The 72089-nt window shown below is 28.6% G+C and overlaps 2 protein-coding genes and 1 pseudogene across 3 annotated transcripts; all 3 read left to right on the forward strand.

The window, feature by feature from the left end:
• Positions 1-19703: 19703 nt before the first annotated feature.
• On the forward strand, positions 19704-20316 carry LOC149511632 (putative disease resistance RPP13-like protein 1). The gene is made up of 2 exons (XM_089754359.1): positions 19704-20241; positions 20288-20316. Exons 1-2 carry the CDS (start codon positions 19704-19706, stop codon positions 20314-20316), a joined length of 567 nt encoding a protein of 188 aa, XP_089610485.1.
• A 1-nt stretch (position 20317) lies between these two features.
• On the forward strand, positions 20318-23909 carry LOC111276326 (putative disease resistance RPP13-like protein 1). Its single transcript, XM_089754360.1, has one exon. It carries the CDS (start codon positions 20331-20333, stop codon positions 23907-23909), a length of 3579 nt encoding a protein of 1192 aa, XP_089610486.1. The 5' UTR covers positions 20318-20330.
• A 788-nt stretch (positions 23910-24697) lies between these two features.
• LOC111276325 (tubulin-folding cofactor D-like) lies at positions 24698-32400 on the forward strand (annotated as a pseudogene). Its single transcript, XR_016333601.1, has 16 exons — positions 24698-24762; positions 25876-25897; positions 26115-26306; positions 26567-26683; positions 26865-26923; positions 26974-27025; positions 27253-27423; positions 27533-27748; positions 28605-28804; positions 29424-29623; positions 29730-29991; positions 30043-30592; positions 30678-30937; positions 31176-31220; positions 31614-31799; positions 31892-32400. The product of XR_016333601.1 is annotated as a tubulin-folding cofactor D-like (transcript).
• Positions 32401-72089: the final 39689 nt, after the last annotated feature.

The raw sequence follows: 72089 nt of genomic DNA on the forward strand, positions 1-72089 counted from the left end.
TTTTATTTTTATTATAAAGGGATGATTGTTCATTGATTTAATTAAAGAGAGAGGATAAGTGAAAGATTTCTAATATGAAAAGCATGGTGTTTTAATGGCTAACAAATCATTAAATTACTCAACAATCTCCATTTATAAGTTTGAACATGTGGTTGATAGTCTATTGAAGATCGTGTTTTTTTTGTTTGAAAACATGGGTGATGACGAATTAAAAAAAGCTAGATTTAACAAATTATTTTAAATACATTTGTGATATAAAGAAAGTTATTAAAAAAATTGTCAATTTTTTTTTTACTTTTAAATTGTAGCTTTAAAAAAAAAATCATGTTTACTAATATGAAAATGTGATATTTGTTTAATAAAAGTAAGAGGTACATTTTTTTACATTCTTTAAGTCACATGACACTTCAACTTTTTTTTTTAATCCATGCTATTAATTTAGCTCTTGGTCTATTAAAATGATTTGTTAAACTTATTAAATATCACATTTCTTTTCTTTGAAAACATGGTTGATAATGAAAATAAATTTAGATTTAACAAAATATTTTAATTACGGTATGGGCATAAAAAATGGTTGAAAAGTTTAACAAAAAACTTTTTTTTTTCCTTTTAAGACATAGTTTTTGAAATAAAAAACCACATTTTAGATATGAAAAACGTAGCGTTTGTTTTCGAGTCATGTGGTTCTTTAACTTTTTTATTAAAATAATTTGTTAAACTTATGAAATATTACATTTTTTCTTTAAAAACATGGTTGATGATGAAAAAAAGTTAGATTTAATAAAATGTTTTAATTATGTTTATTGCATAAAAAAATAGTTGAAAAGATTGACAAAAAACACGTTTTTTACTTTCAAGATGTAATGTTTGAAATTAAATAATACGTTCTTGATATAAAAACTATGGTGTTTATTTTCAAATCACATGATTTCTCAACTTTTTTATTACAATAATTTGTTAAACCATGAAACATCAGTTTTTTTCTTTGAAAATGTGGTTGATAATAAAAAAGTTGAGTTTAATAAAATATTTTAACTACATGTATGACATAAAAAAAAAAGTGGTTGAAAAGGTTAACAAAAAATATGTTTTTACTTTCAAGACATAGTTTTTGAAAAAAAAATGCATGTTCTTAATATAAGAAATTTGGTGTTTGTTTTCAAAGCATTACTTCTAATTTTTTTTAATCGATACTATTAATTTGACATTTTTTTTATGTTTTGTTGAGTCTTTTTAACATATGTCATCATGCATTTTTTTTGTTCCATTTTTTAGCAGTTTTTATAGAACCTATATGTTTGCCTTTATTTTTTTCTTTTTTATTTTCTCAACTCTTTTAATAGATATTTCCCTCCTTTTTTTTAGAGGATAAAGGTTTTTTTAAAAAGATTTAATCTTGTGAAAAAAAATAATTATTTTTAAAGCTTGATGTTTAAGGATTTTTTGTGATTATGGTTAATTAGTTATTGATTTGTTCATGATTGATTAAAGGAGTTGGTGAGAGGTTGATTTGCAATTGGATTTTTTATTGTGCGATCATTAATTCAAGAATGAAAAAAATTATTGAATGGAAAAAGAATGATTATTCTTTTCCATTTGTTTTTGGGTTTCTCTTTTTGCTTTGTTAGCAAAATTAAATAAACAAAGATTTTGTCTTTTTTTAAAAAATTTTGGGTTGTTTGTTTTTTACCCATTTTGATTATTAATTTTTGTGAAGAGTTTTGTTAATTATTTAACATATTTTATTTTTTTTGTTCTCAATTTATTTCAATGCATATTTTTTATTTGAATTCTCGTTTATACATAAAATTTGTTTGTCACATTATGAAATATTATCAAAGTTGTTGGCTTACATTATACTTTTTTTTAATTGTGTACTTTTATCAGATTTCTTTTAACAAAAAATTTATTGTTTATTGTGTTTCACTATGCTTTATTCTTGGGAGCATTATCAGTACGTTCTTCTTATTAAAGTTATCATTTTCTTTTGTCTATTTGTTTTGTTTTGGTTGCAAGTTCATCCTTTTTCTTTTATTTTTTTTGTTTCTTCTATGTTCTTACCTTCAATTCAATCTTGTGTATGTTATTGTTGATTTTATAGTTATAAATTATATAGTCATTTTTCTGTTCGATTTGATTGTTTTTTCTTGCTTTTTTCTCTTTTATTTCTTATTGCTTTTGTTAATGTTATTGATTGTATTTGAAATATCATTATTATGGTCTTCTTTTGAATTTTTTTCCTTTTTTTTGTTACTTACTTTTGCAAGTTTTCGATTACTTATGTTACATTGTTATTATTTGAATTTTATATACTTGATTTTAATCGTTATATAATAGTTTTAAATATTTTAATACCTTTTTTAAATGATATAAGATATCTTTGTTCTACTTCTCATAAAATGCAAAATTATTTTCATTTTTTCTATTGCTAATTGAAATGAAAATATCTCAAGTTTATATACCATTGTTTTACAAAAAAAATTTTTGTCTTTATATATTGTGTGATTATTTTGCATCAATTTTTTAAAGTTTTTATGTACAAGTTTGAAGCCTTTTTTGAAAGGTGTTATGGTGTTCTTTTCAAACATTTATTTGTTTTTGTATGTTCATTTATTTATTATGTCAGTATTAACAGATTAAGTATGTTATATTAGTTTTTTTCCTTTTTTGATATGTTTTTCATCAATATTTATTTTTATTTTTTGCATGAAATTTTTTTTTTTGCTTTGGGATTGTGCTTCATCTTTTTACAACAATTTGTGTATTTGTTGATAGGTTTGTTTTATTTAGCTTTTTTTCATTATTGTTTTAAGCTTGATCAATTTATTTAAACTATCACTTCTATAGTTAGTTTTGTTATAGTTTTTTTAACAATATTTTTTTCATATTTTGAATGTTTGTTTTGTGTTTGTAATTGTTACTTTAATTGATTTTTTATTGTAATCTTATCAGAAATATTATTTTATATGTTTTTTAACAGATTAGATATACTGTATCGCTTTTGTTTTTCAATATGTTTAATCATTTGTGATTGTTTATTTAAGATGATTTTTTTGATTGGTTACTATTTTCTTTATTCTTATGTTAAACATATGATTTTTTTTTTTTGCTTTTTTTAGGGAAAACTTGTTTTGCTATTGGATTGTGGTTTGTTTCTTATTGTGTTTTATCGGTAGTGTCAAGTTTGTTTTACTTTTTTTTTTGTGTTGTTTTAACTTTTATTGGTTTGTTAAGATGAACACTTATATATATATTTATTAGCTTTTTTAACAACCTTTTTTTTTTTTACGTTTTGAATCTTTGTTTTGTGCTTGGAACTATTAATTTTATTACTTTTTTATTTTTATTTTGTATTATATGTGTTAATTTGATTTTTTACGTTTTTATTTTACTTTTATTTGTTATTTTGTTTATGGATTTGTGTGAAATCTTTTGAACAAATAGATTTAAAAGGTTAACCACTCTTAGATTACAGAAGATTAACAATTCTGAGAATCTTTTTTCATCTAATATGATTCCACCAAGTAGTCATCTAACCTTATTGAATAAACTTTGTGATGATGTTAATTTAATTGATTTGACTCCTAATTAACATTTAGACAATTCGATTGGTTCAAAGCATAAGAGATTAATTAAGAATGTTTCTACTATGTATCATTTAAATGTGAATTCCATCAAGCCTGCGGTTTCTGATATTAGATTTTTGCAATCAAATCTTGGTTGGCTTGGTTATAGTTTGAGCAATCCTTATTGCAGCCCTTTTTTTCACTATGGTTATTACATTGCTAATCGTAAATATTTTAAACCATTAAATCATTATGGGTTAAATCTCATTTGTCCTTATTGTGGTGCACGAATATGGTTTGATAAAAGGGTTTCAAAACTTAGCCAGATTAATAATCTTGTTTTCAATCTTTGTTGCAAGAAAGAGATTATCAAACTGTCACATGCTACTTGCACACTTTCGTTTCATGATTCTTTGTTAATTATGGGAAATGTGAAAAAGTTAATAAATTCAAGGATAAATTAAGATATATAACTCGATGTTTCAATTTACATTAATAAGTTCTAAGATTGATATAGCTATCAATACAAAGCCTGTCATATATGTTTTTAGAATTGGTAGTTAGATGCATTTTCGAATGGGTTTTTTATTACCTTTACAAGGTCAATCTCTGAAATTTGTACAGTTATACATTAATGACACACCTAATGAAAATGGTAATAGGTTGGTTGTTTTTTATTTTGCTTCTGTTTCAAATATCAATCTTGTTATTGTTAATGGTTTGATGAATACATTGAATGAAACCAATAATATTGTTAAAGCTTTTACAATGGCAAGAGATCAATTTATTGAAGCAAATTTTTTACTGGTTAGATTATGGTTGATAAGAAATAGAATTGAAGAGTACAAATGAATGATAATCCTTTAAATGCAAAGATTATTGGATTATTGGTTGGTGATGGCGAATCTATTATCGATGAGCGGGATATTATTGTTGAGCATACCAATAATGGTTTGAAATGAATAAATAAGTTTGTTTATGCAATGCAATACCTTCTTTTATTTCTTTTTGGTAAAGATAGATTCTTATTAAGGATTAAATATCAAATATTACGATTAAGAAGTGTGAGAAACTATGGTAAAAAGAGGAAAGTTGTCACCATGATGGAATATTATACTTATTTAATTCAACAATACATTGAAACCGGATACACTTTACTAAGGGGTGAAAGACTTTTTTAGTAATTTATAGTTAATACTTACTTATGTGTTGAATGGATTCAATTGCAGTGGATTCAAGATAACTAAGCACAATTGAAATTTAAGATTTATCAAGGAGTATGCAATTACCAACGGTGAAGTTGATGCGAGAACTATTAAGAAGCAAATTATTTTTTCATCCAATTTTGTGTTTGGTCCTAGGTTTTTGTTCCAAAATTATTAGGATACTATAGCTAGATGTAGACAGTATGGTTATCCAAATCTTTTTTATTACTTTCACATGTAATCTAAGGTGGCCTAAAGTTAGAGAAGCATTACGTATGATTTTAGGTCAATGAATTGAAAACAAACCTAATATTCTTGTAAGATTATTTAAATTAAGGTTTAAATATTTGTTGGATGACATCATAAAGAACAAGTATTTCGTGAAGTTTTGACAGATGATTGCTTGATATTCTATGAATAATATTTTTATTGTTGTTTATTAATTATTGTTTAGTAAGCCAATCTAATTTTATTTCTATTATTTTTTTATGTAGTGGTTTAGACAATTGAATATCAAAAAAGAGGGTTGCCACATACTCATATTTTATTATAGTTGCATTCAAGAGACAAATGCTAATCCATTGTTGATGTTGATAGAATCATCTCCGCTAAAATTCTAGGTAAGCATTTAGTTTCTTTGGCTTATGAATCTGTTACAAATTTCATGATACATGGTCTTTGTGGTCTTATCGATGCTGATGCTTCATGTATGCAAGATAAAAAGTGCTCTAAATTTTATTTTAGTTTTGTAAACTAAAATCTACCTTTTAAAGATATTAGAATCAAGTTTGAGACTCTTTTTGAAAATGAGATAGATTCAATTAGGTAACCAATCACACCTAAACGAAAAACATTATTAACGATTTCTAAAGTCTATGTCTAGATAGGTCTATAGATTTATATGTTATGACAGTAGTCATAAAAGAAATAAAGTGCTTATTCCTAAGATTTGTTTTATAGTTAAAGATTGTAAATGGCCATTTATTTTCAAAAGAAAATAATTTCCTATTTGATTATCATATAGTATGACCATCAATAAGAGTTAGGGTCAAACTCTTGAATTTGTTAGAATCTATTTGCCAAGGCCTATATTCACTTATAAACAATTATATGTTGCAATATCTAGAGTCACTCATAAAGGATGTTTGAAAATACTGATAGAAAACTTAGATGGAAAAGCAGATTGTTACACAGAAAACATTGTGTATCAAGAAATTTTTTATGGGCTGATACAAGATTGTTTATTATATGCTTTTTCATTATTTCTTTATAATTGAATATCTATTTGTAGTTCTATGAATAAAATGCCTTTTTGTTTGCTATTTATATTCAATATTATTGATATTCTTCCCTTTGAAGTTATAGCTTTTTATTAACTATATGTATGTATTTTTACTGTGAGATTTTCCTTATTGATTCAATTTCTTTATATTTGTGATTACTAAGTTTGGTTTATGATTTTATTCTTTTTTTATGTTGGATACTTGCTTGCATCATTTTTTTTTTTATAATGTGTTTATGTGTAAGTAATAAGTCATTATTAGGTTTTAAATCAACTTAAACACCGTAAGCATTCTCAAAGAATCAGAATTCGTGTTGTTAGAATGTGGGATTCAGTGCTTCTTGGTTCTAAAAGAAAAGTGATGCCCATTATTTTAAACCAAAGCTCAAGAAAAGTTCTTTGTATAAAATATCTGATTTTTTGGTTGGGCCAAAGAAATCATCTACCAACTCTATTTTAGCTCCTTTTGTCATCTATTTTGTGTGTACAACAAAAATTATTGAAATTTTGATTCGCCTAAATGTTATCCTTTGCATTATTTTGATTTCTAGCTTTTTGAATCACTTTAAAAATGTATTGATACCAATTTATTTTTAACAAGTAGTTACTATTCTATTTTAATTAACAATCAAAATTAAGTATCATTATGTTTAATTTTTTATTTCAGATATGAAAAATTTATTGATGCTGTTTATATCTTTGTTTATTTATAGATGTTATAAGGGTTCTTATAAGTGTTGGATATGTTATAAAAATTTATGACAATGACAAATAAGATGAAGTTGGTAGATAAAGTATTTTGCTGTAAAATGAAAAGTTAATATCTATATCATAACTTTGTCTTCTATTTAATTCTTATTTAAAATGATATCAATAAATTTTTTTTTATAGTCTAACTCTAAATGTGATATTATTGGCTGCAAATGCTAATATTTAAAAAAAAGATTTGTTACAATCGCAATCAAACGTTGTTGTCATCCTTACTGGCATAATTGTCAAACAATTTCAGATTAAGTTTTCTTATTTCTTATTATATTAACTATTTTTTTGTACATTTTTTTAAAGAAATTGGATCTAATCCTTTTTTATTAATATTTTTGACAATTAAAATAAGAAATCCAACTCTGAACAACTCTTTTGCTACAAAGTTATACATTAATTTATCAATTGTTAATACTAGAATTCTGAAATCAAGGTTTGCAATATTGTTATGTGTTGCATTATTCCACTTTGTAGGCAAGAAAAACAAGATGCTGCACTAGTAATGAAACCAAGTACTGAAAAAAAGGCTAATGATAATGACCTAATTGTTAAAAAAATTGAAGACAAGGTAAGTTTTTACTATAAGAAGGACTTTAATATAAAAAATAATTAAAGAATAGTTATTCTTCTTTTTTTTATTTAACTTTTACTCATTTTTTAAATATCTTGATATTTTTATGAACACTTATAGGTTATTATTTCTCTTAGTAGGAGTAAAGAGCCAAAAAAAAAAGAACCATGACCAATTAAAGTAGCATGTCAACTCTTTTTTACATCCAAATCTTTGCAATTTTTGGTTATCTATGCTGGGTTCATACATTATGAAGAATACCAAACATATTATGTCATAATTATGTTTGGTATATCATCATAATTCTTGCTTCTATCACTTTTAGTTCTTTCGCAAATAATTAATATATTTGATTTTATCTTTATCATAGTTTATTTATGAACAAAGGAATCACCCTATCATTTTTTGTTTGATTTGTGTAGCTTCTTCACACACTATAATTCATGAAAATTGAAGATTGTTTAAAGAATTGAAAAAAATGTCCCAATTTAATTATCTTTAATATTGTATCATCAAATTGAATGTATCATTGTTATAAACTTTATAGGTTTAAAATTATTTATAATTATTTTCTTCATGCTTTGCTTATCATTTTGTAACTGTTCAAAATATGATTTTAAAATTATTATTTTAAAAAATAAATTATATTTGAAATTGCTTAGAAAAATTTCTTTTGATAACTAACATATTATCAGTATTAATATAGTTAAAACATCACTATTTTTGCTTTATCAACATAGTTGTTGGTGAATGAAAAATGATAAATTTATATTTAAAATGATATAACCCTTTTTTTTTTTGTAATCATACAAATTTAAAATAATATAGAAACATGGCTTTTAGTAAAAAAAAATTTATATAAAACTATGTTATTTAAAACTTAAACATCATTTCTAATAAAAATAAGTATTACGTTTCTTAAATATTAAATGGGGTCTTTAATTAAAAAATACAAGGAACATTTTGTTTTTCTTTTGGAAACATGCTATTTAAATGTATTGCAAATACTACATTGAACATGAAAAACATTATGTTTGTAGAATTAAATTAAATATCACGTTTTCTACTTTATCAACAAATTTCATTATAAATGAAAATTTATGAACTTGTATTTAAAATAATATAACCTATTTTCTAACATTATATAGAATCATGATTTTTAATAAAAAATATTATTGAAAACTATGTTCTTTAAAGTTTAAATGTGGTTTTTAATTTTAAATAAATAAATACTGTATTTTTAAATTTTGGAATGGGGAATAACGAAGAAATTTTGTTTGGGAAATGTGGTGTTTAAACCCATTGCAAATATTACGTTTTTAACAAAAAAGACATTTTGTTTGTAAAATTCAACTTAATAGCATGTTTTTGTATTTTATCAACATAGTTGATGGTCAATGAAAAAGAATAAACTTATATTAAAAATGATATAACCCATTTTTTCTAAGGTTAAAACCCATTGATTTATTATCATACGTAAAGAAAGATTGGAGAAAATTTTTAATGTTAAGAAGTTTTCTGTATAAAATATGTATCAATCTTGTGAATAACAAGATAGATCCTTCAATCTCAAATTTGAAAACATGTGTTTCCAATGAGGAAAAATGTTTGTTTTTTATCTCAAATTATTTTTTATTATAAAAATTATAATCATTTTTTTCTTTTTTAGTTTATAATAGTTTATTTTAAAATTTTAAAACATTGTTTTTTTACCTTTTAAATCATCATCAATTCAAAGATAACAAATATGAAACATATGTTAAATTTCCATATGAATAACATACAAAAATGAACATGACTTACATATGAATATATATTATAAGATTTAAAATTTTGAATTTCTATACAAATTATCTGTATTGAACTTATATCAATATATTAATTTATTCATATCAATAAAAAAAAAGATTGGTTTGTCCTCAAGTTCTCATTGTATAAATCTGCATATATACTTACACCATTCATCATGTACTCCGTTTATTTCTTCTTTTGTGAATGCTTCCTTTTGAACCCATTAAAAAAATAATTTTAATAAGTGTGCATTCTATATTTGTGTTTAGTATGGAAACATATGTTTCTACTTTAAATTAATCTTAACCTTATTTTGTGTATTCATCATATCATTACAAATGACTTCCTTGATGAAGCGAATGATATAATAATCACATTATGAATTTCCTAGTTGATAAGGAATCTACAAATCATTATATTATCAGCTCAGTTCTCAAGAGGCTTAATATTAATTTAAAACAATTCAAAAAGATAGAACAAAAACTAAACTTACCTTAAATCTAACCCACTGTGGCATTTTATTTGCATTACAGATTTTCAATCATCTGAAACAAAAAACAAAAAAAAAATCATCATAAAACTAGCATTTCACTAACAAATGAATTGTAAACATAACATAAATTATTTAATATGACTAATATTATTACCCTTTGATCACACTTATTAATTCCTCAGAGCGGTTTCCCTTACCTTTTAATGAATTAAAAAAATAAATTCTATATATTGCATTTTGAATAATAAGCAATCGACAATAGGCCATGAATAAATATTATCAACATTCATGTAAGAATATGATGTTTTTAATAATTATTAGATTTGTATAAAATTATGTAAAAAATTAATAAAGGAAACAATAAATACATACCTTATATTATAAGATGCAATAAAGTACTTTGCCTTTTTTAGCATTTGAGACGCAAAATACTTTGCACGGTTCTCTAATGTGCCTAAATTACTTGATATAGAAATTGGATTAATGAATCCATAAATATTAGTCATGTACTTCTCCTTCGTAAATTTGTACAAGAGGCTACATGATAAATACAAACTAATTATAATATCAGTATACATTATATATAAATGTTATTTGATATATATTGATATGAAGATATAAACTAACCTTATGTGTACTATTATTTCTGCAATTTATATCTTTTTCATTGAACAAAATCTTGAAATCTCCTTTTCACCAATCCATATTGATAATTGGTGATTAAATAATCTATCTTCAACTTTAACAGCTATTTGTGATTGATCAATTAAATTTTGTTTTGCATAATTTTTAAGGCCTTTCATAGTAAGTTCCAAAGGTGCATTTTCAACAATTTCAATTTTTTCATGACCTTCAATGGTATCATCTAAAAGTGCATTTTTTATATTTTTATCTTGAACAATTTGTTACATACAAAAATGTATTTATATAAAGTTAAATTCTACTTAACAAACAATCTAGTTAATTAATTCATAACATATTTTATCGGAAGAAAAGATTGGTAAAAAATTCATCAACAAATTCATCTCTAACATTCTTTGTAAAAGGTTAACTTGTTGTGTTACTTCGTATGATTGTTAACTTTGCATGCAATTCAGGAGTTTGTTATTTTTTGTCAGCAATTATTTAGTAGTTTTTTATTTTTGGGGTTTAGTTTTTTTTTAAAATAATTTATTGGAGTAACAAAGCTCCCAATACCTCAAACATGACGAGGTTTATCTTTTGTATCAAAAGTTAATGTTAGCACATCTTTATTATCATTGAAATTGCCATTACCATCTTTGCATCTCATTGCTATGTTATCCTAAAACATAAAATTCATACATAGATAAGCATGATATATTAAAATTTATAAATAGCTGTTAGCATCAAATGATATATAAATTCAATATGAAGTTACCCATCTTTTGAACCAATTTTTTAGTTGCTTCATTAGAATATTCCTCAGTTTTTAATGCATATACTTTTTTTAAAACCTCATATATTGATATTTTAATATTTGATCCAGATCTTTCCTATATTTATATCAAATATAAGTTTGGAAATTGAAGATGATTGAATTTCATGTTCTTAGAATCTTCTGTATAATACATAATAAAAAATACTTACAAGTTTATTTTTAACATTTATATATCTTTTTCTTAATGCTTGATAATTATACTTTTTTTTAGCCCTTTTTTTTTTAACTTCTTTTATTTTCTATTTGCAACAAATTGAAGAACACATAAAACAAATAGCTTTAATAACAAATGAAACAAAATAACTCAAAGTTAATAACCATTTACCAAAAAAAAAAAAAGATTGCTATACCTACATTGAAATCATCTTATAATTGAGTTGAAATAAGCTTTCTTCATTCTTCATCAAGAATTACATCTAAATATATGTTTGAGAGATGAGCCAGCGTATTAAAGTTGTTAACATGAGGTAATATATAAGTTCGATGCGATCTGCCTTTAAAATCCTTAAATTTTTGCCTAGCAGATTGCAACTCAAGTTTTTTATATTGAGTTAGGACATCAAAGTTTTCCTATAAACAATAAGTTAAAAAATTTAAACAATCCAAACTAATTACGTTCAATAACTAATAAATATTAACAATAAATAATATCAATTTGATTAATATCACTAACCATAACTGATTCTGATATATGATTATTTTCACCCACCGTAACATTCCTCCAGCTGTTGTAGTTAATAGATAATATTTTTCGTATAAAGCATCTAATATGACTGGCAATTTTTGATGCGACACTTAAAACAAGTTGGCCATCAGCATTAAATTCAACATGTTCTTTCTTACCAATTCCTTTAAGTAATTTAGATCGTCCTTTACCCTTTTTTTTTTCAAACAGGATATATCAACTGAATATTATTTTTCATCTTCATTTAAAGTAGATATGTATTCTTAAAGATTCATTATATTAACAAATCTATGCAAATGAATATATAATGAACTACATAAGTGAAAAAAAAAATATAAAAACATACTCTACATAATAATTTGTAATCATAAAAAGAACCTAATGATTTATAAAACATAGCAACATTATAAAGTCAAATAAATGTAATTAGTTAGGTCAAATGTAAAGAAAGAATCAAATGAACAATATAACTAAGTTAAACAAATGTAATTTGAACCTAAAAGTAATAAAATATAGATTTTTTCTGTTCGTGGCATGACACACTTAGCTTGAAAATGATTGTTACATGAAACGACACCAACAAAAATATCAGTAACCAAATATCGATGAATATGGCAACAAACGAGATGTTTACTACCTAAAGGTGAATTGATGGTGCAAGGCTTTTATTTTTTAAGTTTTTTTATTTTTTTTGTTAAATGGTTTACTTATAGACTGTCTCTGATGTATAAAAAATGGTATTAAAATTTTTTTTATTTAAACAAAAAACCTTTGTGCTTTAAAAAAAAAAACTACTTTTGGAAGATCTTTTTCCCTTATTTAAATTTACTTTTTTAAAAAAAAAATCGTTCTATTTGTAGTTTTAATTAAATATCATATTTTTAATTTCAAAAATATTTTTTATAAATTTTTCTAATCAAGTACCCTATTTATACTTTTATAAATACTTCATCATTGGTAAGCAAAATGCAATACATAAAAAAATGTTATATTTAAATAAAATGTGTTTATGCTTTAAATTATTTAAATTTAAAAAATTTTGTTTACGATTTAAAATTACCTTTTTGTGTAAAAATCGTATTATTTTCTTTTTAATTAAATACCACATTTTCATGTAAAAAAAAATAGTGCTTAAAACTTGCAATTAAATACTCCATTTGGAACATGATAAATGTGGCGCTTATTAGTTTTTTTTATTTGTTTATCGTTGTTTAAACAAACCTTATAATTTTATAGTTTTCATTCATAAAAATAAAGTTTATGCTTTAATGTTTTAGAATTTTGTTTCTTAAGTGGATTACTGATATCGTTTTCTCAAAAATAAATTTATAATTATCACTTAAATATAGTTTTTATTATCAAATACCCAACTTATACTTTTTCTAAACACTCCGATCTTACTTTAGAAAAAGTAATGCTAATTTTTTTATTTAAGTAAAATATATTTTTGCTTTAAATAACTTAAAATTTGGAAAAAAAATTTTCATGATTCAAAGTTACCTTTGTTTCTAAAAATTGTATTATTATCGTATTTAATGAAATACCCCATTTTTACATAAAAAAATATAGTGTTTATAATATGTGTTAGCTTTTTAGAAAAGATGGTGATTCAAGAAGGGAAGTAAATTAGATTTCTTTAAATTCTTTTCCAATAAATGATTTCAATATGATTGAATGAAAATTAAAATCAATATCAAAATGATGCAAATAACAATAAATTGATGACTATAAGCAAGTATAAACTATAATCAAAATAAAAAGATGAGAATAGAAAAATCAAATACAATAATTTATAGAGGTTTGGTTCTTTTCTACAAGACACCTACGTCATCTCTCTTGATTTTTCATACTAAGGCTTCAATCCATTAATTGAAGAAAAACTCTTACAAGATATAAACATATATTGTACTAAATCTCTATTCTTTTAAGGCTTAGATAGCAACGTCTACCCTTATAATATCAAAAAGATACTTCACTTCTTGTTTACAAGATAACCTAAATAATTTTTACAAATTAAAATACCTCTCAAGGTTGAGTGTTTGCCTAATGAAATATAAAAAAATTTAATGAATGAACAACAACAATGATTTAAATACAACAAATACAAAAGATATTGAATTTAAGCTATAAAACTCTTAATTTCTTTGAGAGAATGAAAATATGACTTGTTTAATCTTGTTCTCTTGATTCATCAATCTTGTTGGTTAGTTGGAGTACCTAGCTTATAGAGGAATTGGGGAAATAGCCATTGGGAATGCTTGAGAAAAGAAAATAGCCATTGAAGCTTGATAAACTAGCCGTTGGAGTTGTTTTAGGGCCTACCCAATCGATCCGCTTCAATCCCTTCTATGAATAGATCGATTGGTTCAAGTCTTGGTGTCATTTTTCACTTGAAAAGCACGATGCAATCAATCCCTTTCTTAAGGGGATCAATTGGTTCACGTTTGGATGAGCCATTTTGAACTTGAAAAATACGACCTGATTGATCTCTTTCATGAAGGGATCGATCTTATTAAGAGGATGATCGATCCTCTACATAAGATGATCGATCTTTTTTTCAACTTGAAGCATAAAGATACATTCTAGGTAAAAAAGTCAATCGATCCCTTCCCTGAGAGGATCGGTCTTATCAAAGCTGGGTGGTTGTCTCTTATTTTGTATTCTATTCACTAATTTAATCATATCTTGAGTTATACAAATCCAAATCAAAAACTGTTTCAAGATTTAGAAACTAAACTTAAAGGGCTTTCTATCCATATAAAATTTATGACCTAATTCATTGTGTACAAATTATAGTGAAATTTTAAATTACCCCTTATGCAGTTTTTAGATAATTACAGAGTATCTAGTAAAAGTTCAAAATCTTTTTTACAAAATTTAGATTTAGATTTTGTTTAATACATTAGAAAGTAGACTCAAAGAACTTTCCAATTGTATAAAATTCAAATATTAAAACTTTATGAATTAATATAGAAAAATAAAACAAATTTAATATTGAAAAATTTTGTTATTGTAAAATAACTTTCTTAAGTTAATCTATTTCTCAAAATCAATATTATCAAAATTGTATTAGGTCCAAAATGAATAAGTTCACTTTAAAAAGAACAATTAGACTTTCATTTAAGCTTAAATAAATAATCTTTAAAGATAGATTTGGTTTGAAAAATATGAAAACAAGAAATGTTTGTTTAAACTTTGAAAAACATATTATTTATTTAGTTCTAAAATATAAAACTTAAGAACATCTACTAAATAAATCTTTTTCAAAATCTTGATTAAGCTTATTTAGCTTAATGTTTTACCATTTTAAAATAAAGATTAATTCAAGACTAACAATCTGAAATTAAATACTTCATTTATAGTATGATAAACATGGTGATTTTTAGTTATTTATTTATTTATTTATCGTTGTTTAAATAGATCTTATAATTGTGTTATTTTCATTCATAAAAATAAAGTTTATGCTGTTAAGTTTTTTATTTTTGTTTGTTAATTGGTTTACTGTATCATATTCCCAAAAATAAATTTGTAATTATTACTTAAATACTTTCATTTTTAATTAAATACCTTGTTTTGACTTTAAAAGATGTAGTGTTTGTATAATTTAATTAAACACTCTATTTATACTATTATAAATGTCGTCATTATTTTTTATTATTTAATTTTAATTGTTTAAACAAATATTATAAACTTTTTATCTCCAACCATTAAAAAAATTTTGCATATTAAATATATATTTTATTTATTAAGTCATTTTTTAATATCATATTTACTCCGTTTGCTATGTGAGAAATGTAGTGCTTTATTAAATATTTACATAATATTTGAAAATGTTTTGAAAATCATAAAAATTTTATGTTTATGTATACAGAAAAAAATATTTCATTCAAAAAATATTTTTGAACAACTATATTTTTTAAAACAAAAACCCTAAACCCAAATTAATAACATAAAACTGAAACCTATAAGTCGTATAACATCATTTTTAACTCAACTTCTTCATCTTCTCAGTTAACAAAGCAGATAATATTTAAATCTTTAGTAAAACCTGTTTGACTTTTCATTTTCTTTATTCAAACAAATTCCTCCTTGGCCTTTTCATTTCTTCACGCTCTTAGAATTTAAGTTAAACTTTTTCTTTCAAAAAAAAGAAACCTTAAAAGCCAATCTTTTAACTTCTTCAACAATATAATGATTTCTACTATATTTAATTATAATGATTTCTACTATATTTAATTATTGTGAATGATTGTTTTTTCAACTGTTTTTAAAATGCAACATATTCCTGCTACCTTTTGTAAAGAGTCCCTTCCACAACATGATATCGATGTTGTCTTGATGGTTCTACAAAAGCGCATAAGCTAACCTATTCAATTTAGGTATTCAAAGAAAAATAAAATTTTTTAAAATGGTTTGAAAAAATTTGTGATAGACAATCGGTTGATCCCTGGGGATCATTGCTTTTTTCAAATGGTTGAACAATGTTTATTATATGTTCTAATTAATAAAAATTAGATGTCTAAAACTTAACATGCATCACTTAATATTTTGTTTAAACTCTAATATTACTTTGTAGCCATTGTGTTTTTATTATTCTATAATGGCTTGTAACAACTGTTTTAGCTGCTTTTGTATATTTTTTATTGACATCTTTAAGCAGCTATTGTTTAATATTTAATCTTATTAACTGTTTATATGATATATGATTAGTGTGGTGGGATTCTATTTAAATTTTTTTCCTTTGGCAAAGAGCAATTCTTGCAACATTGCGTGAGCAGTGTTTTAGTGAAAATAAAAAGAGAATTTCAATACAATCAATATAAATTGCATTTTTAATATAAAAAAATAGATTAAAAAAATAGTTTACTTAGAAAACTTCAACAAAATTGATCTATCCTTAAAATGAAAGTTAACTACATGATTTAGTAGATTTAAATGTATAGTTAGAATAAGTTTATGATGAATGCATAGTTTAAGTCTTGGAATTTAAAATTAAGGATTGATGTGAGAATTTTCATATTTAAATATGTAGATTTATTTTGATAAAATTTAATTAAATATTAAATTTATTTATTTATTTTTTAGATTTGATTTATAATTTTATGTTTGAGTTATATATATTTATTATTTAATAAATTTATTATTTTGTCTTTTTTTTTTTTAATGACGATGAAGCATTTCATAATGGTAAATGTAATATAATGACAAAATTTTTAATTATCAAGCTCATTTAAAAAATTACATATAAATTATATAAATTTTAAAGCTAAATGACATCTTTGTCCTTAGATACATAGAAAGATTTAGATAAAAATTTTTAGGTAAAATTTATGAAATTTTTTACTAAAAACGATTAAATAAAAAATAAATTAAAAAAATTGATAACTTAAAAGGTTTTATTATATAAATCAAGTGTACAAAATTAAAAAAGAAATTTTTTACATATTTTTTTAGATAAACATCTTTAGCAAAAATTTTGACAAAATTTTTATCAATAAATAAGTACATATCAAATTTAAATTATGAATAATATTTTAAATAATTTTTTATATATTATTGATTTTTATATTAAAATCTATCAAGATTTAAAATTTTTATAAAATTTTTTAGAAATTCATAAATTCTATAAAAAAATTATTTAAGTATCTAATATACAAAATTTGCAAGAATGTCCCTGGATGCCATATGTCAACCCCTAATTTTTCTTACCTTTTTATAAAATATTTAAATATTTAATAGAAATTTTCTCTAATTTTTTTAAAATTTTAAAAAATATATATTTTAAAAGATTTTATTTTTAATGTGTGTAACTCACTTATACTAAATTTTCTTTTTACTTTTCTTTTTTTACTACTTTTTACTTTTTCCCTTTAAAAAATATTTAATAAATGTTTTCTAAACTTACAAAAAATATCTTTTTAAAAATTTATTTTTTATACGTCGAACCACTTATACCAAACTTATTTTTTGCTTTTCTTTTTTTTTAATCTTTTTTTAACCTTTTTTCTTTTTAAAAATATTTAAAAATATTTTTTAAATTATAAAAAATAAATTTTTTTAAGATTTTATTTTTTATATGTGGGATCTATTTATAGCAAATTTTTTTACTTTTCCTAAAACCCTTTTAAATTTTTTCTTTTTTTTAAAAAAATATTTAATAAAGATTTTCTGTAAATATTATGTTTTTTAGACTTGTTTGTAGCAATAGTATGTTACATGTTTTTTTAATTATTTTCTTTTTTATGGTTAATAAATATTTTTTTAATTTTAGTTTTTTTAGTCTCACTTGATATTAAAAATATGACATGTGTCAAGTCATTTGACTTTTTTTTTTTCACTTTTACCTTTTTTAATTAATATTTTTTAAAAAATATTTAATGTTTTTGAAAAATATAATATTAAAATTTATTTAATCTCAACCAATCTATTAATAAATTTGATTCATTTTATTTTTTCACACTCGTTTGAAATCTCAATATGTATTTTTTTTGTTTTTACTTTTATAGATTTTTTGTTTAGATAAATTTTGTAAAAAAAGATATTGGTGTTAATGTGGCACCTATCAAATAAATCTCCACTCAATTGAAATATTCACATAATATTTCAATAAGTTTTATTTTCATTTTATTTTTTAATTTTTTAATCTTTACTTTTTCCTTATTTTTCCCTTTTTTATTTTTTAATAAAAGTAATTTTACAAAAAAATTATGAATGTGTCCACCTGACATACAATTTGAGTTTTTTTTTACCTTTTGTTTCGTTCTTTTTTCAATTTTTCTAATAAATTAAATTTTGAAACGTGATATCTCAATTGATAAAGATGTTAAAATCAAGATTTAATTGAGATCATAAGTATGTTTATAATACTTTATTCTGACTCAATATATATAAAAATATATATATTTTATTATTTATTAGTTTTATACATTTATGTGTATTAAGTTAATAAAATAATTCTTTTTTATCTTAACTGATGAAATTTTTTAAACTCAATATTATATGCCAATATAGCATCTCCTATCTGGTTTTTTTTTTTCTTTTTCAACTCTTTTTTTGCTTTTTTGCAAAGTTTTTTCTTTTACTCTTTTCTCATTTATAACTTTTTTTTTCGTAGTTTTTAAATTAATTTTACGAGAAAAATGAACCAATTGAAATATACACGTTTCGTGCTCATTTTTTTTTAATTTGATAATTTTTTGCAACAAAAAAAGATGAATAGATACGAAAAAATTTTTTAAAAATTCTTCAATTAGATTAAATAATTCAAAATTTAATAAAATGATATGATATAAAAATAATATAAAAAATATTGACATGACATAAATTAAAATTTTAATAAAAAAATATATAAATTTAAAATAAATTATATTTTAAATTTTTTTATTCATATAAATTACAATATATAATTTTTAAATAAAATAAAATATAAATATAAAATAATATTATTTTATAAAATATAAATATACAAATTATTAAATATAGCTGCGGCAATGCGCAGATGGCTTCCAAGTGGTACTTAATTTTCGTTTACCTTCTCTCTGGATCCAACCATAGGGTAAAGAAATTAAAAAAAAAAAAAAGAGAATAATATAAAATAATGTTTCCCATCAGTCATCAGCCATTACTCGCCACTTCTTGCCTCCAACAATCTCAATGGATTCCATCAATGACACAAATGCCACCACTCTAAAAGTCAATAACAGATAACCATTGGTAGGGGCAGAAATAATCTTTAATTCAAAGGACAAAAAGCTACGTTGTACGGTTTTTGGTCCAAGGCTTAGTAGACCTGTTTTTTGTTTCTTTCTTTTATCCGACATCGATCGTCTTGGTTTTCTCTCAATTGCTTTGTTTCTGATAATCCCAATTTGCTGAAGAAAGATCGAATCATGTCAATAGTTGGAGAGGCTGCCCTTTCTGTTTCGTTTGAGCTCTTGTTTCACAAGTTAGCTTCTTCCGATTTTCTCAATTTTGTTACTGAAAAGCAAGTCCGCAGGAAGCTGGAGGAGTGGCGCAAAATACTGCCTAGTATTCAAGCAGTGCTCAACGATGCTGAGGAAAAGCAAATGAAGGATCAGAGTGTGAAAATTTGGTTGGCTGAACTACAAGACTTGGCCTATGATGTGGATGACGTCTTGGACGAGTTCGCCACCGAAGCTTTACGTCGCAAGTTGCAAGGAACAGATGAAGCCAGCTCAAGTAAGGTATGGAGATTCATTCCTGCCTGTTGTACTAGTTTCATTCCCTCTGCCTTTATGTTTAATAATCCGATGATTTCTAAGATGGAAGAGATCACCGCTAGACTGAATAGTTTGGCACTACGAAGAAGTCAATTGGAATTGAGGGAGATTAGTGGAGGTGGAAGGTCTATGAATATGAAATCCAGGCTGCAACCTACTTCTCTGGTGGATGAAGCTCATGTGTTTGGTAGGGAAAACCAAAAGTTGGAAATACTTGAATTGCTCAAAAACAGCGATGGCGGTGAAGATGGAGTTGCTGTGATTCCCATTTTTGGAATGGGAGGGGTTGGTAAGACAACTCTTGCCCAACTTGTTTACAATGATGATAGCATTAGCAATCTTTTTGATCTCAAGGCTTGGGTATGTGTTTCTGATGATTTTGATGCAATTCATATCACAAAGACAATTTTACAGTCAATTACTTCAGAGTCTATTGATCAAAATGATTTAAATTTGCTGCAAGTTAAGTTGAAGGAGAAGTTATCTGGGAAAAGGCTTTTGCTCGTTTTGGATGACATTTGGAATGAGAATTACAATGATTGGACCATCTTGCGCTCTCCTTTTGGGGTGGGAACAAAAATTATTGTCACAACTCGGAGTGAAAAAGTCTCATCAAATGTGGTTACTGTTGAACCTTACCCCTTGCGTAAGTTATCGTATGATCATTGTTTATCTATATTTACCCATCATGCATTAGGGGTAAGAGATTTCAGTGGACATCCACAATTGAAAGAAGCTGGAGAGAACATAGTAAGAAAGTGCAATGGGTTGCCTTTAGCAGCAAAAGCCATTGGGGGCTTGTTACGCACTGTTATGGATCAGCATGCATGGAAAGATATATCCAATAGTGAGATATGGGATTTAGCAAATGAGCAATGTGGCATAATGCCAGCTTTACGGTTAAGTTATCATCATCTTCCTTCGCATTTGAAACGATGCTTCGCATATTGTTCTATTCTTCCTAAAGATTATGAATTTCAAGAACAGGAGATAGTTTTGTTATGGAGAGCAGAAGGTTTTTTACAGCAGATAAAACCTATGAGTCCAATTGAAGGTCTAGGTAACCAATACTTTCGAGATCTACTATCAAGGTCATTTTTTCAAATATCTAGTACGGATAAATCTAGATTTGTAATGCATGACCTTGTCAATGATTTAGCTCAATCAGTTGCAGGAGAAATATGCTCAAAATTGGAGGGTGATAAACGGCCGCAATTCTCAGAGCGCACTCGACATTTCTCTTATATTGTGGATCGGTATGATGGGGTGAAAAAATTTGAAACAATTGATAAAATGAGGTCCTTACGAAGTTTTTTGCCATTTAAGTTGTCAAGTGAATGGTTTAATTACCATTTAAGCAACACCGTCCTCGTTGATGCATTGTCTGAACTTAGATGTCTAAGAGTGCTTTCTTTGAAGGGATATTGCATCACCGAGTTGCCAAATCATTTTGAAAATTTAAAACATCTATGCTATCTAGATTTTTCTTATACGGCAATCAAAAGATTACCTGATTCACTCTGTACCCTTTGCAATTTAGAAATCCTGATATTAAAGGGGTGTAAAAGCCTTGAAATGCTACCCTCAAAAATAGGAATTCTAGTAAACTTGCAGCATCTTGATATTACTAGTGCAAATTTATTAAAAGGGATGCCTTTTGGAATTGGTCAACTAATCAATCTTCAAAGACTGTCTAATTTTATTTTGAGCAAAGGTGATGGACATCAAATACGAGAGATGAAGAACTTGTCAAATCTGAAAGGTGATATTTCTCTTTCGGGGTTGGAGAACATTGTTAAGGCTCAAGATGCATTGGAAGCTAAGTTAACTGATAAGTCAGGCCTTGATGAGTTAAAACTTAAGTGGAGTGTAGATTTTGATGACGCTACAAGGCATAAAGAAGTTGAAGAGGAGGTGTTGAACTTTCTTCGTCCTCATAGAGGGCTTAAGGAGCTCACCTTAAAAAATTACGGTGGTACAAGATTTCCAACTTGGGTGGTGGATCCTTCATTTCAAAATTTGTTGTCTTTGAATCTCAAAAACTGCAAAAATTGCAAATCACTACCATCAATTGGAAAATTACCCTTTCTCAAAGATCTTTTTATTGGGGGAATGGATGAGGTAATGAAGGTTGGTGTAGAGTTTGTTGGAGAGAATAAGGCAAATGCATTTGCATCGTTGGAGAGATTGTGTTTTCAGGATATGCCAAAATGGACGGAATGGGACCTTTATGAAGCTGATGAGCAAATTATGAAATTCCCAAGCCTCAAAAAGCTTTCCATCATTAACTGCCCCCAATTGTTGGGAAGGTTGCCTGAACATCTTAATTCCTTAGAGAAGCTTCTAATCCGTAGTTGTACAAAATTGGTGGTTTCAGTTTCAAACCTTCCAATGCTGGTTGGATTAGAGATAGATGGGTGTGCAGAGTTGCTGTTTGGCGATTATGCATACTTTCCCTTGTTGAAAAAAGTCTCTCTTTCAAATATTTTAAAGTTTTGTACTCTCATGGAGAGGCTGGTGCCAAGCTTGACAAAAGTTGAGTATTTGAAGATTGATGGTTTCAAGGAACTTACACATGTATCGCAGGGGGAGTTGGGATTACTAAGGCATCTAAGGTCTCTCTGTAATCTGAAGATTTATAATTGTCCACAACTGGTATTGTTAGAGCCAGAGGAGGTAGAGGAGGAACAGTTGCAACTTGGGAAGCTTTGCAATATTGAATTTCTTAAAATAAGTAAATGCGAAAGGCTTAAGAGACTGCCACGACTCTTGCACTTCCTTAAATTTCTCAGAGAGATAACAATTTACGAATTTCCAAGCATAGTTTCTTTTTCAAAGAATAACTTTCCTTCTGCTTTAAAAACATTGACGATCAATGATTGTGTGAATTTTCAGCAATGTTTATTGGATGAAGGAGAAAATATCTGCATCAGTAACACATCTCTTCTTGAGTGCTTGGCAATTGAAGGGTGTCCATCTCTAATTTGTTTATCATTACCTATTAGCCTTCAATATCTTGTAGTTTCGAACTGCTCAAAGCTAGCTTCCTTATCATCAAGCGGCAAGTTACCCTTAGGGGTTAAAAAATTAGTTATTCGTAATCTCCCGGAGCTGGAATCCATCACACAAGCAATTCATGAAAATGCTTGTCTTGAATGTGTTTGTATTTGGAGTTGTAAAAATGTCAAATCTTTGCCGCGAGGATTAGACAAGCTCAACCATCTTCGGAAGATTGAATTAGAAAGTTGTCCAAATCTGGTTTCCTTCTCAGAAAGTGGGTTGCCAACCAACGAGCTAACAGACCTCTCAATCTTGGGGTGTGAAAATTTTAAAGCTCTGCCCAATTGCATGCACAACCTCACCTCTCTTCAGATATTGGAGCTGCATGGATGTTCAGCTGAAATATCGTTTCCAGAGGAGGGTTTTCCAACCAACCTAAAAGTACTTTCCATCTCATCACCCAAAATTTGTAGGTCACTACTTGAATGGGGATTGCATAGGCTCACCTCTCTTAAAGAAGTTTATATATTTGGTGAAGGATGTTTGGATGTGGTGTCATTTCCTCAAGAAGAGCCTGGAATGATGTTGCCTCCCTCTATCACCAAAATCTTCATAGCAAATTTCGAAAATCTGAAATACCTGTCCTCCAAGGGCTTTCAAAATCTCACCTCTTTTCAAGAATTATCCCTTCATAATTGCCCTAAGCTCACATCTCTTCTGGAAAAAGACGTGCTTCTCTCGCTTTTGACACTTGATGTCTCACTGTGCCCTTTGCTAGAGGAAGGGTGCAAAAGTGATACAGGACGAGAGTGGTCCAAGATAGCCCACATACCTTTTGTTTCAATTGACGACTGAAGGATCATTCCAAGAAGTGGAATTGAAATTAACAGTGCTGGTGAATTCTTCACGCTGGAAGGCAGGTATTAAACCATTTAGAACCTTGGTCTGATAACTAAATACCGATTCTTTTTTTTTTTTTTTGGTTTTATGTTAGATATAAATAGCTGTAAGATAACTTTTACCTATTATTGATGATTAATTTTACAGCCAATTGAAGCTCGAAAAGTAAATCAGTGACAAAGTGTGGTTGCTATAACTCCATTCAAAGCTGAGGTACTTGCAAGTTTCTCATTTTTGTTCCATCTAAACTGAAATTTACCATTAAAACATTCATGTTCCCATAACTTCAGGCATTTCAAAGATGCATAATGTGAAACTATTGGTTCGGCCTTCAGACCCTCTAAAACTGATAAAATCATCAAGGAACTAAGGTCAGTTCATTCTCAACAGCTTGTAAATATAATGTTTCTCTGGGCAAAATTGTTCTTTTGTTTGTTTGTGAGCATATTTCATTTAATTTTAGAAAAAAGCTAATAACATTTTCCTTAAAGAACATTAGCTCTTTCTCTGTCTCTCTTTGGTGTGCGGTTTATAATTTTTAGTCAGGCCATATATGCTTCCCTCGCTCTAGGTGGACAGTGGACTATATTCTTTTATTGTATTCTTTTCATGTATTTACTTCTTTGCACAATCTTTTGCAAATTTATTGAGAGATTGCTTATCTTGAAAGAAGCAGGTGAAAGGGAGTAAATTTCATCTGTAATTTATTTTTATTTTCTGTTTATAGTTCTTCAGAAAGGGAAATGAGTGCCGAAAGTAAAATCACCACTATGCTATTGGCAGAACCTGAGCTCTCTCGATCACGAAGGTAAGCAGCACCTCACTTCAGTTTCGTTTCCATAAGAGTGTTAAATTAAAATTTAATTTTAATACTTGAAAATGCAGGATGATAAGAAGTTAATGACCTTTTTTTGGGATGTGGAATTGAACTCTGCTTTGGGTTTGTTGGGAATTGGGATCATTTGTGTCCTATTTGCTGCCGCTGCCATTTCCATTGCCACCGCAGCTGCAGCTACTTTCCCCTTTCTTTCTTAGGTTACTGAGGTCTCTTTTATTAATTATTATTTCTATAATAAAGGGGAGTTCATTCCCCCTTCTATTGCCAAATGTTGACCCCTCAATGGATGCATTATTGTGATCCATTTGGAGGAAGAGAGTTGCCTGGGTTGTGGAGAGAACAATCTCCCTATAGGAGGGTGTATAGTTTGCTAAAGAGCTGAAGGTATCCCTATCTATTGCCAAGCATCTTTGTCCATAAGTTTCATATGTAACATGTGAAGAAACTTGATTTCTCGGAGAGGAATTGCTTATGGAAGAAATGATTCCTACGTTTAATGGTATTGACTTGGAGAGTGTTTAAGTTGCTTGGAAAGGATAATGCTTTACGGAGGATGATTCATGCTTACTGGGGGAAGAAATTCACTTCTTGAGAAAGCTCTAAACGCATTCAATGCATCAGTAACTGCCATTTGATTCTTTGCTTATAATACTCCATATCAGTTTGCTTCCTACCAACCACTTTTTCTTATTGGTGAGTTCCTTTTGCTTCTATTTTCATGCTTTTGTGCCTGCCATACACCTATCTTTTAAACTTTTCTTTCTTCTTAATCAGTCTGCTATTGTTGTTTTGCTTTTACATTGTTTCAATCTAACTGTTGGTTTGCCGTTGATGACTCATTTATTTTGAAGTATTACTTCTCAAATGTAAAAAAGAAATATATAGCAGAACTTGGATCTTTTTTGGTCTTCTTTTCCTTTGATATATTTGCTTTACCATAGGCATTTCTATTACTCTATTTCTAATATTATCTTTTAGGGATATCAACTAGAATAATCAGGTTTGTAAGTATCAATTTTTCTGTGTGATTAACAGTGGTTAATGAGTTGGTGTTTGTTGTTGAGAACTTATGTCTGATTTAAGGTTGTGGTTTTCCCTTGGTCAGGTTAATTGTTATGATATTAAGTTGCTTCGTTTTTAAGAGCTTGATTCTAGAAACATGGTTCAAATGTGAGAGGGAAAAATTGTTAGAAGAAATAGACTTTATTATCTTTGGCAAAGTGATTTTGGTGAAGTTCTTATTTTATCACTTATATTGTGTGAACCAGATATAGTTCCACTTTGATGGTGCTCTATCACCTTTCTGTTTGCCTTTTGTGTAGGGAAGAACCAGCTCACTCGTAAAGAATATATCTTTGAATGCATCCAACAAGAATGATCAATTAAATCATAGTATGGTTCTAGACAACTCCAAATCAGAAGAAAAATACAATTGTCCTCAAGATGAAGATATGGATGTTCCAGATATTCTGGAGGAGATAATTGAGATGTTACTTTCTGGATTGAAAGACACTGTATGTCTTAAGAATAAGATTCTGTTATGCGAACTTATGGCTCTCTTATGTAAACTAGCTCCTAGGAAAGCTCTGAATGATTTTGTTGTCATCTCTGGACTTCTATTTACCTTGTTGACTTCATCTTTCATCAAAATATCATATTTGGACACCCTTGAGCTTGACATGAATTTATGGATTCTTTTTGATGAGCAACACATTCAATTTTTTTTTTCGCTCATTTAGACTGCTTATTTGATTATCAGAGATTTGGTATGTAGGACACTGTTGTACGTTGGTCTGCTGCAAACGGTATAGTGCGTGTAACTTCACATTTAACATCTGCGCTCTCAGAAGAGGTCTTGTCATCTGTATTGGAGCTGTTTACACTTGGTGAGGTATGCTGACGCTGTTGCACTCTTTTATATCTTATTCCCCCCTAATGAAATGGAAAATTGGATCTGTTATGCATATCTAGCAATACTGTATTTCAATTGCATTCCTTCTTAACTATTCTTGAACCATTTTTAGCTTGTACATAGACTATAGGAGTCATGCTGATATGTAATGATTTCTCAGGAAGATGGTTCATGGCATGGGGGTTGCTTAGCATTGGCTGAACTGGCAAGGAGAGGATTGCTCTTACCTACCACTCTTGTTGCTTAGCAATGGCTGAACTGGCAAGGAGAGGGTTGCTCTTACCTACCAGTCTCCCCAAAGTCGTACCTGTTGTTGTAAAGGTTGTGTGGTTTTTAACCTTCTCAGACTAATTGAATTGCTTTGAACCCTAGATGAAGTTCTTCCTTTAATCCATAAAAGTTGATATGGTTGTAAATGTTTCATCCCCAATGGCAATTGCATGCCTGAGCATGGTTGACTTGCATTTTTCGTAGAAATTATTTGCTTCAAATGAGTTTTGGATCAAGGGTCAAATTTATTTGCTGGTTTTGAGCAGTTTCCTTGACAGGCAGTACATAATGGTGTTCAAAGAGGTCCACATAGTGTTGGTTCTCATGTATGTGATGCTGCTGCCTATGTTTGTTGGGCATTTGGTCATGCATATTATCATACAGATATGAGAAATGAATTGGAGCAGCTTGCTCCCTACCTATTAAGTGTGGCCTGCTACGATCATGAAGTGCTGACCTCTGTGTATTTGTCTTGTTCTGTAGTATAAATTCTGCTCATGAGCATAATATTTTATTAGTTTTATTTCACCATACTAAAGATTTTGATATATTCATTAGGTTAACTGTAGAAGAGCTGCTGCAGTTGCTTTTCAGGAGAATGTAGGAAGGCAATGGAATTACCCACAAGGCATTGACATAGTGAATACTGCTGATTACTTTTCGCTTTCATTGTGAATGAAGTCTTACATCCATGTTGCCATCTGTGTTGCTCAATATGAAGGGTTTCTTCATCCATTTGTGGATGAGCTTTTGCATAATAAGATCTGTCACCGGGTATGATCTGATGTTTAAGTTAAAGCTTATGTTCACTAGAGGAATTTCTAACTTTTCTGTATGTTGTCCTGTCATATGGAGAATATCCTGCCATTTCTTTTTATATCTTGAAGGACTTTATTTGGGTTAAATAAGCAAAGATTTATAAGCATTGCCATTCTTGTGTTGAGTTATGATGTAACTTGTGCTTTCTCTTCTACATTTTAGATGTGTCACCAGATGCTGAACTTTTGAGAGAACTATGGCCTTTAAAGAGCGACCTGTTAACGTGATGTTGCTACTTGGTTTTTAGCTTGGTAAAGTAAGTTCAGACTCATTCAACAAGTTAGATAATAGGATAGCAACCCTGATGGATCTTTTTTGCATGGAAAGGCATTAACCAACTCGCAGATCGCAGGGGAGGGGGCATTAACTGGGGTTTTAGAAGATAGCAAAACTTATAATTTTATGTAGATTAGGGCTTCATTAATTGACCTAGGGACTACTTATAAGTCTTTGTTTATTATTATACCTCAGATAATTCAAAGGATCCATGCACTTCTAACAACAACCAAAGCTTTAAAGCCTTTTTCTGTTTTATATAGTTGGAGTTTTCATTAAAATTATCATTATTTTTTACTCGTGGTTGTTATTGCTAGTACTTTTACTCCTTTATTTTTCCAAATTAAAATTCTAGTTTTATATATTTGAGTGGAGCATGTGGCATGCACTAGGTTGTTATGTTTGGTTATTTTTTACCTGAATTATTGTAGTAGTCATCAATCATCACCATTTTTTCTTTGGTTATCGTGTGACTTTTGATGTGCACCAGTTAGGAGCAGATGACTTTTTCATGAACTATAATTTATTTCTTCAGGATAAGGGCTTGAGAGAGCTTGCTGCAGAGGCACTTGCTGCTCTTGTCAGATATGATGCTGCATACTTTGTAGACTCTGTTGTGGATAAGTTAATTCCTTTTACTCTGTCATCTGATTTATGCACACGCCAAGGTGCAAACCTTAGCTGCTTGAGAACTTGTTTTGGCTCTACATCAGTGTGGTTATGATCTTCCCATTGGTAGGCTATAAGTATATAGTTAATTAAAGGAAAATTCAAATAAATTCATCATAAGTTTGATTAGATTTCTATTTGGGGATGCTTCCATGTTTCAGATTATTCTTATCCATTTGTGGTTCTAATGCACCTTTAAAGAGCAATGTCACGAATTGAGAATTCGCTGACTGTATCTTGATGTTTGCTTGAATAATGCAATGTTTCGGAAATATTTTGGAAACAAAATAGCATTTGTCAAAATGCTTATTTTGAAATGTTTATAAAGATAAAAGCAAGATTTAGATTAGAAAATGCTTGGTTAGTAAGTATCACTGGCAGTTGCTGCTGTAGTGTAGGCTTTGGTGGGTTTAGTTGAGCGATTAGTATTCTATAGGTGTTTGGTAGGAGGGGGAAGATGTCACGGCAGATGCAATGAGTCAGAGCCTTCTTATACTCCTTGATGAATTGAAATCAAAACTCCATAAAAGATTGAGAAAATCAATTTACTTGTCTGCTGCTTTCATATGTCTTATAACATGTCATATTTTTTCTGTCTCTCATTCAATCAAGTAGTTGCTATTTGTTCAAGCTTTTAATCCAGAAATTAAGCCTCAGTTCCCTACTTTTGTGTTTATGCATACAGATAAAAAGAAACAAGTTTCTGGTATCATTCCTGGTATTGAGAAAGCACGTGTTTATCAGGGAAAGGGTGGAGAAATAATGCGTGCAGTTGTTTCCCGGTTTACGGAATGCATCTCATTCTCTCAACTACCTTTGCCAGAGTAAGTAAAACAAAGTTTGATTGATACCCTTAACGAGAATTTGAGACATCCTAACTCTCAGATATCTTTTGTGATATAAGATGTGTTTCTTTTTTTCCTTAAAACAGATTTTTTTTCCCTTTAAGTGATTTGCTATCTTGAATTGAGAATCAAAATTATCATCTGACATACAGACTGCAGCTGTGAAAGCTCTAAAGCACTTTGTACAAGCATACCTTGTTGCTACGGATAATAAAGGTGCTGTTGATATAACATTGAAGTACCTGCAACTCCTGGATGATTCAAATGTGGCTGTAAGAAGAGGATCTGCTATGGCATTGGGTGTTTTACCCTATGAATTGTTGGTTAATCATTGGAGGGATGTGATTTTGAAGCTTTGCAGCTGTTGTGCAATTGAGGTACAAGTTCTCGCTGTGAATAAGTTTCTCAGTTAAAGATCTGTGGATGTTTGACTGATTTAAGTGTATTTTCTTTGTGCAGGATACCCTGAGGATATAGATGCTGAAGCTCGGGTTAAAGCTGTCAAAGTACTTGTATCTGTTTGTGAGACATTAACTCAGATGAGAGAAAATTCCGATATCCATTCTGGAGAGGATGACATGTCTTTATTTCATCTGAAGAATAAGCTCTTGATGACTATTCTGTCGATAACAGAGGTGATGTGGGTTCTTGGGTTCATGAGGCTTCTATGGAAGGCCTTGAAAGATGTACATATATCCTCTGTAAGAGAGGTTCTATGAGTTATACCAGGAAATCAGACATGCTTGAATCTGTGTCGAAGCTACCTAATAGCAATGTTGATGAAGAGAATCAAATGTGCTCATTTTTTGACATAAATCTTGCTGCCAATTTGGTTGGGGGGGGGGGGGGGGATCGCTAAGCAAGCTGTAGACAAGATGGTTAAATTAAGAGAAGTGGCTGCTAAGGTTCTCCAAAGGATTCTGTACCACAAGGAAATTTTCATTCCTTTTATACCTTACAGAGTAAAGATAGAAGAAATGTTCCCAATGAAATAGATTTAAAGTGGGAAGTAGTTACGTGTCAGTTGTTATCCAGTTTGCTTCATGAGTAATTTTGGATCTGATATTAAAATGACATTATGTGCTTGCTTGGAGGTGCCTACCTTTTCATATCCATGTTTTGTGCAAATATTTCAGTTCAGTTGTTATAGCAGACCAGTGCTGTCTGGTTAAGTTATTTCAATCGGTGGGTTGCAAGATTCTTTAAGGAAGGCATCACTATCTGCATTTTTGAAGTATCTTCAGGTTGATGAAGACATTAATAAGGAATCCAAAGCGTGTAAGTTATCCACTGACATCCTTTGATTCTCCAGGAGTATAAGTGACTCGACAGGGTCATTATACCCACTTTGAAGGTAACTGAGCCTCCCGATACCATACCTGAAAAAGAAACGAAAAAACTATTGATGCCAATGTATGTGAAATCAAGCACTGTTTATTTGTATTTGTTACAAAATTGGCTGTTAACCAAAGATATAACAGAGGCATTCCAATGTATGTTGAAACCTCTAATTTGTCTTGCTATGAGTTAATTATTGAATATTATCTTATTTTTCTTATATATGTATGTTGTTGCTGATGCCTATACTGCAGAAAATTGAGTTTCTTTTCAGCAAAAAGATATTCTTGGATATGGAGGTTAGTTTCTGTATTTCCCTCTTGCTCCCCGGCCTGTACGGCTTATGCTTTTAGTTTCTCATCATTCCATCCAGTTATTACCAACAATGTTTTACTGCTCTTTAATCAAAACATGTGAATTGTTTTCCATCCTTTTATATTTATCAAATTAGTATATCTCATATCCTCTAGATGCAAATGGGCATCAGATGGTTATTTTGTATGCATTGTGTTATGAATTGGCTGACCTTTCTTCCATAGAAATGGAATCGTTTTAAAATTGTTATCATTTCAATTTTTTCCTGGACAAAACTTATTCTGATTGTGGTTTTCTGATTGATTTGTTAGATCTGAAAAATATAAAGCCTTCTTCGGAATGCATTCTAAATTGTATGACTGAATTTTAGTTTACAGGCTCATACTTCGATTTTCTATGCTGGTGTTTTGGATTCTCTGGCGGTTGAATTGAAAGGGTCAAAGGACTTCTCCGAGTTATATGCAGGCATTGAAGTACTTGGATATATTGCTTCAATTTCAGATCCTATCAACTCCCAGGCCTTTTCTCATCTGCTCACGTTCCTCAGCCATCGGTACCCTAAGGTCTGTTCTGGTGGTTGCATTTGTTGAATTGCAGAAACTCTTTTTGCTTATGGTATTTCTTTTTGTTTCTTAACACGTATTTCGTCTATCAGATTTGCAAAGCTGCTTCCGAACAAGTTTGCCTGGTCTTGCTGCAAAAAGGAACTCTAGCGTCTGAGGAAAAAACAGAAAAGGCACTTGAAATTATTTCTGAAACTTGCTGGAATGGTGACATGGAAACAGCAAAGCTTATGAAGCTGGAATTGCTTGAAACTGCTGGTCTGGATGTTCGACGGTTAAAAATCACTGAAAAAGTACCAAAAAAGGATGATAAGAAATCTGCAGCTCCAGATGAAAACGAATCCTACTCTTCATTGGTTGAGTCAACTCGTTTTTGATTGGTTAAAAAGAAAAAAAAAAATAGCTTGCCATTTGTCGTACTTTTTTTTTTTTTTTTACTTGTTTACTTTTATTAATGAGCTTCTTAAGGTGATGATAGGCCTTTTTAATTAAAAATATTTCTACTAGATGAATATCCTTGTGTCGATGCGGAATGAATTTTGTAATTAAAATTAGTAATTTTGTACTTTAAAAATATTGATCCTTTTATATTTTTGAGCTATGTTCCTTTGACTCTTTATTTTTTCCACAAATATTCAAAAACAAAACCATTCCCTAGTTTATAGTCATTAGTTTTAACGCAACTGCAATTAGATTTTGCTAGATATTATTGAGAAACAAAATTAATAGTAATGACATAATAGTGAGTGTGTTATTAATATCTAGATTTTTAATTTTTAAAATTATTAAAAGTAATTATAGTAATTATATTGAATAAATTGTTTGAAACTAAAACGTAAAAGTAATTTCTCTAAAAAACGTAAAAGTAATGAAATGTTAAGCCCACAAAGGATCAGGTGGCTCGGCTCGGTTAGACTAGGGGCGAGCTTAGATAAAAAATTATAATCTCGGTCTGAATTGAGAATATTAAAATGTTAATAAGAATTTTTTATTTAATTTTCATTTTAATATATATTAAAATATTAAAACATTATACTTTATTTTTTAATATTTCAAAAAATTGAACTGGTCCAACGAGTCAAATCAGCCCTTGGACAAAAATTTTTAAAAGACCAATCGGATTTGATCCGACCCTGCCAAATCTACTGCAAAGAAACCCATAGCCACAAATCTGTTAATGCACATTTGTCTTAAGGCCGAGCTTACAATATAGTTTATTTACTTAAAGATTAGAATAAAATTTTAAGATTTTTAGCGGATTTGAACTTTTAAATTAAATTATAATTTTGAGTTTGTTAAAGAAATATTAATTTTAATAATTATTATTTAATAAAAATTATTAGATTCTCACTTTATTATTCAATAATTCAGAAAATTATTAGAATGATTATATAATTTCGTATTCATTATTTTCATTTTGTCCAATTTTTCTATTGTTGTTATTTGTTTATTATTTCATTAATAAAAACATCTCTTTATATTATTTATTTTGCAATAAACTTGTTAATGAATTTAATATAAATGATTATTTTATTTTTTAATTATTTAAATATATATAATTACTATTAAATAGTTTTCAACATTTGATAAGTTTGTCAAATATTATTTTAACTTCATTTTATAACATTTTTAGAATTGCTCTATTCAAACAAATTTCTTATAGAAGTTCCAAACATATTCTTGAATACTTGAAACAAACATATTTTGACGAGAATATTTTACTCGTAAATCTTTGCATTATAATATTAAAATTATTTAATCCAACAAAAAAAATTATGTAAAATTTCATTATTTATAAGTGTGAGTCCACAAAATATTTTCATAAGCCTTATGTAACTCTAAATTTTAATTGATTAACTATATAGTAATTATTATAGATGATATATTCTTATTTTGATCGTTTTAATATTAATTTTTTTTATTTTTCAAAAGTAAAAAAATTAATTATCAATTAAAAATAATTAATTAAAAATACATTCAAAAACAAAATTCATAGATCAACAAAGTTTTGTTTGGTTAATCATGTATACAAAAATTTAAATTTGAAATTTTAATACCTCAACTTTTCCTGTTCTTTTTATTTTCACTACCTAACAAAATAAAGAAGATGCTTTCATTCTCAAACCCATATAAAGGTGAGTGTGTTGAATGTTCTTTAACTAGTTGAAAAGCGTTTAGCAAAAAAATTAAGATTTATTTTTTTCAATATTTAATGAAGAATCATTATGTTGATGATCAAATTAAAAGATACACAAATATAAAATTTATGATCTAAATAGTATCATATCAAAGTTGTAAATAAAAATAATATTATTTGATAAAAAAATAAACCAAAAAAAAATTTTAACAATAAAATAGTAACTATAAATTTTATTTATGTTGACGTGATTTTTTTTTATCGTCAATATGATTCACCATTTAATATTAAAAAAGAACCAAATAAAAAAAAACAAAAAAAACTACTTGGAAAATGAGAAAAAAATATCTAGGTAAATAATAAAGTTGGTCCATCGTACAAATAATTTTTCACAAACCAGTAATGTCATTATTGACGGAACAAGGACAATGGGACACCCCATTGACGCGACCAAAGCCAAGCAACAACCAATGACCTACTAGATGCACACACGTCAATACAATTGATAAAAGAGATAAATTTTATATTTTTTTTCGAAGTTTGATTTTTGTGAAGAAAAATAATTTTTTAATCAAAGTGAAATATTTAATGTAATATTAAAATTTAAAATTTTATAATATAGTATTTAAATTATAAATTTATTAATTAATGTGATATTTTAAAAAATTTTAATTTTTTTGTTCATTCTACTTGATAGGCAAAAAAAAAAAAAACCTTAGTCTAATTGAATATTTACACTAACGAAAACGAAACTAAATAATTAATTAATCATATAAAAAATAATTTAATGTGATTCAACCTAAATGATTTATATCCAAAGATAAAAAAAGATTCAATAGTTATAAAAAATTACAAATATACAATTTCAATCAATCACTCAACATTTAATATTTATAGATCCTCTTAATCTCTTATAGTCTTATGAAATATTTAAAACCCAAACGAACACATACCCATATGCATCCATGCGCCATACTTATGTGAACTATCTCATTTTTCTTTAGTCTACTCAAATATACACACTCTCTTAAAAAAGTTAATCTCATGTAGTCTTATAGGTATCTATCTAATAAAACTCTATAATTTTATTACATCTTTTTCTTGTATCTATCTTTATAGAGACTTCACCTATTTATAGAAATATAAACTTACTTATAAAAAATTCTTTTTTTTTAAAATTTTTTTCTTGCAAGTCTTTTTATTCATCAAATAACATCTAATCAATCTTAATCCAATCTTTTATAAGATTTAAGTTATTTTTTCCAGTACTATGTTTACCACCTAACAAAATAAAGAATATGCTCTTTACTCAAAGGCATAAAAATGAGAATATGTTGAATATTCTCTAACTTGTTGGAAAGTGTTTTGGCCAAATAAAAAAAAAAGTTGGAAAATGAGCAAGAAAATATTTAGGTAAATAGTGAAGGTAAAAAGATTTAAGATGCCATTCCCATCAGGTCAATTTTCAAGTGGTCCATCATACAAATAATTTTCCACAATTTGATAATGTGCATATTGATTGTAAATGGACAATGGGACACCTCATTGACATGTCCAAAGCCAAGCAGCAGACAATGGCTTACCAAATGCACACAGATTAATACAATTGTTAAAAGAGATAAAACTAATTTTTTTCAATCAAAGTTTGATTTTTATGAAGAAAAATTATTCTTCAACTACAGTAAAATGTTTAATGTAATACTTAAATTATAAATATATTAATTAATATGGTACTTAAAAAAAAAACTCTACCTAACTCTTCCCATCCATTTTATTTGTTAGGCCAACAAAAAACCCAATCTAATTGAACATTCACGTCAACATAAGTGAAATCAAACAATCAATTAATCACACAAAAATAATAATTTAATATGATTCGATTTAATTGACTTACGTTTACGGATAAAAAAAATTTCATTAATTATAGAGAACTACAAATATACAATCTTAATCAACCACTCAATAATTAATACATATAAATTCTCTCAATCTCCTCTAGTCTTATGGAGTATTCTTAACCTAAATAAATATATACTCATGTGCACCTATACACCATACTTATGTAAAACATATCATTCTCTTCTAATCCACTCAAACATAGACACCTATAAAGATGTTAATTTCCTATAGTCTTATAGGATATTTACCTAATAAAATCCTACACTTTATTATATTTTTTTTTCATATATGACTCTATAGAGACTCAAACTATTTATAACCATACAAACTTGCTTATCAAAAATTCATTTCCTCTTAGAATTTTTTCTTACAATCCTTTTTAACCATCAAATAAAATCTAATCAATCTTAAACAAATTTTTTATATGATTTGAGTTATTATTTTCAACATTATTTTTCACCACCTAACAAAATAAAGAATATGCTCTTGTGCTCAAAGGTATATAAACTAGAGTATGTTGAATATTCTGTAACTTGTTGGAAAATCTGTTGGCCAAATAAAAAAATAATAAATTAGAAAGTGAGCAAGAAAATATCTAAGTAAATAATGAGGTTAAGAAAATTTAAGCTGCTTTTCCCATCAAGTAAATTTCTAAGTGGTCCATCATACAAATAATTCTCCATAAACCAATAATGTGCATATTGATTCTACAAGGACAATAAGACACCCTATTGACATGTCCAAAGCCAAGTAATAGATAATAGCCTACCAGATGCACATAGATTAATACAATTGATAACAAAATTTTTTTCAAAGTTTGATTTTTCAAAAATGATTATTATTAGAATGATCTTTAAATTATAGTAAAATATTTAATGTCATATCTGAAGTTTAAAAATCTCAAATGTGATACATGAACTATAAATATATTAACTAATATGATATTTGAAGGGCATTTATCTATCAGGTGCTATTTTTTAAAGCTAATCACATTAGGGGTAAGTATATTGACATATTAATTAACATATTTATAATTCAGATGTTACATTAGAGATTTTTAAAATTTAAGTATCACATTAAATATTTCATTATAATTCAAAAACCATTATCATTCTAATATCATATCAAAGTTCACACAGAGCAAGATGACTTGAATTGATCCAAAGCCTAGCACTTAGAACACAATCATTAGCTTTTTTTTACTAGATTCCTTTATCTGCTTTTATGTTAGCTACTTTGATAAATTAAAAAGTTTCATCATTATGCACGATTCGACCCACTAGATGTTTTGTTAAAGTAAACACTTTAATGTAACTTTATAACACATGATAAACTTGATTCAAGAATCAATTTTGGATTAATCACATAAAATGTTAATGTTTTAATCAAAACAAAAAATTAGATTAAAACTTCGATTTCTCTTTCTATACAAAGAATTAGCAAATGTTCTTTATATGATTTTAATCCTCCTTTAGAATGGAACAAAAGTCCTAAATCAATTTTGAAAAATAAAGATTGAAAATTAAGATTATGGCAACAAATTAAATTTCACCCCAAACAAGCAATTCATGCAAAAATCAAATACGACACATGATTTTAGAGTCATAATTCCACACAATGATGGCTTTGATACCACATGTAAGTATTAACCTAAGATCATTATGTGATAATCAGACACCATAAATAAATAGAGAGATTCAACATACTTATTTGGGTGGACATGATCAAAACATGAAAGCAAAATAGTCCATCGAATGGCTAGATCTTCCTTTCATTTTTCTCTTACTGGTGACACTTAATGGGTAGTAACCATAACTCGTAGAAGTGAAGAAGGGACCTTAGTCTATTCTATTAAGAACCTTAAAGGCCTCTATATTAAAGGCTTACTAAGTCAAATGCCTACACAATTGTCAAATCACACTAATTCAGTAAAATGTACAAAACTCACGCTTAAATGAACAAGTTAAATTATTTGAGCTCATATGCCTGTCTCATATTAAGACTAACCTTATCAATCAATTTTATTAAATTATTAAAATCATCAATTAATACTAGTTCACTTATAAAATATTTTAACACCAAATGAAAAGAATATCCTCTCATCTTTTTTGCATTACTACAATAAAGATAATTGAACTGAGCAAGATGTTTAATTGAACTCTTTACCATTTTTACTATTAAGTCTCCAACTTTTTTTTTGTTCTAAAAATATAAATGTTGTTCCCGTATAAAAGTTTTCTATGTATTATTGTCTCTAATGGTCCATTTTTCTTGGTTCTTTCTCACGTAGAATGCCATGTTATTTAAAAGTTGGCATAGACAATCAAAATCCTTGGCCTCAATGAAGTGTAAAACAATGGCGATTACTGTTCGAGCAGCCTTCATCTAAACTCATGATGTTATATTTAGGACATATCTTTATTTCATTTGTTCTATTATGAGATCTCTTTCATGTTTGTTGTTATAGCAATTTAATATGTTTTCCCTTGTAATATCACCTAAAACTTAAGTTGAATGTATAAATTGTAGAGGAAAGCTAAGGGTAGCTAACTTATCAATCGTGCTCTAACATTCAAAATTTTACAAAATCACGCCAGTTAACTTTTGTAACTTAAGATCGGATACTCAATATTACAAGTTACCAATTAAGACTTACAAATGTTAGATTTACTCCACACTATACTTAACATAAAAAAAAAATTTTGATAAGAAAACTACAAATTATAGTAACATAGTAAAAATATTTACAATCAAATAGAATGAAAAAAATTAATAAACATTAAGAGAAGGAAATATCAACTTTTATAATTGTGAATTAAAACTAAAATTATTTATTTATCTTTCCTCTCCCTTTCATCATTTTTAACTCTAAATCACAGACATTGATGTAGCAAAATCTAATCTAATAAGACACTTCAACCTTAATAAAATGAATTTAGAAGCATTAAGTAGAGATCAATCATCCTCAATCTGATCAAGTTTATTGATGACAATCTCACCCCTAACCTTTTTTTTATTCTTTTTTGTTTTAATCTTCATTTTTCAAATGTAAATGTAAAAAGGTAAGTTTAGATTTTTTATTAGTAATTTATAAGTTGATATTTGCATTTTAAAAAATACTTATTTTCATGGCAATCAATGCTAATTATTTTTTGTTCTATTAATCTTATTTGAAATTTCAAAATTTGAGGAGAAACCAGCATTTGCTAGTGTAAGGATGTGTTTGTGTATATTGACTCTTATATTTGCACCAACTTAAAATTGTTTTACCTTAAAATAAAATGTAATTATAATTTAAGAGAAAAAACTAATAAGACATAATTTTGTTGGAAATTTTTTAAAATCATGCACGTTTATTTCTATCCCTTATCATAAAATTAATTAAAAAACAAAAGGTATTTTAACAATATAAAATTTTAGAGTAAAATAATGTTTTATTTTTTATTTATGTATCATAGAAATGCCTCAATATATAAAAAAGTTAGGATTTTAGTTGATTTTACTTAATTTTCTTTTTTAATTGATAAAAATAAAAATTGTATTAAATATATTTTGTTAATTGTTTTTAACTTAATAAAATATATTGCAAATATGGATTGAACAAAAAAGTTCAACCATATGAGAAAAAAGTTTGAGTGAAAAATATAGCAATATATTTAATTTTCTATGTAATAAAGATTTATATGACGTTTGAGATAATTTTGATTATCAAGAAATTAAACTAAAGTCATTACAAGAAAAAAAATTAAAATGGATTGATGGTTTATTATGGGAAGATCAATATGCAAAAAGGCCATTTTAGTCTTTATGCAAAGATTTGATATAAGCACAAAAATAAAATATTGAATTTTGAAAAAAAAAGTGGAATTCTAAATACACTCCTAATATCACTTTATACATTCCAATATTAAATATTCTCTAAAATTAAAATTAAAATTAAAATTAAAATTTCTACTAAATACACCTTATCCCTTAACTTCTTATTTTCCCTTCCTATCTTTTCACTCTTTCGTTCTCTTTTCTTCTCACTTTGCTTTCAATCCAAAATAACCCTAAATCCATCAAACTAATTCCAAAATTACTTTTAAAAAAATTTTTTTTTTCATTGATTAAAGGTAAGATTTTTAGTTTTTTTATTGATTTGGTTGAAATTTGATTAAAATATATGTAAATATAAGTTAGAGTTTGCGACATAATTTTGTTGAATTCGAACTTCTCAAAAATAGATTTTTAAAAGCTTTAAAAGCTTTTTGGACTCCAAAAACATTTTTAAGAGTCTTAAAGGCTTTTTAAAAATGGATTTATGAGGAATTCAAATTCAACAATTTGTTTTCTGTATAAAAAGAATCGATCTTGTCCAAACTCTTAAAGATTACATGTTTTTTACAAAAAATTTTTTTGTCTCATATCATTTTTCATTTTTTATTTAAAAAAATTTATTAAATATATTTCATAAGTTTAATAATTTTCTTTTTATAAATATGACTCATACATGAGGATGAAATATTCCTATACGAGACAAAGGTATTGAAACTGATCTCAATGCAAGTCAATGGCATCCGATTGTCATTTAGAAAAGACGAGTAAGGGACGGCACTTCTCTCCCGGTCCGAGTCGGAGGCAAAGCATTTCTCTTCTTACTAAATTATAAAAAAAATCTTTCATAATTATTTTTTAATTTTTTAATTTATTGGATTCCTATATAATGGTGAATCTAAAATCCATCTTCCTATATTCTCTTAAATGCACATGTATATTAGATTTTAATTAATTTATATATAAAAATTTATTTTTTATTTAAAATTATTAAAATTTGATTATAATAAAAAATTTTAATATTTTCTATCATCTCACGTGATTATCAACTAAAAAATGTATTTTATTTTTTAATTTATATAACTAATCAAATTTAATTCTTTTTTTTTTTTACGTTCAAATATGGGAGATTCATAATTTTGATGATTATCTCCACTATTTTATAGTTGAGTGGTCAAATCTGGGCTCATTCAGAAGCTTCGTTTCGTCATCGAAGCGAATCTTTTACAAGAAGACAACTGGATTTTGGAGTTGTAAAGTCAAGACATAAACTTTGATGTTTTTGAACCTTTACAATAGTTGTACTATTTTACTTTTTGTTTTCTACATGTAAACCGCACGTCTGAAACTTTCGAGTGGTAAACTTTTCTCGGACTTTAAAAAGCGTTCCTTTGATTGGGCGCATTCAGAAGCTTCACAATCGAAGCGAATCTTTTACGAGAAGACAACTGGACTTAGGAGTTGTAAAGTGAAGAGATAAAAATTGATGTTTTTGACCTTTATAACAATTGTACTATTTTACTTTTTGTTTTCTACATGTAAAACGCACGTTGAAACTTTCAGACTTTAAAAAGCGTTCCTCTGATTGGGCACATTCAGAAGCTTCATCATCAAAGCGAATCTTTTACAAGAAGACAACTGGATTTAGGAGTTGTCAAGTCAAGACATAAAAATTGATGTTTTTGGACCTTTATAATAATTGTACTGTTTTACTTTTGTTTTCTACATGTAAAACCCACGTCTGAAACTTTCAAGTGGTAAACTTTTCTCAGACTTTAAAAAGCGTTCCTCTGACTGGATGGACAGTTCCTCTGATGGCCCGCGCTATGGTGCGAGCTTTTTTTTAACAGAAAATTCAGCGGTGAGCAAAACTCAACACTGTGCAAAGACTTTAAAATTAAATAGTTTTTTTTCAATTTGACTTTCAGTTCCAAAATCTGATATGCATAAATAGAAGAATATTGTACACTTAGTGAAGTAAAATGTGTAACACCATTTACAACTCAAAGAATTTAACATACATTATTAGCATATAAACTTCAGTTTAAGTTCAGCCATCAGTTTAAATCTAAAGAGTATTCAAGAAGCAAGCGAGAAGAAAAAAAAGAACCTCAAACTTTTGCTCTTCATTTGCATCCATCAGATCTAATTGATCTTCATCATTCATAGAAGCGTCGAGGCATGGGTCCTTTTCTACTCTCTCCAAACCTTACAACACAGAAAAAGTAAAAAAGCTAACTTTTAAAATTTGAGTTCCAAATAGATTTCAAACTGAATGCCTTTCAATCCTTTGAGATTGTGTTCCATTTTAGTTTAACTCAACATAATGCTTACGATCGAATATGAAATATAAGGGTTAGTGTGTTATTGTTGTTGTAATTCTTACCATCAAAAAGTCAAAACATTGAAGTTTTACTTTTCCATGGTAACCTTACTGAAATAACAACTAAATAATGGTTATAATCAAAGAACCATTTTGAGGGGTCACTTTCCGTTGACTGTATGAATCTAATATTTGCCCACTATCAGAAAGACTTTTCTTTATGAGAGTATGACTTTATAAGGCTTTCAAATTTCTTCTCCAAAACGAAATTATCTCACCCCAACCAAAGCCTAGCCAACTTCCAAATTCTAATTGTATGCCAGAAGAGATATGTGGACACATAAACCTATAATAAGGTTTTTCTATTTCCTGTATTAAGTTTCACTATTATGCAAATAATATTTATATTAAAATTATATTTTTCAACACATTCTAACATTATTGCTGCATAAAATAATGACTACCAAACACAAATGATTCAGTTCATACTAAGAAATCATATCCACTTTCCTCTTTGAAATCAACTCATTCCCACGTCTCATTTGTTGTATTTATATCATAAACCAGAGCATGTTGCCCCTGTAAAAAAATATATATATACCGATGATAGCTTAGCAATCCACAGAATTATTATTAAAATAGTTCTAAAAGACATTCTAGATACCTCAATTTGTCTTAGGTAAAAATTTTTTTTTTTTTTAAATGTTAAAGGAAAAGGAAAAAAATTAAAAAAATTTGGGACGGTTGAATTTATTTGGGATTTTTTTTTGGGATTATAAAGTTAAGGTTGAAATCAAAGTTTGAAGTCTAAACCAAAAAGAAGTTGAAACTCTTTTTGGTTTAAGGATCTCATAATTTAAACCCTGTAAATACCCCATTAGATTCAGCACAAATGAGAACAGAAAAAAGAGCAAAGATATACATAGCAAAAAAGTAGAGAGAAAGAGTAAAAAAAAAAGAAAAAAAATTAAATATTTTTTTATATAATCTTTTCTGGTGTTTTGGATTTATTTAATAATAAGGATTTTCTTTTGAAAGTTCTGTATGGAAGAAAGAAGTTAAAAAGAAACACAAAAGAAAGATATTCAATAAAAAATTTAGTAGCAAAATTTTCGAAGGTTTCGGAGAAACAGAAAAAAAGACATGATAATTTCTATTTTTTTCCCTCTTTATTTGTATATTTATTTATGTTACTTAGTTGTTTCCCTTTTTTCATTATTTAAAATAAATTTTTATAATAACTTTTCAATCTTACCAAATGATTGGATGATTTTTTTTTAAAATTATGAATTCTATCAAATGATTGGAGAATTTCATAATGGATTTTAAGAAAAAATGAAATAAACTTTTAATCCTACCAAACGATTGTGGGATTCAAATTTTTGTTAAATCTTGCCAAACTATTGGAGAATTTAATGACTTTTATTTCTTTTAAATTTTTCATAAAATGATTTTCAACAAAAAAATACCACTAAACGATTTAGGGATATGAATTGATATAAAATCTTATCAAACAATTGGACGATTTTATTGATTAATTTCAAAAAAATGATTGCTTAAAAAATATGTTAATGAATCTAACGATGGAGCCTCTTTAAAATGAGACACGAGTCTCCATGAATACTCATAAGATGAGAAAATTATCTTAAATTGCTACCAAATAATTAGAATAATTTTAAGAAAAATTTTCAATATCAAATTTATTAGGCACATTACAAACATATTTTAAGGTTTGGATAATATGAAATCAAACTAGTACCATCATTTCATGGGTGTTGTGAGAGTGTTATAACCTTCCTCACATATAATCATACTCTCAGAGTTAGTTTGGTTTCATAAACATAAAATCTACCCTTTTAAAGACGCCTAAGTTAAACTTGAGATTTTTCTTTAAAAATGGATAGATTCAAGTAGGTAACCAATCATACCTAAACAAAAAAAAAAAAAATAGTGGTGACTTCTTAAGTTTGTGTCTAGTGATAAATCTTTAGAACTATACGTTATGATAGTTTGGTGACTCCATTAAGAATAAAGAGAGTTAGGCTAGCAAATGACTTTATATTAACTAACCCTACTTTAATAAATTTACAAGCTTTTGTTTTCTTTTGTGTTTCATTTTTATGTTATATTTTGTTATTCATGTGCATGTGCATAGCATGAGCTCTACACCCGGGTTACATCTTTTAAGAAAGAGTAAAGTACCTACGTTTTTATGAGATTTTATGTATTCGTATAGGCTAGTGAAATACTCTCACTCAAATTGAACCATTTTTGTTTGTAGCCTATAATGGCAAGAATTGGGTTGCTCTACTATTTTGTGATGGGCAATGATATAAGAAGCAATTTGAGAACCTCTAGAATTAACCCAAAACATTAATAGTTAACTTATCAGCTTAACATATAGATAAAGCCATGTCTCTCTTACCTTTTAGAATTGACCCAAAGTTTAGGATCATATTCTATGCTATCATATTATAATATTTTACGCTAACATGTTTTTTACTTATATTGCGTTAACTAACCAATTTTTTCTTTATTTTTCTTCTTGCATATTCATAAAACATGCATTTAGATTGCATAACATATTTACCCTAAAGATATTACCAATAAAAAGCTTTCATGGAACCTATAGAACATCTAGTTTGTGCTTCGTCTATGTTTACCAAATGTGAGTTACCTAATAGTTGAAAATTGAATCAAAGAATATCTAACAGAAGGAAAGATATTGTCTACCACCTGGCTATGTTTCTACACTACTTAAAGAAGTCTGATTACTCCTTAAACAAAATAATTTGCAAGATTTAATAGCCATATGGAAAAACATGAGCTCGTTAAGACAACAAGCTTTATGTTAGAAATTTGGCCATATTGCACACCTTTTGTCAATGAAAATGGTGAGTTCGCTTATAAAGGCAATGGTGAAGTTTTGGGATCCTTCCTAATGTTATTTTATCTTTAATGAAATGGATATAGTGCCAACCATAGAAGAGTATTTGGTTTTGGTAGGTACACATCTCCAATATCCAGATAAAATTTATGTGAAAAAATAGAAACCTGGGTATCGTAAAAAGTTAGCTCATATCTTGAGTCAACAAGAAGGTTATAGATTCACATATCCAAGATAAAGGAGCACATAAGGGTATTCCTTAAGAGTTTCTTCATAACTTCATTACAAAACATTCAGATGATGACTATGGATTAATGCATTTGCCTTTACCATATATAGTATGATGATCTTTCCTAAAATTTTAGGGCATGTTGAGATAGAGGTGGTAAATTTATTTGAATAGATAGAAAGAGAATGCAATCCTTCACTAGTAATCTTGGCAAAAACTATTAGGTTATTGAATCATTATCGACAAAAGGATAAAAGGTAATTTTTAGGTTGTACACCATTATTATACTTATAGATGAAGAGTCATTTTGAATATAAAAAGAGTACTTTCTCTAAACTCTAATTTCATAATTGAAATCTTGTCAGGGAATTTTTTGAAAGTAAATGGCCACAAACAAAGACCAAGAAGGAATGGGAGTTTTTTTTACAAAGGCTCACAAACAGTCAAGTGCAGTGGTAAGTTCTAAGGATGAGTTAAAAGCCTATGTTGTATCAATGAAGAGATGAAATTGGAGTATCACTTTTAGGATTATGAGGATTAACAAGTTATGTACCTCTCATGGTATGAAAGCAATATGGAGCTGAATAGTTTGTCCCTATTAAACATAAGCTGAATCAATTAGACTATTTATATGGTGAGCCTAAAACCTTTCAAAGGATCGATAGCATAATTAAGGCATGGAAGAAGCCTAAGAAGGTGAGTTTTAGGTCTTTCAGTGATAGGGTTACCATGGGATATGTGGTCTGAAAGGCAAAAAAGGGCAAAGAAGTTGTGTTCATTTTTTAAAATTTTTGCCAATCAGTAAAACAACATATGGAAGAGTTACCTTCAGAGTTAGAGCTTACAAAAAAAGAATTTAGGTCTGAGAAAGATAAATTGAAGCAAGAAATTTAAAAGCTCTAAAAAAAAAATAAAGGAAGAAGCAATGAAGCATAAGGTCAAGATGAAAAAGATCATAAAAAAAATAAAACACAGCCATTAGGGATTTGTTATGGTTACACCAAGAATGCAAGAATATGACTACTGAGGCAAAAAGACAAAAGGCCAGGGCCTAAAAGATGGCTAAAGAATGTGACACTACCCTCAATGAGTTGATAAAATTACATTAAGATGTAAAAGGTTGCACATCTAAGTTGAAGCCAAAGTAATAAACATCATCAATTAGGATTGTGAAAATAAAAAATTAAAGAAAAAATATTCTTAGATGGGATATGAATGTGCTAAAGCTTAAAAAAAAAATGAAGCATTTAGAGAATATATTCAGGTTTTGAAATAGAGATTGAATGAGCAAAGGAATCATATTGTCATACTCACAATAGAGTATAAGGAGTTATCATATCAAGTTTGGTGTGGCAAAAGGAAAAATTTTGAAATGACAGAGGTATATAAAACATCTTGTGACCCAAATAAGTAAGGTAATGATCAAGGTAGAGGACATGGCTGAGGAGGCAAAACTCTTAAAGAAGAATTGCCCTAACAGGAATGTATGGACAACATTTGTTAAACTTTATGGATGAGGTTAAAGATTAGTATGAACAAGTCAAACGTCTTTTCAAATTATGAATAATAGATTCTATGTAAACAGACTTTTTAATGAAAGTTTATTTTTGTTGAAAATTCTTTAAAGGGTAAATATCATTTTTCATGCATTATATCTCATACATTGTATTTATAATAAGTTCTTATTTTTCACACTGAGTCATAAACAAGTCTCCTAATTAACAATTATGGTACTTAAGATTCAAGGATAGCTCCACCGTCCAAAAATCACATTCACCACCAATACAACACTGAGCCCAAGCCAAACATATGGAATAATAAAACTCTAATCAGTTTGACAAGATTGAAAAGGCCCAAGAAGAGATCAAGAGGGATTTGGATAAAATCTTGGAAGTCTTAAATAAGTTGAATAAAAGAAAGTGGGTGGAAAAAGCTCTAAGTTAGCTAAAACATCCTGTGTAAGATGCAATTAATCCTCTGTACCCTTCAAGATTTAGGCCTTATCAAGTTCAACCTTCTTAAGGGGCATTAACAAATTTTTTTGGTGCTTATTCATACCTTTTATCCATGCATTAACCTAAGAATACAATCTATGTTGTCCAAGGTCAGTTTCAAAGTTATGTTAATCCAGTCTTTAAGAAGAAAACCTCAAAACCAATCCAGGTCCCTGATCTGGATGATCCAAAAAAAAAAAAAGTTGAAGTTAAAAGTGGTTGAGTCACTAAAGGGCTCAAAAGTTGATGAAAAGATGAACAAGCTCGAAAAAAGGTTACGATCGATGGAAAAAATTAATTTTCATGGTTCAATGAATGTTGTTAGGCTCTGTTTAGTCTCAGATATTGTTATTCATTTAAAGTTCAAAGTTTTAGAGTTTGAAAAGTATGATGGTACAAAGTGTCCAATAACTCATGTTACCATGTATTATAAAAAAATAGTTGCCTATGCTAGTGATGAAAAGCTCTTGATATATGTATTCCAAGACAACCTTACTAGTTCTACAACGAGATGGTATGTGCAGCTTGATCGATCCCACATTCACACCTTGTAAGAGCTAGCCCATGACTTTATTAGTCAATACCAACATATTATAGATCTAGCTTCTGTTCATTTTTCTTTATATAATATAGATAAAAAAATGACTAAATCATTTAAAGAGTATGCTCAAAGGTGAAAAGATATAACTGCTCAAGTTTAACCACTTTTGACTGAGAAAAAGACTATGGTACATTTTGTAAGTACTTTAAAATCTCTCAATTATGAAAAAATGATAGGGAATGTAACTAAGAATTTTTATTGACATGGTGAATTCAAGCAAAATCATTGAGAATGTCATAAAAAATGGCAAGTTGAAAGGAGAAGAATCTTTCATTAAAAAAAAACCTAAAAAAAAAGAGACTGAAGTTTAGGCTATATGCTTTGAAAGGCAATAGTTTAGGAACTACTAATATCCACCACTAGTTTACCCCGTCTATTACCCCACTATAAATAACACTGTATTTTACCCATATTAACCAACTCCATAACTATCTTACCCTTCCACATATCAACCATATTTTAGACCATAAACTCATACATATGGTCTTAACCCTTAACCTCTTGTCAGACCCCTAATCCATCCTACTAATCTAATAAATGGTCTGTGAGAGCTACAAATATTTGAGAAAAGCCTACCTTTAACTTTATCCCCATGACCTATACAAAATTGTATCGAAAACTCTACAATAACACCTAATCGCCCCTATCCATCTGGAACCACTTAAGCTCTTTTATTTTAAGTGGTACGATCTTACAATTCATTGTGATTACCACTATAGGAATGTTGGTCATTCTACTAAAAATTATACTACCCTGAAGCATGAGGAGCAATGTTTGATTAAAGATGGAATGATTAATTTTGATATAATTGGAGTAACAACACCTAATGGTAGTGGCAATCCATTGCCTAATCACAATGTCAATGCTCTGAGTGAGGATTGAGAGCTTCATGTGAAAAGAAAAGTGAAAAAAATTAAGACTCCTATTAATAAGCTATTTGATGCTTTGTATAAAGCTGACATGATACAATCGATAGATCCATATATCTATCATAAAATATATATGCCAGATAAGAAATGTAAATACTATAGTGGGGCTTATGGTCACTATACTAAAACCTATGAACAGTTGCACTGAGAGATACAAAAGCTCATAGATTCTTACCAAATTGAGCTTTATAAAGAAAGAAAGATTTCAAGAATGTCAAAGTGTCTATAACTGACAAACCATTAAAGTTGATTCTGAAACCAATAACAATCTACTGTAGGGAGAAACTGAAGTCGATCGTAGATAACTCTTGCCTAAATCAATAACTTTTAAGGTCCTTACCTCATTCCCATACAAAAATGACAAAGCTATACCATACAAATTTGGCTATGATGTGGTAGTTCAAGGGCAAAAAGAGATTGTGCTTAAGAATGATACTGCCAACATAACTGGTTTGGATGGCATAACTCTAGTGAAAGATGCTATACTTAAAAAATATCAAAAAAAGTGGAAAAAAAGGTAAAGGTTGGAGAAAATAGAATGAATCGGAGGTAGAGTCTAAAAAAGAATGTCCAAAGCTAATATCAAAGAAAATGCTTGTAAGTTTTTTAAGTTGATGAAGCATAATGAATACTTTGTGGTTGAATAACTAAACAAGATACTATCTCGGATCTCATTATTATCACTATTGTTGAATTTTGAACGACACCAACATTCTTTGCTAAAGGTATTAAACTAAGTATATGTGGCCTATAATGTGTCGATGGAATATGTGAATCATTTACATGGAAATTTGGTGGAGCCACACTATATAGCTTTTAATGATGATGAGATTCCTCCAGAAAGAAAGAAAAGCACTAAGGCTTTACATATCACTGTCAAGTACAAGGCCATATCATAGCTAAGATCCTCATCAATAATGGCTTTGCTATTAATATCATGCTTATGTCAGCTTTAACAAGGCTATGAAATGAGTTGTCACATATGAAGAGTAGCCATATGGTTGTACGTACTTTTGATGGGACTAGATATGATATCTTGAGAGATATTGAGATGCCCTTATAGATTGGGCCATGCACATTTAATATGAAATTTTAAGTGATGGATATCTCTCCATTTTATAGTTACTTATTAAAAAGACCATAGATACATATGGCAAGAGCTATCCTATCTACCCTACATAAAAAATTTAAATTCAATATGGAGGGCCAACTGATCATTGTGTTTAGAGAAAATGATATATTGGTAACTCAACCCATAAATGCCTCATATATAGAGGCTGCTATGGAGGTGTTAGAATGTTCTTACTGATCTTTTAAGCTTGTCAATTTTGTAGGTGAAAGATCTAAGATAAACCAACCTTGTTTCATAAACATAATGGTGAATTAAATCATTAACAAATGTTGGTATCCTAGAGTGAGGATGGGCAAAAATTTGCAAGGAATAAGAGAGCTTCCAATGATAGTTGACAAGAGTGAGAGGCAAGGTTTAGGCTATGAAGCAGAAGGCTGAGAGATGAAAAAAGACATATAAACAGAAGGGAAACTAAGATGGTGAAACTAAGAGATTATGAACTAGAAGCTATGCCGATGGTTATTCCACACCTTTATGATACCTTCAGACTTGGAGGGTTTATGTATCTGAAATTAGATGAAGATTTTAAAAAGGAACCAAAATTGAGCATGGAGAAAGCATTGCTGAATTGGCCATTTATGCAATTGAAGATGAAAAGGTGCATGAATATGAAGTATAGGTCTATCATTATTCACTAGGTTATGAGCTGAACAATTGAAGCACCATTGAAATGCCTGCTATCCTTAAAATTTTTTCAATGTAATTGTACATCTCAATAGCTTATGCCTAAAGGCATTGGGATGATCATTTATGAATGGGCCATTTATCTATTATTATTTCAATAAATATTAAAAAAGATGCATTTTCATTCATTTCTTCTATTGCTCTTATTTTCCATTTTCCTTACATATCTTGCTAACATATCCAATTTCATCCAATTTCAAGTCTTTAAATGAACATAAGAATAATCATGATAGCGATTAAGGGGTTAATTTTGAAAATTTAATTAACATTGATGAACTTGATAACAAAGATCATTTTGAGGAATACGTATTACCTCCAGACCTAATGAGATTAATTGAGTAAGAAAATAAACTAATTGAGGCTTATTAAGAGATAACTAAATTGGTGAACTTAGGAAATAAAGACAATAAGAAAGAAAGTTAAGGTCAGTACATTGTTTTCATCAATAGATAGGCAAAGATTGGAATATTTGCTCTGAGAATTCATAGATGTATTTGTTTGGTCTTATCAAGATATGCCTAAGCTTAGCACAAAAATAGTAAAAAATAAATTTCCTCTAAAGCCAAAATGTAAATTAGTCCAATAGAAACTGAGGCGAATGAAACCTGATAAACTTCTAAAAATTAAAGAAGAGGTGAAGAAGCAGTTTGATGTAGGTTTCCTATAAGTGGCCAAGTATCCAGAATGGGTAGCTAACTAGTACCTATCCTTAAAAAAGATGAAAAGTTGCTAGTATGTGTGGATTATTATGACTTGAATAGGGCTAGCCCAAAGGATAACTTTTCTTTGCCTCATATTGACACACTGATGCATAATATGGTTAAACATTCTATGTTTTCTTTCATGGATGGGTTTTTAGGGTATAACCAGATAAAAACGACTCAAGATGACAAGGAAAAACCATTTTCATGACCATGTAATGTATATTTTGCTACAAAGTTATGCCTTTTGGTTTAAATAATGTTGAGGCAACATATTAATAGCCATTGTGATGCTCTTTTATGACATGATGCACAAAGAGATTGAGGTTTATCTAAATTATATGATTGTGAAAACTTATTAAAAAGATCATGTCACCAACCTCAGAAAATTGTTTGAAAGGTTGGAAAAATTTTAACTTAAGTTGAACCTAGCCAAATGCACATTTAGGGCTAAGTCAGGAAAGTTGTTAGGTTTTGTGGTCAGTGAAAGAGGGATTGAAGTTGATCCAAACAAAATAAGAGCTATTCAAAATTTATCACATCCAAGCACACCAAAAAAAGTTTGAGGTTTTCTGGGTAGATTGAACCATATTTCTTGGTTCATTTCTTAGCTTACTTACATGTGTAATCCTATTTTTAAGCTTTTTCACAATAATAACCTTGGTGAATGGAATGAGGAATGCCAAGAAGATTTTAATAAAATTAAGTAGTACTTATCAAATCCTGTAGTATTGATGCTGCCTGTTCTAGTGAAACCTTTGATTTTATATTTGACAATATGCGAAATGTCGATGGGATATGTGTTAGGACAACAATATAAGTCTAGAAGAAAAGAGAAAACTATCTACTATTTATGTAAAAAGTTCACAAAATATGAGTCCATGTATTCTTCTTTAGAGAAATGTGTTGTGCATTAGCTTAGACAGCTAAAAGAGTCAAACAATATATGCTCTATCATACCACTTGATAAAATTATATCTAATAAAATATATTTTTGAAAAGCCTTCATTTTCTGAAAGAATTGTGAGATAGCAAGTGATGCTCTCAAAATATGGCATCATATATATGAGCCAAAAGGCAATAAAATGAACTGCTATAGTTAAGTTTCTCGTAAATCGTACAGTTGAAGATTATGAGCCAATAAGGTTAGAATTTCTTGATAAAAATTTGATGGCTATTTTTCAACCTGAGAATTAAGGGCATGATGAAAAGTTTTGGAGAATGTACTTTGATGGAGCTGCTAATGCTTTGGGACATGAAATTAGGACAATTTTGATCTCTCATAAAGAATGTTATTATCCTATAATAGTGAGATTGAATTTCAATTACACTAATAACATTATTAAATATAAGGCATGTGTCTTGGGTTTACAAGTTACTATAAATAAAAAAGTTAAAGTGTTGAAAGTGTTTGGGGAATTAGCTTTAGTCATATATCAGTTGAAAAGAGAATGGTATGCAAGAGATTCGAAACTCATCCCATATTATAAGTATATTTTAGAGTTTATCAAGTAGTTTGAAGGTATTCAATTTGAGCATTTGCCTTGTGAAAAGAATTAAATTGCTAATGCTTTGGTTACTTTGGTTGCAATGATTCGAATTGATATAACACTGATATTCAGTTTATTAAACTAGATGTTAAGGATATGCTAACTCATTGTTTTAATGTAGAAGAAAAAGATGAAAAGCAGTGGTATTATGATATCTTGTAGTACATTAAAAATTAGCAATACCCCTACCAAGCAACTGAGAATGATAAAAAAGTCATCAGAAGACTAGCTATGAGTTTTTTCTTGGATGGTGATGTTTTATATAAAAGGATCTATGATCAAGTATTATTAAGATGTGTAAATGCAGTTGAGGTGAAAAAGATTATTAAGGAAGTCCATGATAGAATATATGGGGTACATGCAAATAGACATATGATAGCCTAACAGATTAAGTGAGCTAGGTATTATTTGTTGACAATGGATAGTGACTGCATTGACTATGCTTAGAAATGTCATAAGCGCCAGATCTATGTTGACAAGATTCATGCTTTACCTACAGCTTTACATGTATTGACACCACCCTGGCTATTCTCCATATGGGGCAGGGATGTTATTGGTCCTCTTACTCCAATCACTTTTAATAGGCATAGGTTCATTTTCGTGATAATAGATTATTTCACGAAATGGGTGGAAGAACCTTCATTTGGATGAGTGACACGATTTGTAGTCTATAAGTTCATAAAGAGAGAAATTATTTGTAGATATGGACTTCTAAAAAAAATCATTTTAGATAATGTCAAGAATTTAAACAGTAAAATGATAAAGGAAATATGTGCCTATTATATGATCAAACATCATAATTCGATGCCATATTGCCCGAATATGAATGAGGTAGTTGAAATGACAAACAAGAATATAAAAAAAAAATCTTAAAAAGATAACCAAAACCTATAAAAATTGGTATAAAAAGTTATCATTTGCTTTGTATACTTATCGGGCATCAATGCGTACCTTTATTAGGATAACCCTATTTTCTTTGGTTTATATTTTGGAAGTCGTATTGTCAGAGTAATTGTGAAAATCCTATCCTTGAGAGTTTTAAAAAAAGTTGGATTACAAGAGGTTGAATGGATTCGAGAGCGATACGAGTAGTTAAATTTCATTAAAGAAAAGAGATTAACAGCGTTGTGCCATGGTTTGCCATATCAGAGAAAAATGATGAGAGCTCGTGATAAAAAGGTTTGATCTTGTTGTTTTTGAGAAAGAGAGTTAATTTTGAAAAGAATTTTCTAAAGCCAGTATGATAATAAAGGTAAGTGGACTTCAAATTGGGTAAGACCATATATTGTGAAAAAAGCTCTTTCGTGTGGGCCATTAATATTAATAGAGATGGATGGAGATGATTTGCTCAATCCCATAAATTTTGATGTTGTGAAAAAATGCTACGCTAAAAAAATAAGAAAAGAAAAGAAAAAAATGATTGAAAAAGAAAAAGAAAGACTTAAATCAAAAACCCAAAAGGCTAATTTGAGTCAAAGAGGGTTCATATAAGTTGAAAACCCAAAAAGGTAGTTTAGATGATGAGGATGCAATATTAGATTTGGGAATTCACCAACATAGAGGTTAGCATATTTTGATGAGCTTTGAGTTGTTAGGTGCATTAGGTGGTTGAGTTTTTGAAAAGATTTTAAGATATGTTATCGTGATGATCTGATTGTTTATTTAGGGTGTTGTTACCCTAATAATCCATTTTTGTAACTTTTCCTTTTTCGATGGCCAATGTTGTTCTATCATAAGAGATATTTCATTTTATTCTTTGTGTCTATCTTTTAATGATTGTCGTTCATTTATTCCCAATTCATCTCTCGGCTTTTCCCTCAAATACCTTACAATGGAAAAAATATGTGATTGTATTTTTACTTTTTGAAATTGAAAGGATGATTGATAAATGAATAATAGCATGAAAGATTATACATTACCTTGGAAAGGTTGAGAGTGATAAAGGCAAATATGAATTGTTCAAGGTCTGGTAAGGACACCATATTTGAAAATAAAAAAGAAAGATTTCTTTAAAAGAACGAATATGGGTGCTAGTATTGAATGAGAGAGATGATTACGAATTGAATCAGTTTGTTCTTATTGTTTAAAGGTTGAAGATGTCGACTTCCAAAAGAAAAAGGCTTAAAAATGTTTGTACCATAATTAAAAAGATATTAATTGACATTTGTATAGCATGCATTGCATTTAGGAATGTTTAGTGTATGAATCTAGAAAAAAGGGATATTGCCAGATCTTGCATGGAAAAGATAAATATGAAGACTTTTTTATGAAGAAATTTCAAATTCTCATTTAAGAAAAAACCTATGAGGTAAGATTTTAATCCTTGAAAAAAGATATTTCAAGAAAATCAGTCATGAAAAAGAAAGTTTTTTCAAAATTTTAAAGTTGTGAAGCCTTTGTATAAAAGAGCAATTTTCAATATTAGGAATGATTTATAAGACCTCTAGACATAATCTCCTAGTTTTCTTGGACACGATCTATAAGACCTTTGGCCATGATTATAAAAACTTTTAGGTGTTTATTTATTTTTAAAGTTATATACCTTTGTTATGAGGAGTCTTTATTTTTAATAGTTGTATGCCTTTATCTAAAGGAGCCCTTATTTTAAAAGTTGTATGCCTCTGTCACAATGAGCCCTTATTTTTAAAGTAGTGTGCCTTTGTTATGGATGAGCTCTTATTTTTAAAGTTGTGTGCCTTTGTTAGAAGGAGCCTTTATTTTTCAAGTTATTGAGCATTTGTTAACAAGAGTCTTTTATATATTTTTATATTTTTAAAAGTTATTAAACCTCTATTGAGAGGAACCTTTTATATTTTCAATTTGATAAGCCTATGTTTAGAGGATCTTTTATGTTATACAAAAAGTTTGGGTGTCTGTTTCAAAAAAGTTTAAAACAAAATGTGTCAAGTCGATTATCTATAACTGTGAGCTATCTACATCTTTGTATAATTCTTGTTTCATAGAAAGTGCACAAAGAGGGGCAACTATAGACACCCCAATTTATCTAGGGTTGTAACTATTTGTTTTTTAAAATGTTAAAAAAAAAAAAAGAAAGTTTGGGGTGGTTGAGTTTATCTGGGATTATTTTTTTGGGATATAAAGTTAGGGTTAAAATCAAAGTTTGAAGTTTAAACTAAAAAAAAGTTGAAACTTTTTTTGGTTTAGGGATCTCATAATTTAAATCCTATAAATACCCCATCAAATTTAGCACAAAAGGAAACAAAAAAAAAAAAGAGCAAAGATATACACAACAAAAAACAGAGAAAAAAGTAAAAAAAAAAGCAAAAAAATTAAGAGTTTTTTTTTTACATAATCTTTTTTAGTGTTTTGGGTTTAGATAATTAGGATTTTCTTTTAAAAGTTCTGTGTTGGAGAAAGAAATTGAGAAGAAACACAAAAGGGAGATATTCAACAAAAAGTTTTGGCAACAAAATTTTAAAGAATTTTAGAGAAACAAGAATGAAGACAAGGTAATTTCTATTTTTTTTTTATTTGTATATTTATTTATATTATTTAGTTGTTTCTCTTTTTTTTATTTATAATAAATTTTCAATCCTACCAAATGATTTAAGGATTCTTTTTTTTTTTTAAATTATGAATTCTACTAAATAATTAGAGAATTTCATAATGGATTTTAAAAAAAAATAAAATAAAATTTTAATCCTACTAAACTATTGTAAGATTCCAATTTATTTTAAATCTTACTAAACTATTGGAGGATTTAATAACCTTTATTTTTTAAAAATTTTTCATAAAAAGATTTTCAACAAAAAAAAAATACAACCAAACGATTGGGCGATATGCATTGATGTAAAATCTTACCAAACGATTGGATGATTTTATTGATTGATTTCAAAAAAATGATTTCTTAGAAAATTTGTTAATGAATCCAACGACAGAGCCTCTTCAGAGTGGGACACGAGTCTCCATGAATACTCTTGAGGTAAAAAAATTATCTTAAATTGCTACGAAATGATTGGAGTAATTTTAAGAATAATTTTTAGTATTAAATTTATTAGATAAATTACAAACATATTTTAAGGCTTGGATAACATAAAATTAAATTGGTACTATCATTTGATGGACGTTGTAAGGGTGCTATAACCTTCTTCACTTGTAATCTTACTCTTAGACCTAGTTTTGGTTTCATAGACATAAAATCCCTTTTAAAGACACTTCAGTTAAGATTGAGATTTCTCTTTAAAAAGGGATATACTCAACTAAGTGGCCAATCGCACTTAAACAAAAAAAAAAGATTGGTGGTGACTTCCTAAGTTTGTGTCTAGTAATAGGTCTTTGAAACTATATGTTATGATAGGCATTTTGCAACTCTTATAGGCATTAAGTTTTAAGGCATAAAGCACATTCCTTTTGAACAATCAAATTATGATTATGGATGCCTTTAAATATCTAATAAAGTTTTTTCCTAATAAAATAATTGTAACATTGGGAAATAAAATAGCATTATATGTGCTTTTGACTCATAAGTCAAGAAACTGCATACAAAAGTAAAAAAAGTGCAACTGTGACTAAGTCTTATATACCTTCAATGTTACATATTTTTTAAACTTTCATCATCACCAAAAAACTCTGACTCAAGATAAATCTCAGAGTAAGAGACAAAATCATCTTTATATGCCTTGAACATACCTTAAAGGGATTGTAATAAGCTATTATAGCTTCATAGAAGTTGTTGTCTTCAAGCCACCTTATCTATACTTTCCTTCCAATTAAGGGATCAAAAGTTGCTCTTTCTGCAAGTTCATTTGTCAAAAGGCCACCAGTGGAGCCACGATTATTGATTTGCCTATTTCCAGCTAAAATTGTAGAACTATTTTAATTCAAAAAAAAAAATGAAACAAAAATATTTAAAAAGATTGAAAATGACCTTAAATAAGAAAATTTACTAAGCAAATGTCTTGGTAAATTTGTAATATTCACAGTCACACCAAAGGAAAGGTTCAACCACACAGAAATTGAGCAAATGTGTATACTTAAAAGTTTTTTTTTTTAAATTAAAAACATTCATTGGATAACCAAAAAATAAATAGTCAATTAGTTAAAAAAGGTTTAAAAAAATTATTATCTTTTCTTCTTTCTCTTCCTTCTTACCTTTAGTGAAATACTTATACCCTCCATAAAAGAGTAAGCCCCAGCCTATTAAAGAAACAATCACAAATTGCAACAAACATAAAAGATTAATTCAATTAAAAAAAAGTGAAAATTTAAGCATCTCAAAGAAATGGGTTTTAAAAAAAACCAACTAAAACAATTAAAAAGATATTAAAAAAACTTACATGCTCTTTTTTCCATTTAGATAGGTTATGGGGCCTTCTCCAGGGATTTAAATAGTGGTCGTGGTAATGTTTTCGATCGCGTCGGGTTTATCATATTTTCGGATATAATGGAGATCATTGCAGTCATCGTGATCTTGAATTTTTTTTTTAAATTTTGCACAATTTGTTATAAAATATAATAATTATAATTATATAAAAACTCTTATTTAATGTTTTTTAAAACAATTTATGACACTATATTTTTTATTTTCTAAACAAATTATTCACAATTTTATTTAGATTATAATAAAACATTTGTATTTGGTTTAGCAACAAAAATTTTACTTGAGCCAAGTTCATATTCAAAATTAATTCTAGATAAATAAAAATATTAACTAAACATAATACGTTAAATACCAAGCATCCATATTTAATAAAATTACAAACTTAAAAATATAATAATTTTAAATTCCATCAACTATAATTATAAATTAATAAGAATTAATCTAATAAGAAAAGAATTGACAACAATATAAATACCAAAATAACAAAAAAAATTATTAAATTTTAAATACAAAATCATAAATTAATAAATAACAAAATCAAATTATAATATTTAATTATAATTATTTTTTATCTAATTTATACAAAAAAATTATTAACAATTTTCATCTAAAATCTACATATATATAATTTCAAAAATTGCAAAATTTTAAACTTATATTTTAATAAAATTATTTATAAAATTAAATAAATAAAACCCACCCACCCATACCACCCCATTTAGTACCCACGCGTCTCCCTTAGTGCATATAGCCCTTTCCCCTAAAATTTCCCCTAAATTTTGATAACCAAAAAGGCAAAAACCCTCGTCCTCAACTCTTCTTCGTGTTTTCTTCTTCTCCGCCTTTTTCTCTCTACATCTGTCACTCTCTCTTACATACTGTCATTGATGTCATTGCCTACAGAGTATCTCAATATAATCTCTCTCAGATTATCATAAAAATCAACATTATTTTACAAAAATTTTACAAAGAAAAAGGTAATTTAACTTTTTCTTACCTTCTTTGATTTTGATTGTTGATTCAAAACTTAAGATTGATTTGAATTTGAGTAATTTGTGGATTGAGTTAGGATTATTGTTGATTGAAAATTTTTTCTGTTTAATTTGAACTAGTGACTAAGAAAATAGGGATAGCGGCAATAATGGTCTTTTATTGCCGCTATTTCCCGTTACACCATTTTCTAGTAGCCATTACGCACTGTTTTAAGTGTGATTCAATTTCTCAGTCACATTTTCCCCTATAATGGTGGTAGGTGGTGGCGCTACTACAATTTTGTGATTGCTATTCCATTATACAACCATTATTTGTAACCCTGGTCTTTTTAAAAATTCATCGTAGGTTCACAATGATCTATAACAAAACCCAATCACTAAAAAAAAAGACATTTATTTTATTGAAATCAACTTAAAAAGAAGAAAGACATGATTTTTCTTATCATGGTTATAAAATGGTGATAGACGTGTGAAAGGGTAATACCAACATCGCCATCGACAAAGCCACGGTGGTGGATCAGGGTGGCAACTTGAGGAGTTGAATAAGCTGACTTTGGTGTGGACAACTAAGCCAGATTGGTGGCTTGGGGAGCCTTGGTGGTCCAAGCTAACATAGTTATGGTGCAAGCTACTCTATTTATTTCTTTGAATGCTTTTAAGAGTGTTTATAGTATGATTTTCTCCTTCCCTGATTACCTTTCTGTGAGATGAAACTTCTGGGGAATAAAAGCAAATGAAGCTTTTGGAAAAGCTTCCTTTAAGACCAAAATTACCTTTAAATCTTTGAACCTTCCATTGCTAAGCTGTCTTTCAATACAAATAAGGGTACTTTTCAATAATAAACCAAAATTAATCCATTTAGTGTTCTTCATTCTCATGTTTATTTCTAATATAATAGGGATGAAAACTCAAATTTTTTTTAGTTACAACAAAAAAATAAAAGTAAAAATAGATGAAAACAATTAATGAATTAGTTGAGAAAAAATAAAATCAAGATTTAAATGAATTCCCAAGTAAAATTAGCATTAAATTTTTTTATTATTCTTTTTCTCATATAATAGAAAATATGAGTAATAGCATAAATCATATCTGAACAATGATATATAACAAAAAGAGTCAAAAATTAGATATGCAAAATTTTTTTAATATTGAAAACACAAAAACTGAGAAACATAGATAAAATCCTCATAGCAAAACTTATCTCAAAACTTCAAATCAGAGCAACTAAAAAGTAAAGGCTGCAAATCCAAGATATAAAACATTAAACTGCACTAACGTTAAGTACAACGTTAGTAACATTACTATCCATCATTATATCTTTCAACTTCTTAGCTTAACATGCAATTCTAGGCTTTAACACCCATATCCACAACACTAAAACTATCTAGCTCCACTTAGCATTTGACCTTAAGAGCCTTATTTTTTACCATAACGGAGATAGTCCATACATTGACATTACTGATAGTCAGATTTGAAGAAGAAAAATAGCTCACAAAGGAAGAAGACAAAGAAAAAAGAGAGAAAAGATAGCTAGAGGTAGAAAAAACAAAGTAAAACAATTTTTTATGACCCAAGAAAACCTTTAATTTTTTATAACTTTAAAAATATGGTTAATACAATTGAGATAACATATTGCTTTTAATATTTGTATAGATTTCTACTAAGTTTGCTAGGTTTGTCTATCATTTCAAAAAATTCAAGTCTGTTTTGTAAAATGAAAAGTCCATTTGCTACAATAATAAATGGAAATAAATTTGAACTTGTGACTTAGTCTTTCAAAGAATGATTTCAATTTCTAAATCAATATCTTTTTAATTTTTAATTTACTCTTAAATCTCTTTATCTTTCTATTTATTGAATAACATATTACACATAAATTCTTTCAAATTTATAACTTTTAAACACCAACTTAAAAATTATGTCAATTTATTCAAAATTCAATCTAATAAATATCCACCTATTTTATTTTGGAAATAATAACTTCCTAATTGACTGGCAGAAACTTTTAGATCATTAAATCATTGTCGAAAAAGAGGAGGACACTTCATAGAGTATGCACAATTACTCTATATTTGGGCAAAAAGTCATCTTTAGCATCCTATGGGTAATTTCATCCTACTTATTGTAATAAAGGTAAGCCAATTAAAGAATTCTACAATGATGAGTGGCCAGAATCAAAGTCCAAGGAAGAGCGGGTATCAATTTTGCAAAATCTCATTAGTGCTCAAGTTATATGAAAGGCTCCATGGATGCCACGATAAGCCATGTTGTACACGTGTGGTGACAAGCCATGAGTTTTACTTTTAGAATCATGGGGAGTTATAAGCTATGCTTTGGCTATGGTTCATCAACAATTAGGGTCAGAGCAATTCATTCTGATGACTTATGACCTTTAAAAATTAGAATTCTCTTTTGAGGAAACAAGGTTTCTTGGAAATGTGAAAGAGATTATTAAAGAATGAAAGCAAACCTGAAAAATAGATCATTGGGGTACACAAACAAAGCCACACTTGAATATCTGATATGGAGAAGATAACGTGTCAAAAATAGAGTTGGTCCCAAAAAAGAAAAAAAGCCACCAAGAAGATGCCTATCATAAAAAAATCCCTAAGGATATGAAAATTATGAAGCGTAAATTGGAAGAAGAGAAAGAAATATGAGAGCTTGAAAAAAAGAGACCTCAGCATGAGATTAATGAGTGAAAAGATAAGATTGATGAAAGTGAAGCAAAATTTTAAAGGCTTGAAAGAGAACAAGAAGAGATGTCTGAATCTATCATTTCAATGACCACTGAGTTTAAAGAATTAAAAAAATATAATTAGCTCCAATCCAATCTGTTGACTAAAGAAAAAGGGTTTAGCTAGTTTATGGAAAAAAAGAAGATACTGTAAGGTCTTATGGATGACTTGAAACAATAAATATACTATCAACATAAAGCCATTTAAGTTTTGAGAGAAGAACGAGATCAATTTGAATTTAGAGACAAAGAAGCATAGTATTGGAAGGAAAATGTCTCCTAAAAGAATCTTAAGCCACTTACCTAGTAGAATAGATAAGAAAAGTGCTTCAAAGCAAAGGACATAGCCTAAAAAGCTAAATAAGTAAAGGAAGAAGTCTATCTAGGACAATACAGCCAACATTGACCAATTTTATAGATAGTGCTTCTAAACAATACAAGTATGTAGGATACTTCTTTTGAAAATTTTAGTATTGTAAAGAGTTTTCAGTAAGATAGTATGGCAAACTTAAAGTTGTAATATCACAATTTGAATAATGAGACATCATGATGTGGTGGTTCAAGTTTAGACTTAAATTTTTTTGCCAATATTGGATACATAACAAGCACATCCTTTGCATTTATGCATTCATGCATTATACGTGTGTTTCGTTCAATTTTTTTTTAAATACATCATGACTGAAAGAAAAAGGCCTCGAAATAATAAATCTCAAAGAGTTTTCTTAACTCATTAGGTGCAATGATAGTTAGGCCATCAGGAAACATAGATTAGACTACTCATTATCATTACAACACTCACTTGTAAGTCAAACTCATGGAAAATGAGCAAGCACCTAGAATCAAAACGATAGAGAACACATAGTTTGATATGCAAAAATAGATGATTAGGTCTCAATAGGAGTTAATAGAACAAATGACTAGGTCTTAAAAAGAGACTTAAAAGAAATGGCTGTAATAATGGACATGATAAAAAAATGACCAAGAAAAAAAGGTAACTAAAAAAGTGACCATCGAGAAAGAGCCCCAAGCCTAAGAAAATATCAGTGATAAAGAAGATCCATTGTATCCATTAAGGTTCACTCTACGCTATGCTCAAACATCTTATCAAGTGCATTTACAAATGACACAGCCTAAAAGGCAACCACATGCTCAATTTAATTTACCTCTCTTCACGGTTCAACCATGAAGTCAAAGGTATATTGGCCTAAACATTAGGGCAAGTCATGTTGATCCCATTATGGTCTAGATTTAGATGATCCAAAAGAATAATAAAAACTACAAAAAAGCACGTCCAAACAATTTAAGAATATTAAAATGCAATAGAAATCTGGTAATCTCACCAAAGTTTAAGGTACTAAAATTTGAAAAATATGATGGAACCAAATACCTCATGGCACATATCACCATGTTTTGCCAAAAAATGACTAGGCATTAAAACAATGACAAGTTGCTTATTCATTGTTGTTAGGATAGCCCTATCGAATCAGCTATCAGATGGTATATTCAATTAAACAAGAGTCGAATTCATTCATGGAAAGATCTAAGCAAAACATTTATTACTCCATACAAGCATGTCATAGACATGGCTCTAAACAGGCTGTCCTTGCAAAACATAGAAAAAAAGGCTAGCAAAAACTTTAAAGAATATGCCCAGAAATGGTGAGATGTTGCCGTCCAAGTTCAGCCTCCTCTCATTAAAAAAGAAATAACTATTTTATTCAACAATACCTTTTGAGCCCTATACTATGACAGGCTCATTGGTTATGCCATAAAAAACTTTGCTGATATGGTGATTACGAGTGAGATAATAGAAAATGCCATTAAGAATGGAAACATTGAAAAGGGTGATGTTTTGAGATCAAAGAAAAAAGGACCACCTAAGAAGAAAGAAGTACAAGTGCAAGCTATCACCATTGAAAAACCAAAACCAAGACTTTCTATTCAATGTTATTCATATCTTGTATACCAACCTTCCTACCCAACCATTTCGAACATTTTTTCAAAACCCATACTATTATTAACCAGTGCAAACCAAGATACCTACCTTCCAAACTAATTTTCATCATCGAGCACTTTCACCGTGACCTTTTCCCTAGTTAAGCACCATAGATTTAATCGAAGGAAACTCTAAAATAATTGAGAGCAACAATGATTTGATCCAATTGTTATGACTTACATAAAGCTATTCTCTCAGTTATTCCATAAAAACTTGGTGGCCCAATTACCTATAGAACCTTTAAAACCTTCTTATCCAAAGTGGTATGATCTCGAAGCTTACTATGACTATCATTATAGGATTCGAGGCCATTCTCTAAAAAATTGTATAGCTTTCAAACGTAAGGTGCGAAACTTGATTGATAACAAAATTTTAAATTTCACAACAAAGGCTGGACTAAGTGTGAAAGCCAATCTGTTACCCAATCATGGTAAGGGATTAATAAATGCTTTAAGTAGCAAGATAACTTAGAATATTAAAAGAGAAGTAAGAGAGATCAAAACCCTTATGGATCAAATATTTGCTACCTATTGAAAGCCAATAAAATTTGCCTAATACCTGAAAACACAAAAAATGAGAATGTCACATATAATCCTGATCAAACTTATGGATTTTATATAAAGGTGGTTGGTCATTCACTTTAGGATTATGAAGACTTCATACAAGAATTACAAAGGATAATGAATTTTTTCTTGGTCAAATTTACAAAGAACATGTAAAGAATTCAATGACTATAATGATTGGAGATTCGTCCAAGAGTAGGTCTTATTTAATGAGTTTGAAGCTTATTACCATCTTTTATGAAGAAAAGCCAAGTGTTAAGCCAGTTCGTATGAATTTTGAGCCTGTCACCATATTTTATGATAAGAAAGCAAGAGTTAAAATCAATAAACTAGTTTGTACAACTATGCCAAAAAGGACAATTGAGGTCCCTAGTCTATTTTTGTGCAAAACTGATAAGGCAGTCCCTTGAAAATAGATTGTAATATCATATCACAAAGTTTGGATAATAGATCCCTTCAATGTGGCTCATGTGATGCAAGCGCAGCAAACATAACTAGTGCAAGGGGCATAATTCGAAAAGACAATACTATATCCCAGAACACTTGAGAGAGCACAAAAAGGATGTGCAAAAGAAGGGGAGACGAGCTTAAAAAAAGAAGATAGATCACCCAACGATAAAAAAACTCACCTGACCCTAATTTTAGACAAAAAATGTAAGAATCTGGTTATAAAAAAAAAAAAGCTTGTGAGTTTTTGAAACTTATCAAGCATAGTCAGTATAGTATGGTGGAGCAATCAAATTACTTACCAATTTGAATTTTCATGCTCTCATTATTATTAAATTCTAAGCCTCGTAGAAACACCTAGCTCAAAATACTCAATGAAACTTATGTAGCTCACAATATACCTATGAAAAAACTTGATTGCATAGTAGGAAACATCATAGTAAAGAATTTTATATCATTTAACGATGATGAAATTTCACCTAGTGGTAGGGGCAATGCTAAGGCCTTGCATATCTTCACAAGATATAAGGATCATACACTAGCTAAGGTGCTTATTGATAATAGATCCTCTTTGAACATCATGCCTATGATTACATTATCTAGATTGCCAATCGACATGTCTTACATAAAGATGAGTCATATGATAGTGAGAGCATTTGATGGAACTCGCTGTGAAATGATAAGCGATATCAAGTTATCAATTCAAATCAGTCCATGTACTTTTGATATAGTTTGTCAAGTCAAGGATATTGCTCCATTCTATAGCTTTCTTTTAGGAAGGCCATAGATTCACATGGCAGGAGTTATCCCTTCCACTCTATATAAAAAAGTAAAATTTATACTTGATGAAAAAGTGGTCATTATTGTTAATAAAGAAGAGCTACTGGTGATTAAACCATTAACTGCATTATACATATAACCAGTTGAGAAAGCCCCAAAATGTTCCTTCAGATCCTTTGAATTAATTAATGCAACCTATATAGGTGAAAGATAAAAAATGTCTACTCCATGTTTATCCAAAGTTTCCAACATGACCTTTAAAAAAGTGACAAAAAAGGACAACAAATGTGAGTTAACTTACAAAGGATAAAATAACCATTGATGATACCTAAGAAAAATGATTGATTTAGGTTGACATACAAGCCTACTCAAAAAGGAAAAATGAAGTTCATAAAAGAAAAAAGAGAAAAGAGGTTAGCTTATTTTCTAGGGTAAAAGGTAGAAACTGAAGGCCTATATTTTCTTTCCCTCTACAAAATTTTTAACTCAACTGGCTATATTTATCTAGATGCAACAAAAAATATGAAAAAAAGGCCTACACCATCATTGAAGGATATCTTTATTGAATTTTTTATACAGATAGTGGGTGAAGGAGAAATGAGCAAAGATCCAAGAAGTCCATGAGTATATCTTAACTTTTTATAATGTAGTATTGGAAAATTGGCATATTAAGGAGCTGCCTGTTGTTTTAAAATTTTCTTTAAAGTAATGTGTTGAACTTAATCTAAATGCTTTTGTTAAAAGCATTAAATGTCTATATATATGTTTGTTTCCTTATTTTCAATTGAAAAAGTGATATGTACAGTACATTCGTCACATTCCTTTTGCCATTTTCATTTCAATTCCTTGCATTACTATGCATCCCTCTATATTTTGTCTATTTCACTTATTTTTAGGTATTCAAATAATGAATGTGAAGATCATCATGATAATATTCTAGGATTTGATTTTGAAAATTCTATTTATATTGGTGAACTTGATGATGAAGAAAATCAGAAAGACCATGTAATATCTCTAAAACTATTGAGAGTAATAGAACAAAAAAAGAAGCAAATCATGCCTCATCAAGAAGCCACTGAAGTTATGAATTTAGAGAATGAAGAAACTAAAAAAGATGTTAAGATTGGTACTTTAATGCCATCACCAATAAAAAAGGAGTTGATAAAGTTACTACATAAATATATGGATGTATTTGCTTGGTTGTACTAAGATATGCCAAGATTAGATATTGAAATTATAATACATAAGCTATTTTGAAGCCTAAGTGCAAACCAATCAAACAGAAGTTGAGAAAGATGAAACCAAAAATGTTATAGAAGATAAAAGAAGAAGTGAAAAAGCAATTTTACAAGGGATTCTTATAAGTGGCCAAATATCTCGAATGGGTGGTGAATATAGTTTCAGTACCCAAGAAAGATGACAAAATGAGGATGTGTGTTGATTATCGAGATCTAAATAGGGTAAGTCCAAAAGACAACTTCCCACTACCTCATATTGACACCTTAGTAGACAATATCACTAGGCACTCCCTATTTTTATTAATAGATAGATTGTCAAGCTATAATCAAATCAAGATGGCATAAAAAGATATGGAGAAGATTACTTTTGTGATATTATAGGGAACATTCTATTATAAAGTCATGCTTTTCAGTTTGAAAAATGCTGGGGCAACTTATCAATAAGCTATGGTAACTCATTCCATGACATGATGCATAAAGAAATAGAGGTGTATGTGGATGACATGATTGCCAAAACCAATGAAGAAAAAAATCATGTGGTTAATCTCAAAAAGTTATTTGAGAGATTAAGAAAGTTTTAACTTAAACTTAATCCTACCAAATGCACTTTTAGTGTAACCTCAAGAAAATTATTAGGATTTATTATTAGCAAAAGAGGAATTACAATGAATCTAGATAAGATATGTGCCATCCAAGAGCTACCATCTTTACGCATGCAAAAAAAAGTAAGAAAATTTTTAAGGAGGTTGAATTATATTTCTTATTTCCTTTCTTAACTAACAACCAAATGTGACCCCATATTCAAGATTCTTTGAAAACATGGGTTAAGGGAATAAGATGAAGATTGTCAAATGACATTTGAAAAAAATTAAAGAATACTTATCAAACCCACTAGTATTAATACAACTTGTCCTTGAAAGACCCCTAATCTTATATTTAACAGTGCATGAAAAATCAATAGGATGTGTTTTAAGGTAATATGATGAAATAGGAAGGAAAGAACAAGCCATTTACTACCTAAGCAAAAATTTCACTAACTATGAGTCTAAGTATTTACCATTGAAAAAGATGTGTTGTGCACTAGCTTAGATAACTCTTTGACTCAAACAGTACATGTTATACCATATTACTTGGCTCATAGCAAAGATAGATCCAATCAAGTACATCTTTAAAAAGTCATTATCATAACGTCTAAATCTAGGGATCTATCGCTAGACATTGACTTGAAGGAGTTGCCACCAATCTTTTTTATCTAGGTGCGATTGGCCACCTAAAGAATTTATCCTTTCTAATGAACACCTAAGCCTAAGGGTCCCTAAAAGAATAGGTTCAGGTCTATTAACCAGAACAGGATTCGTGAGTTCGGTTACATATGAAGAAAGTTATAGTACCCCCACATACCTATCCGAGGGATGGTACCATATTATTTCAAATTTATCCTGAGGTTCAAAGTCTAATGGTTTCAAATATTGGAAACAATTTTTAAGATTCTCCATCAATCTGGTAGAACTCTTAAAAAATACTTGCTCACCTCAAGAGTATTCAAGAATCCCATTTGATTTCTTGAAGAGGCTCTGTCATCGAAAAATGATTTATTTATTATTATTTATTATTATCAATTTTTGTTAAAAATAAATCTAATTATTCCACCATTTAGGCCAAATTAGAGATATTCCCTTTTGAATTTCTAAAATTTCTATCATTTCTAAAATTTCTATCATTTGGGCCTATTTAGAAAATTTTTTTTCTTGGAAAGAAAATAATATGACAATTATTTTTATTGAAATTTCATCTAAATTATTCCACCATTTAGGTCAAATTTAGAGAAAATTTCTCATATAGAGATTTATAAAAAATTTACCATTTGAAATTTCTAAGAATCTCATCTTTAGATAATTATCAAATATTTTCAATCCAAATTTTTATTTGGAAAAGAATACAGTTACTTGTATTGAAATTTCATCTAAATCATTTCACAATCTGGGCTAAATTTAGAGCAAATTTCTCACCTAGAGATTTCTTAGAAATTTACTATTTGAAATTTCTAAGAATCTCATCCTTGGGTAATTTGTATTTAATTCCAAAAATTTTATATTTTTATGCTTTTTATGTTTTTGATTTATTTTGTTTGAAAATAAATATTAATTATTGTTATTGAAATTTTTTTATATTATTCCACCATTTGGGATAAATTTAGATAAAATTTCTCACTTAAAAATTTTATAAAAATTTACTATTTTTTTATCTATCTTAAAAATATAAATATGTACATAATAGAATAAATTATCAACAAATAAAAAATATAGAAGAAAAATACCAGACTTTAAGCCTTGAATTTTAGCCCAAAAATGTTGGAAGGCTCATAAAAGTAGGCTCACATTGCATCAACCTTCATAAGCTCAACCTGGAGAAGAATTTAGAAAATCCCTATGGATTTGCAATTACATACCCTTGTTCATAATTTGATGCCATGCTGCCATCATTAGGATTAATTTGCAAACGTGGCCCAAATACAAAAGAATTCAAGCTGTTGGTGAAATTGCATTCAAATCAAGTCTGAATACTGAACAGAAACCGCTAGTCGGGTCTTCTTCATGCGAGTGAATGGTCAAAGTGCAGGCCAACCCTTCATCTTTCTCCCTAAATGGATTCTCTCTCCTATTTCTTGATTGCGAACGCTGAGTTCCGAGCGAATGACTGATTGTTGTTAATTACCAAACCCAAAAACAGCTGCACCAAATTAAACAATAACGCTGCCAAAAAATTTTATTATGATTCTTAGTTTACACTGTTACCAGTATCCTTTGTGCGCTTCTCTTTATGATTCCTTCTTGATTTTTTTATCTGTTTTTGATCTTTGGATCTTTTCTCCCTGTTGTTGCTGTCGTCCTTCTTACTGTAAATTGCAATCATTTATAAAACTATGTGATTCAGTTTTAGTGCAATTCTGATTATCATCCAAAGCTAAAAATTAGCACCAATCCTAATATCATTCTTTCATCTTTTTTTTTTTTTAAAATTAATCAGATAATGGAGAAAGAAAAAGAAATTAAACAATAGATAGACCATAAAAAAAATAAAAATGATAAATATAAAAATAAAAAAAATCTAAAATAAAAATGAATAAAAATCCCTACAACCGAGCTTAGATTAGTCTCGATTGAGAAAAAACCTCGGACAAAATAGGGTATCTACAGCTGCCCCTTTTTGCACATTTTCTGTGAAATAGGAATTGTGTAAAGATGTAGACACCCATTCAAGACTAACTAGACATTTTTTTTGCTTTTTTTTCTTTTTTTTTGGTTAAAATTTTGATCAAAGCTCCTTTAAGTAGAGGCTCAACAGATACTCAATAACTTTGGAAAAATAAATTGCTCCTCTAATAAGAGGCTCAACGACTTTGAAAAATAAATGGCTCATCTAATCAGAGGCTCAACGACTTTGAAAAATAAATGGCTCTTCTAATCAGAGGCTCAACGACTTTGAAAAACCAATAAAATTTTTAAGCAGAAGCACCATGACTTCAAAAATAAATGCTCCTCTAAACAGAGGCACCATAATTTTGAAAAGTAAATTACTCCTCTAAATAGAGGCAACCAAGACTTTGGAAAATAAATTACCCCTCTAAACAGAGGCATCATGACTTTGGAATGCTCCTCTAAACAGAGGCACCACAACTTTGAAAATTAAATTGCTACTCTAAACAGAAGCAACAAAACTTTGAAAAAAAATAAATTGCTCCTTAACAATCATATCCAAAGGAGTTATAAATCGTGACTGAAGGAACTTTATAATGGGAACTCAAGGATTCACAATTTGTGTTCAACATTCAGAGGTTCAAATTTGCAAGAATCTTTCAACTTCGTAAGAATTTACTGAAATTTGATTCTCAAAATTTCAGTTTCATTCAAATTTGTAATATCTCGAGATTTACATTTGCAACTTGCAATACTTGCATCTAATATTTAAATATTCTTATTTGAATTTTAGAGATTCACATCCAAAAGTTCAAGGCTTCCCAAAGGTTCTCATTTGGCAAACTTGGAATTCATATCCAAAAATCTAAAGCTTTTCATTTGAATTTTGAAGATTCACATCCAAAAATTCAAAGCTTCTCATTTGAGTTCAAAGGCTCACATGCAATAAAACTTAGAGTTTCACATCTAAGTTCAAAGGTTCTCATTTAAAACATTAGAAATTTGTATCCAAAAAGTTGAAGCTTTGTATTTTGGAGATTCACATCCAAAAGTTCAAAACTTTTCATTTGTTCGAAGATTCACATTCAATGAACTTTAGGGTTTTACTCCTCAAAGATTCTTATTTTGAAACTCAAAGATTCTCATTTGAGTTCTAAAAAATTCTCATCAAAATATTCACAATTTGTTTTTCAAGTGACTAAAAAATTTGCATGAATGAATATTATGACAAAAAATGCAAATGCCTTCTTAATAATGTAAATACAACAACCTAGATCCTCATAGTGCCACGCATGTCCAAACAAAGTTTAATTCATCAAATTATGTGCATGTACTATTCATGCAATGATGCCAACATGATACATATAATGCGGATATTAATAATGTCATGAAATCCTAAATAATTGTGGTAATATAGCTCTCAAAACTCCACCATGTCGCATTTTTTCCTTGTTTCGTTTCTCAATACTTTGGGATAAGTTTCATTCAATCGATCATCACTTGACTATCATTCATGGGCTTTTCAGCACTAGTAAATTTCAGAACAAGTTTCCTCCACCATCACTAGGTTACTACTCATAGGTGTCTCAACATTAACCATTTCGAACAAACTTCATCATCTGTCACTAGGTTACATTCATAGGTTTCTCAACTCTAACCACTTTATCCATTGATCAATATTATTTTTATCATTTAATCATAACTCGCAAGCCATGTTGACTAATTCATCACTTGGTCATATCACCTCTTCAAGTTTTTGCATTCTCTTCATTTGTTAGCCAACCCATCACCATTTTCATCATTTGACTACACCACGTGTTATCTCAAATCATTCTTCTCAGGCTTCTACGATCTCTTCATTTTTTTATCATCTTGGATTTCTTTTCAAATGAATGCAAGACTCTTTTAAGCATATATTCATTCATTCATTATCATTTTAATTCTTGACAAATACGATGCAATCAAATATTTTCTCGATTCATTTTAGGGATGTGAGAACAAAAGAGCAGATAGTGCATTGGGAGAAAAGCAACCAATGAGAAGTGAGTCTTAATGCAAAAGCAAATGGGGAAAGAAACAAGTTACATGTATGTCATTGGGACAAATGAATATTCAGA

Source organism: Durio zibethinus, chromosome 25, assembly GCF_047325235.1.
Source record: "Durio zibethinus cultivar Kanyao isolate XHJ-2024 chromosome 25, ASM4732523v1, whole genome shotgun sequence".
NCBI classification, from domain to species: Eukaryota; Viridiplantae; Streptophyta; class Magnoliopsida; order Malvales; family Malvaceae; genus Durio; species Durio zibethinus.

Bases quoted from the DNA above. Each gene is read 5' to 3' on its own strand.
- LOC111276326 (XM_089754360.1), top strand. From the start codon at position 20,331: ATGGGAGGGGTTGGTAAGACAACTCTTGCCCAACTTGTTTACAATGAT.
- LOC149511632 (XM_089754359.1), top strand. From the start codon at position 19,704: ATGTCAATAGTTGGAGAGGCTGCCCTTTCTGTTTCGTTTGAGCTCTTG. The intron at 20,242-20,287 runs GTAGGGAAAACC...GCTCAAAAACAG, and splicing joins GGATGAAGCTCATGTGTTTG to CGATGGCGGTGAAGATGGAG.